This window comes from Poecilia formosa, unplaced genomic scaffold, assembly GCF_000485575.1.
Source record: "Poecilia formosa unplaced genomic scaffold, Poecilia_formosa-5.1.2 Scaffold80, whole genome shotgun sequence".
NCBI classification, from domain to species: Eukaryota; Metazoa; Chordata; class Actinopteri; order Cyprinodontiformes; family Poeciliidae; genus Poecilia; species Poecilia formosa.
Window position 1 is genome coordinate 1304963 of NW_006800019.1, and position 52532 is coordinate 1357494.

Genomic DNA, 52532 nt, shown 5'->3' on the forward strand with positions numbered 1-52532 from the left:
ATAGATAGATAGATAGATAGATAGATAGATAGATAGATAGATAGATAGATAGATAGATAGATAGATTGATCCTAATGTGTTACTAATTCCTATGTTTAGAAGTTGCGCTGGGATCTCCGTCAGGTTACGTTTTAGCGACATCTAGCGATATCTCCATTTTCTCATCGTGTTTCTTTGTTCTGATTTTTCTTGTACAACTGCTTCAAATGTTCTTGTAGAATCGATTGAATAAATAAATTCAAATGTCTATTTCTGATCAGGCATATTTAATAGGAATTCATTCAACAGCTATGTACATTCTCATGTGATTGTGTATCGTTAACGTCTCAAGTTTCCACTGTGTGCATGTTGCACTTGCATTAGCAGTACTGTCATAAAAGCAAAATCATATTCACCCTTCCTAGCACACCTTTCCTCTGCTCCCCTGTGAATAAAATCCCAGTTTACATCTCTTACATATCTGACCCAAATAAAAGCATGTAGAGTCAGCACAGCCAAGCTTATTTCTAAATATATGTCACCTTTTCCACATTCCGCACTTGCTTTCATCCCACTCCTCTTACATTTTGCCTTTCATTTCTACTCATGTTGTTCCCTACATCCACCTCTTCATCATTCACCTACTTTCGTCCCTGAGCATCATCAGCATCACACCACTGCTCGCCTCCTCCTCTGCTCCATGGGACTCACCCAGCTGGCACACTTTACTTCACAGCTCTGTATTCCTTTTTGCAGCAGCCACACCAGCAGCTTTTACCGCAAACTCTCACTAAGTTCAGGTTGTCTTAGATGTCGGGAATGGCTCCTAAAAGAGAACCTTCCATTAAGAAGTCTCCTTCACCAGTGGCCGAAGCACGACTTGGTCCGCCTTTCCCCTGTTTGCCAGCAACACCTGCAGCTCCAAAACCGATTTCAGAGCAGAAGCCAAGGATGCTGCGTCCTTCTGATTCACCATTCGACCCCAGCACTATGGAGGTGAGTGATTCCTGAATGTTTAGGGTACAAAGCCTGTGTGGGGCATTTATTAAGTGTGAGAATTTGCTCCCATCTTCTCAGACCTCATTTCGATCATGGCATATATACTCTGTCAGCTAATATTTTTTGTTTTGCGGTAGTAAAGAAGAATAACCTGCAATTACACCAAATAATTTTAAATTAACACGAATGCAATCATTTGCTAGATCGCTCTCTATTAGAGCGGATGTACTCTATTTTGACCACATTTAATTTTGATTTATAGATAATCTAAGTTGTGAAACAAAATGGGGCACTGAGTGTTGGCTGTCAGTCAGTTTGCCTCCTTGGGGAAGGAGAGCAAGTTCCCTGCTACAGTGTGAGCTATTTTCTTTTTAAAGAGATTCAGTGGCCTACTTTCTAATGGCACTAAGCAACAGACTAGCAGAAAATGTAAAAAATAATACACTTTTAAGGTAATTTAACAATTAAAATAGTGAAGGACACCCAGAGTTAGTTCTGTAAAAAAGGAACTGATATTATTCCTTGTACAAAATATGTTTGCAGTAAAGATTTATCCTGGAGTGGCCAACCCAGAATCCAGACTTGAATCCATTTTAACATCTCTGGAGAGATCTGAAAAATGACAGTACAGACAACTCCATCCAAACTGATGGAGCTTGACAAGTACTGCAAAGAAGAATGGGTCAAACTGTCTAAAGATAAGATGCTAAGCTTGCATCATCATTTTTAAGGTAGATAAACAATGTATTAAGAAAAGGCTATAGTTACGTGAATGCGTTTTCTTGGCTTTTAAATTTGCAAAACACGCAGCAAAAAAATGTGTAGAATTTTGAAGGAAGACATTAATTTAATACAATTTGGAATAAAGCTGTGACATAGCAACAAGTGGAAAAAGCAAAGTGCTGCGAATACAATACATCAACATGTTACATGTTGATATTGTAACATCAACATGGACTAAGAAGTTGTAGACCAAGAAAGAATCACCACCTGAATCAAAGCCCAATTGATATTTACAGTTGCCCATGTGGTCAAGCCAAATGTCTTTTGAAGAAAGAATTAATAGTTAGATGAAGCCAACTTTACGCTGTTTAGCCTCAATGAAAATAAACATCTTGTGAGGTAAGGTAGAGTCTTACCTCACAAAACACAAAGAAAAGCACCCACAACAAATAAAATCACTTGGTAATCAAGTTTAAATCAACATTTCTATATAAAATGTCAGCATAAATGCATATCACAAACTAATAATGCCTCACATTGGGTTTTGATAATGTGTCTGAGTTTGCCTAACAGTATAGCTTTGCTGCCCCCCTCAGGAACTTTGTGTGTTACGTTGCATTGCATGGCTTTGTGAAGTGAATGCCTCATTTAGCATGTGACAGTACGTAAGCCATGCATGTCCACAGTGGGGTCACAGATGACTGGAAAGTGGACTGCATTGACAGGCTCTTAAGACATGCATCCTCAGTCTATGACCTCACTGACCTCAGGTACATTATTTATGCATGTCCACATATTCTCAAAGCTAATAGCCAAATCAAAGTCACTCTGGTTCTTAGTTGTGGTCAAACTCCCCACTAGAGAAAAAACAAAATTCCAAAACTTCAATAATAAGAAGAACAACAATAATGAACTTAAACTGCCCTGAAAAGATGTGTTGTGTTTTTCAAGTCAGCTTTTCTTTATTGCTATGTTTTTGGATGGTTTGTGCGTTTAGAATTCAAAGATAACCCTTGATTGTGTGTAGCGTATAGGCCATGCGCAGAGACTGCTCCAGAAATTGGTAATGTGCTTGAGTTGGAAGTGGGGTGTCTTCCATTCAGCCAGCACCGTGCAGCAGAGAGACATGTCTATCATAAACCAAGTGGAAATTAACAGGATGTTGTTGTTCTGAGTTTGCTCTAAATCTCTATTTTGAACCATGCAGCTTGTTTTCCTGATCTAAATTTCATAGAAAATGTTTCATAGATGTACAGCCAGCAAGGTTTTCAAAGATGGCCATCAATTCTAGGTCATTGTTGCACTCCACCACATGGTATAATATTCTTACCAGTCCACTGAAAACGCTGATGTCATGTCTAAACAAATTTCCCTTCATCCCTTTCTTAAGATTTCTAGTTCTGTTTTGAAGTTTGTTTGGCAAATATTCTTAAATTTCTGATTATCTGATTAACACTGTATGCTTATATTCAGTTTAGTTTTCAAACATTTATCCACTTGTTTTATCTTCTTGCATTTTCAAGCTCAACTTACAGCTCAGTTACGATTCAACTGCAACTCCAGTTGAAAGTTTTTAGCACTGTATTAAGATTTTCATCAGCGCTGAATAAAAAAAATATAAAAGAATCGGGACAAACAACATCATGACAGCAATAAGCAATTGCCATGATTCCCAATATCGTTTTCCAAAAAACAAGTAATAAGAGCCTACAGAAAATAAATAATTATTTTTTTAAAAGTCAGTGACACATTGAAAAATGTTTTCAGAAAAAAATGTTTTTGAAATAGTTTTTACATTTGCTTCTTTATTTATTATCGAACAGTGATATAAATTCCCAGACTAAGTTTAAATATGAGAAGCGGTCCAGCGAATGTTTCATTATGTAAAAATACATTTAGCATAACATATCTTAGCAGAAAATGTAAATCTATATTTTATGGGAGCTCAAAATGGAAATATATTTGAGATTCAGTATCGGTCCTTTGTGGTTTGTGTCCAACTTTTTATTTCTATATAAGGAGTGCTGCAGTTGTGCGGTGACGTCACCTCGTCCGTACTCTGCGTCGTGACGCAGTGAAGGCTTTTCTTTCTCTGCGCTTGTAATCGAGCCGTCACATTCTTTGGGTTTCCGTCGCCTTGGACACACCTCAGCCAGCAAAGAAATGGTGGGTTTTTGTCCATTTCACTGGACTTATTGGCTGTAATAGAGTCGGGCATCTAAATGAAAGCGTTTAATAAAGGAGAGGTTAGTTTCGCAGCGCGGTTAACATGAGTTTAAAGATGTGAACGGGTTAGCCCGTCCCAAGCGGAAGTACAACTTTTTCTTGAGCTAGCTTTAGCTTCAAATGATCAGTTATACGATTACCTCATTTTATTACTTAACTGCCTGCGTGTGTGATACATTTTCTGAATGCTATGCAAGTTGGAGGGTTTACCTTTTGAGTCTATCGCAATACCTGTTAAATATGTTCAGTAGCCAGAACGCCTTAAAACCATTTCCTCTCGCCTAATTTCTTCCTGAACAGTCTGACTTCTCGGAAGATCAAATCCTCGGTAAGTGTTTCTTTTATTTACGCATGTGAGAGTCTATCTGTGGGAACATCTCCATTTTCCTCCTGCTTGTTTGGCGCTCCTTCATTCCTGACCCTTAGCTCTTTATCACTATTGTCGATCTGCTCTATACCCGCTTGTTGCAGTAATCCTGGGTTTAGGGTTTTCTTCCTCTGTTTGCGAACTATTTCATCACTTTTTTCCCCCCCACTTGCAACTGCTTGTCCTTTCCAGATTGAATTTAACCTGGACCAGATTCATGGTAAGTGAGGGAAGAACCTCCGCCTTGCTCACAACGCAAAGGCTGTTCAGAGTGTTTAGGGTGTGATCTGCATGTCGGTCTTTGGAGCCGAACGTGTTTTGCATTGTTGTCCAGCTTCGTAATAATGAACATCATTATAATCCTTACCAGGCTTGACGTGTGTTGTACTGTTTTTGTATTCAGATGTTTTGTTTGCAAAGCCCAGACATCTTAAACTCGCTTCTCCTCCCATTGGTTTTGTTTCTTCAGGCTGCCATTAACCTCGTTTTGTCTGAAATGATCCGAGTTGCTCATCTCCAGTGTGTGTCCATGTTTGGTGTGGGAGAAAAGCGGTGGATAGGTCTTGTCCCAGCACTAGTTTGTTTAATCTTCCCTTGACATAATAGGCCATAGCTGCTCTCACTCTCCACCTACTTTTCTCCACTCCTCTCGCACCAAATATGGTGCTGGGAATTGTGCTAACAGGCCAGAGGGGAAGAGAGACATTCCTCAGAACAGGAGAAAAAAACTCCATAACAGTCCCAGAGCTTTTTTGGTGAATACTTTTCTTCAGAACAGTAGGAACACCCTTCTGCACGGATATTGTGTAATCTGACCCTGTGTCTCCCTGATGTCTGAGTCTGAGCGGCCTATGTTATCATTTTATCTTTACTGAAACTGCAGATGATAGAGTAGGACAGTGCTCTCATTTACAGTTGATAAAGACAACCAAACTCTTATTAAACCTAAATTAAATGGATTCAGTTTATTAATATGTAACTTTCCGAAAACATGTATTTTTTGGAGATTTCATTAAGTATTTTGTGGTGGTGTGGCTCTGACAATTTTTGTTTTTTTAAATGATAAAAGAAGTAAGGAAATGTGTTTGGAGCGGTGGTTCTCTGTTTTTATGCAAAAGCTGCATAGAATGTCAACTGCAGAACGACACCAATGGTAAAGACTTTTAAAAACAATGTTTTAACCTCCAACTATGTTATACATTTTTAAGTGGGCTGAATATCTTCATCTCAATCAGCTGGTATCATTCCAAAAAGAAAATGTGTTTTATTTTTCCTTTGTAAATGCTAGATGATTATTTTTAATAAGTTTTAGTGTAATTTCTCTAGCTTTCAAAAAATAAATAAATATATATATATATTTAACACCGATTTATAAAATCAATTTTCCTTTGGAGCCTTGGAGAAATTTAATTTTGTTGTTCCAGTGACAAAAGTGGCTCTTTAAATTGAATAAATTGCTGACCCTTTTGACCAAAGCGTATTTGTTTTTAAAACGGTCCAGTCAAAGTCTAGACTTGAATCCAAACGAGAATCTGTGAAAGACTTGAAAATGGCTGTTCTGATGCACTGAATCCAGTCTTATGAAGACTGAGCTATTATCAGAATAAATGGTCTTACAATTATGTCTGTACATATAATTTGCTTAGTAATTTACTTATTAGAAAGCTGGCAAAGAAGAGTCTTTTAAAAAAATACATGCAACTGCAACAAAACTTAGTTCTCTTTAAAACAGGGGCTGAGTGCAAATGCAGATCATACTCTTTCTACAAACATTTTAAAACCCCATTTCCTTTTCTTCCTACTTCATAACCGTGTACTGCTTTGTGTTGAAGTGTGTCGCTCTAATATAGCAAAACAGTAAAAATTTAAGGAAGTTTGAATACTTCTGTAAGGCAAAGCATCGGCCGACTGTTTGGAAAAACCTGGTGATTTTTGACATGCATGTTTGGTAAATTTGTTCTATGGACACATGCATATTCAAAAAACAGGGGACACTCACAGAGCATGTGGTGTATTAATGTAAAAAATACATATTGGGCAGCTTCCTGTTAATGAAGTTGAAATATTGAGTGCTTGTGACCAGATTACTAACGTAAATATTTTGGTGAATTGAGGAACCAACGAGGCAGTTTGCCTCGTCACCAAGCTGAGCTCAGAGAACAGGATGTTGCTTTCATCCGTTGTAATAATACATGTAACCATAGTTACAAATTTTAATCACACGGTTTTTTTTTTCTCCAGAATCTGTAGTCTCCAGGTAAAATCCCCTTAAGATGGAATTGTTCTTATTTGTGATAATCTGACATTTTTCCAAGTCTGCTTGGGCGCCTTCTTATTTTCAGCCTGTGTTGTAATCTTTGTTGTCCACATCCTGTCTGTGCATCACTTCTCTCTATATGCATCAGCTATATTTTAATATTCAGCTCTTTGGCTAACTGGCTTCATGTCTGTGTGTGCCGCAGAGTTTAAGGAGGCGTTCCTGCTGTTCGACAGGACAGGAGATGGGAAGATCAGCTACAGCCAGTGTGGCGACGTGATGCGGGCCCTGGGACAGAACCCTGTCAACGCTGAGGTGCTTAAAGTGCTGGGCAACCCCAAGTCTGAGGGTGAGAGAAAAGTCACAAACTTGGAGGCTTAAAGGGATATAAACCCCGGTTTTGTGGGTGTTGTCAGCTCTGTCAGTGGCGCAAGGAGAAGAGTTATTAAAAGCTCATGTTAGCGTTAAAGTTTTGTTGTGCAGAATGTTCAGTTTTGAGATGACTGATGTATCTTGTCCTCACTGAGAGAGAAAATGGCAACATGATACCAAAGGTATATCGCAGCGTCTGTGGCCGTATAATACCTTTGACTTTATAAGCACCTGTTGTTATGTTAACATTAACTTCTCAGCTGATCCATTTAACAGGAAAAGATCACCCACACGTTCAGATCGCTCCAAATATTACTCATATTCAACCTTCATATTCAACAGTCTTGGCTGAGGAAAAAAATCAATTTCCTGTAATGTAAGGCTTTTAATCCCTTCAGCCTGATTTGTCTAATTTCTAGGCTTTTTCCTCATTTTGCAGAGATGAACACCAAGATGCTCGACTTTGAGCAGTTCCTGCCCATGTTCCAGGCCATCGCCAAAAACAAAGATCAGGGCTCCATGGAGGATTTTGTGGAAGGACTCCGTGTTTTTGACAAGGAGGGCAATGGCACAGTAATGGGAGCAGAACTACGTCATGTGCTCACCACGTTAGGTACGTCACGTTTTCATCTCTAGTCACACATCAGTTTGCAAACCGAAAGACGATGACAATAAAACATAAATTATTATTATTATTTGTCACATTAAAATGTGCATCGTTTTGGTTCATCAGGTGAGAAAATGTCAGAAGAGGAAGTGGAGACACTGCTGGCTGGACATGAAGATGCAAATGGATGCATCAATTATGAAGGTGAGAAGAAAACAGACTTGTGTTAAAAGTAACTTCTGCTTCCAATAAGTCTGAAGTAAAGCCACTTCATTTAATCCAGCTTTTTGTAATATTTAAATGTTCTTAATGCAAAGCACTGTTTGCTAGTAGGTTTCAGCTTTTAATGCTAGGTTAATTAAGTGCAAACACGTTTAGCATTAAAGTCTGCATTTCCTCTGATCCACAGAGAAAAACCCTGAGTTCTAACATGATTGAAGTGATAAAAACCAAATGCCGTTTGATCAGCACATCACATTAGAAATCAGGATTTTTTTTCCTTTGTTCATTAAAGGCATCAAAGCCAAAAAGTTATTTTGCATCAGCAAATTGCACGTTTCTTGGACTACAATCTACAGTTTATTTTATTGACTTTTGTGATTAATGTTGTTTGAAATTAGTCAAGATTGTTTATTTGATAATCTGTAGTTAGAGATAGATAGAGCCTTATTTCTATTCAAGCACTATATAAATGACCACAGAGTTGGGAGCACTGTCTGAATGTGCTCCCATTCAGTGAAGTTTGAATTTGCCTCAAGTCTTTCTGAACAAAAAACAATTTAAAAGTGGATCACAAGAAATGCAAATGTTTTTGTTGTAGTAAACGACCAGCGATATTTAACATGCCATCTCTGGATGGTTCGTATCATTTGGTTGTGTCTTTATCTGTTTTAATCAAACTCTTTAAGAAGCTGTGATCAGAAGTTAATTGCTGACAATCTGTTAAATGTTCTTCCTCCACAGCATTTGTTCGTCACATCATGTCAGGCTGAGGGCCGGTACGGGCATTGTCCAAACCCGGGGGATGACACCTCCAGGCTTTCCTGCTACTTAGTTCCTAGACGCTAGTGTGTTTTTCTCATCGCATAGTTCATATTGGCTAACAAACGATTGCTTGTTGAAAAGTAGACATCACTAGTAGGCTGTGCGGGAAAGCCTGGTGGTCTCTCTCCCCCTGCAGACGTGAGGCTTTAATGCATATAGCCTCCTGCTGCTCTGTTTTGCTCCTGCAGCCTTCTGCCTTGGCCCCTGGCTGCAGCATGCTCCTCTGCATGTGTCTATGGCTCCTCCACAGGTTGTATGGAGATATGGTGGACAGAATGGGAAGAGACTGGTCTCATTCAGGGAAAGCCTGGTGGTCACTTTTGACTGTGGTGATTATTAGACAGCGCTGCTAATTTCATTTGCATGTTAATGGGGCTTTTTAAACTTGGTGTTTTTTTCCCTTTTTATTGGTTTTATAGGTGTTAGATCTATCTAGCTGCTGTCCTCTTACATTTACATTACATTATGTATATCATAGCCACCAGATTCAGGAGAGTGGACCAGTCCCTTTTATATTTTTTTACTAACCAGAGAGTGTAATGGAGTTGCTCTTATGCTGACTGTTCTCTCTTATTTACTGATGGAAACTGAATTTGTAGCTGGCTGCTCTGACTGGACTGTAGCTCCCCTGATCTTCTCCTCCTTTTTCTCTGCTTCTCAGCTAGAGGAAGGCAAACAGCGAGGACGGCTTCTCTAACCAACTTTCTGTGGATCTTAGAGGACCAATAGCTTTGGCTGAATAGGAGATAGAAATAATTACCTCACCTTTTTCCCTGTCTGTCATCTTCAATTGACCCCCTTTTCCTGGCTCTAGATGAGGTGACTATGGGAGATCTGCCTCCAAATGCAGCATCTTCAAGAGGAGCAGCTCTTGGTCCTGCATGCTGTAATTGGAACAGATCTCCAGTTTTTAGTGAGAAAACTAACTCTCTGTTTTTTTTCTCCCTCTCTCTCTCTGTTTCAGAACTCGTCCGGATGGTAATGAACGGATAAAGAGCATCACAGTTGTTGTTTTTTTTTTGTTTGTTTGTTTGTTTTTTTATTTCTGCAGAATCACATTCCTATATATTTCCATTTAGCTTTGCCAGCTCACCCCAAACTTTTACATGAGTTTATTTTACAGTTTTAATTTAAGAAGTGCCTTTACATTCCCTAGAAAAGACCCATGAAGCACCATTTTTAGATCTATTCACATGTATAAACCTTGAATTCATTGACGATTATTTGTGCTTGCATAGTTTGTAACATTTCGAAATGCACCATAAGCTGTAACGATGTAACTAAAATTGGGCAAGACAATAATATATATCACATATACATATTTCTATGACTTGCTTTGGCTGTAATGTCCCAGATAGATTCATAAAAATGATCTAAAACTGTAGTTTGAAACATTACAAAGCATTCCCCATGTTATAAATTTGGCCCAAAATTTGTTGCTGCATTTAAATAAATGTGTTTTCCTGAAATGCTTTTGTGTCCAAGTGGATTTTATTTATTTTTGTATTTTTGGCTGAATATAGCTAAATACACTGTGGCCAACTGGGCGATACTTCAATTTAACAGATGTGTAACATATGTAGGAAAAAGCTCTGAATATTTTTCACATATTGTATGAATTCTCACTTATTATGTGTGAGAGCTCATGTAATTCTGCAGGTTAAAGGGGATCTATGTCAGTCCTAGCAAGGTGAATTTAGTATGTGAAGCAGTTGTGTGTAAAATATATTTTTTTGCAGTTTTCTCATGTCACACAAGAGGGCAGTGTTGCTACTTTGATCTAGTCTGTGTTAAAGCAAGAACCATAACATACTTCACTGTTTATATACAGTTGTGATCAGATCTGTGTTAAGCTAAATATAAGACTTTGTGTAGCCATTTCTAGTCTATTGTTTGCAATAAATGCTTCAACATAAGCGTTGCAGGATTTTTTATTTTTTTTTTTCATAATTTTCTTAGATACAAAGGCGTTAACATGAGCGGTAAAAGGCTGTTCAGTGGTTTCATGACCTTTTCCTGCATTTTCTTCTCAAGCAGTCACAACTATTTCCCCTCATTAGGCACCACCGCCGTCAAACAGTGGAGATTGTGTGTGAGGTTGTGGGGTGCTTCAGGTTCGGGAGGGTGTCATAGTCCACCACTGAATAGGTTCTCTACTAATTACTGTGTGTGTGTGTGTGTGGTCGATAGAAGTCAAGGCTATTGATTATTTTAATCCTCCTATTTGTGAGTCTGTGATCCTCGTGGCTCTGCATTCGACAGGGGAATCACTAATGGGCCTCGGCGCAGCCCGTCTCAGACCTCTCCCCGTCCAATTAACTTTCAACTGGAATCTGCCAGGAGAGAAAGCCGTGGCTGGGCCCAGGCTTGGTGTGCCTTCATCCTTCTTCGTTTTCTTTTTTTTTTTCCCTGCTCGGAAGCAACGGATTCTCCAAATCCTTCACTTCAGGAATGACACCAACTCTACTCTAATTAAATTTTTTTTTTTTTTTTTTAATAAAATTCCTTTATGATGGAGAGGATATTTGAGCATTCTGCCTGATTTTAAGAGGATGATGTGGGTTCATTTCTCTATAAACATACAGATAAATCTGTGAGGCATTGTGGGATTTGACAGTTATTTGATGACAGGTGTGATTTAAATTTCATGACGTTGTTTAAACTTTTTTTAAAAAATATAAAGGAATTTATTTCAGCAATACACAGAATCAGTGCAAGACTACTGAATGATGTATTACTCATAATTAATTATCTGATGTTTCTTTTCCCTATTAGTTAAGATTGTGAACTAATTTAACTAAATATGTCTTTAGAAATGTAATATTTTCTTTTAACTTGTTTTGTATCGTTTTTCTTTTATTACAATAATAACCAAACTAGCCAATCAAAAACTTACTCTTGGCTACAATAAATTAGTTAATATAAAAATAATTTAAAAAAAAAAAAGCTTGTGGTTTTAGCTGGCAGGTTAACAACCAAATAGAAAATAATGTCAACTTGAATATTTCAGAGACTTCTTATTTTTTGAGGCAGTTAAAAATGTCACCGAAATAGTTACAAATACATTGTTATTTTTTCCTGCATTACTTATTTATGATTTTTTTTCAACGTATGCAGGGCTTAATCATACAGTGAATATGCTGAAGAAGAGATTTGGTGCTTGTGTACAAAAGAGAGTGAGACAAACATACAACGTTTATAAATTAAATACAAAATTGTCAATGAACAAACCTGACAAAATATTTGTACAAATATTGAACCCACTCCATGGTCTTATTCCTCCTGTGTTTTTCTTTCTTTCTTTCTCTTTTTACAGTAATTCCAATAAATTTCCGGGCTTATCGAACACTGAACCAATTTGTTTGTAAAATTGATCTCTGTATAGTGTTACCTTTAAAAAGTATCAATGGTCTGGACTTTGTTGATCCGGGGTGCATGATAAGCTGAGGCCTATGAAGCTGTGCTGATGTTTGGGTCAGATTGTGTCCTGAGACATATTGAAAATCCATTTTGCAGCAGGCAGAGGCTTGTGGTCAGCTTCGATCTTTGCCCTGGGTTCACACAACTGTCCCGATCGACGGTCGCCTCGAATAAAACTGAGCGTGAGGACATGCTGAATGTGCATGTCGGTGTTCTACGCTGATCTTTGCCAGGTTGAAAAATAACACGCAGAAACAGACAGGTAGAGTTGGTACGGGTGTTTTAATAGTAATTGGTCACTCAACCTTCTAAATCCAGACTGCCCATCCCGAAGTTGGTGTGTTTACATGTAATGAAAGTAAAACAGTCATTGCAAATATCTGTAATGCCTGATACACTATTTAAAACACCGAACATGTGACTTTTATTCACTCATACAAATACTCTCACTCACAAAATGTACTCAGCAAACAAAACAAAAAAAGAAAGAAAAAAAAGATATTTACACAATACATGATATGTTCTTGGGGTTTTCCTTTTTAGTGCCACTCTAAAGCTTTTGACACTCCTGACAAAGATGTAGCTATAGCAAAAAATATTAATAATAAATCATGTTTTGGCTCAGGTAGGATTAACACATTTATACTGACTTGATAAGAACCCAAGTACAGTTAAGTTTTTTTTTGTTTTTTTTCACTTTCTTGAAATTCAGAAGTTTGGCACTTTCATCCTGACAGAACTGAATCTGGTTTGAAGGCCCTCTAACACCTTGTCAGCTTCGTACACAAATCTGTGTGCCTCAGATAAATGCCACTTCATAATTACTCTGGTGATTTGCACAGGATTATAGTACATTTCAAGATACCTGTTTGGATTCAGACTTAAATGTCTGGAGACATTGTTTCAATTTTTTTTTTTTAACCTAAAATTGTTTCTATTTTATAATGTCTCTCACAAGTTCCTCCTGTCGTAAAACACAATGTGATGCTAAAACCCCCATAGGATGTTCTCTCTCTCTCTCTTTTTTTTTTTTTTTTTGTCCAAAGCATGGCCAAAAGCATACAGCAATGTTTGTTTTTATTTCATCAGACCGCAGGACATAGGTCTAAAAATATTGACCTCTTTGACCCAACATGTAGACAAATAGAAATCAAACTGTTTACATTGATTTTGGATTTATGACTTCTTCTTTTCTGAAGGGCTTTTCAGAGCAACAGGCTCATTTTACACATGATCCGTCTCCTTTTTGAACTGTATCTTGACTCGATATTTGCACACTGTTTATACATGCTCATAACTCGTGTGGAGGTACGTAGATATTTTCCGAATATCTTGCGGGATATGTTTTTGATTTTTTTTTTTTTCCCTTTATGTCACGGAGGTAGTGTTTCAAAAACATATCCACAGGTTTGCTCGCATTTCATCTAGAGGTTTCCAATTAGCCTTGTTGATGCTCTCAGAGCAGTAACCTTTTCAGCTTTCTGAAAATGTTTAAATGCATAGTAATTTTACTATAAACTTCCGAATTAGAAGGAAGTGATAATGAAGCCTCTGAAAATCATTTCTCTAATCATTATGACATTCATTAAATAGACATTTCTGTGGTAATCCTAACTGAGCTAAAACATAAATGGCTTAGTCTGATTTAGACACTAGGAAAATTAGAGCTATGTGTCTTTCGACACACTGCTGTATGCAAATGCATGATTTAAATGACATAAAAGGTTATTTTATTTTACTTTATTGCAGAAGCATAATTTCACACAGCCTTCTTTGTTCCAGTCTCAGTTGTTTTAAAGCTTTAATTATGTTTGGCAACTGAGTAGAAGCCATTTCTTGAATTTTATGACTTATGAAGACGTTTTCTTTTCTTTCCTGTTTGGAGAAAAAATGTAAGAAGAAAAAAGGTATGCAAACTGTTATGTTGATATACTTGGGCAAACAAGACTGTTTATGGATTACTAATAGAAGATCCTTTGCGGTTTGAGAAATTGAAATGTAAAATACACATTAAATAAATACTTCATAAACATTTAATTTATAGAAATTGTGGCTCCAGTGATTATCAAATGAGGAAGCATTTTTTCCCCGCGCTAAATAAATTGAATCATTTTTTTAATGTATGAATGTATTGCTTCTGCAGTAAAAATGAATTGACTTTCAAGCGTTTTGTACATCTTTACCAGCAGTGGAGGCAAATGTGAAGGGAGGGGCGCTGTTTGTTGCTACATGTATGATTATGACAACATTTTTCTGTCAGTTTTGTCTCATCTCAGATCCAATCTCAAAGCGATCTAATTTATTACAACAGAAGTGTGAGTCCTTCTGGGTATGCTTTGCTCCGAAGCAGATGCCGAACCATGAAATCAGAAATTCTTGAAATCAGAGATGGCTAAATATGCATTCACCTCAAAATGTCATTTTATCAACACCATTATTGCATTTCAACTATCCAACTTATGGTGTTTATTGTGTCATCGTTCTCACCATGTACGTTAATAATAGATTATATTACAATACTTTAGATATTTCTGAGCCTCGTTGTTAAATAGTTATTTTAAGCTGTCCTGTATATCCTGATGTCTATATTTGCACAAAAAGGGTTCCAATAAATAAACGCTGTTGCTGATGATCGTTGGCTCAGTATCTCACCACTGGATTTAATTGTCACTCTGTCAGATTTGCCGCGTTGCAATCCATTGTAATCTCACAACACGTCTATGTAGGTGTGTGCACGTGTGCTGGCTTACATGCATGTGTGTGGATATTGTTGTATGTGCATTTATTTGCATCCATACTGTACATGTCCATGTCAACCTCTTCTACGGTTCTGTTTTTTTTTTTGTTTTGTTTGTTTTTTGGGTTTTTTTGTTTTTTTCTTCCTCTGGATGTAAATTTAGCTTCAGTCTGGGTAGATAAGGAAGCCAGAGAAAGTGCTGTACTTGTTCTGGTTTCCTCCGTGAACCTTCCCTCCGTCCAGCTGCACGCAAATCTCATCCCCGACGTCCAGATGCAGGATCACGCTGTTCGAGGCGTAGTCGTAATTCTGGTCAGCGTCTTGAGCGATGGCGCTTGCTCTTACCTGGCGGGGGACATGCACACACAGGCAGTTAGAGCAAAGCGAACACTTGTAGCTGTTCTAGAGCTTCCAGGCTGCCTTTAAACCGGCCTGGAAGTAATATTTTCTTACTGCAACCTTCAAACGAGAGCCTGACGAGTCCGACATCGCTTTCACTAACGACAGCGATGCGGCTTGATGGGACTGTGACCTGTGACCTGACAGATGAGCACAGATCCTCAATTGCGTATTGATTTCATCTGGATGGGATAAGACCTGTGGATGGACATGTGATTGGGTTCTGAGACAAGGTTGCTTGCAGGGGGACAACAGGTTGTCTGTTGGGAAACAGCCTAAGCCAATAAACAGCATCGCTATCCACATCAACTATTGACCTGTTGCTTATGATGCTGGACCGGCTCGATGGGCGCGATATTGAATGGGGTGGACAGTTTCACATTTGCATGCTCCGCAGGTTGGATCTTATTGACCAAGCAGCAGTGGATCTTTACTTGTTTGTTAGCACATTTAATTGGGTTTACTCAGAGACGCGAGAGCTTAAAGTAAGTTTCCGTTTAACAACAAACACGTTTTGAATATGTTATTTTATGCATATTTTCTAAAAAAAAAAAAAAAATCAAGTCAGACATGCTGTGCTGTTGTTAGGTGTCATATTTTTAAATGTTTATGTAAATAATAGGCCGTTGCTTGACTTATGGAGAACTAACAAAACAAACATTTATCATAGTTTTACTTAAATAGTATGATTTAAGCAAAATTGCAGTTTCCAAATGACTTTTGTCTGTACTAAGGGAAAAAAAGATACCAAGGTTAGTAGTAAGCACTAACCTTGTTAATTCATAAATTAACTCTGATTAACCAAATGATTCTCAAAATCTGAGTTCAGTTTCAAAAGCCAAACTCAGGGCTGCGAGCCTGAAGCTGTCTGACAACTTAAAATATGCTAGAATATCTCAAATGCAACACAGACACAGGAACTGAAGGGCAGAAAAAAGCCATTGATAGTCTGGTTACCAACGCATTTCTAATGTGAGATTCCAGCACAGCACAGCTGGGTCAAATATCCACAAATTAAGAAAACATGGAACAGTGCTGAACCTTCTCTCGGGTGTGGAGAGACTGTCAAATCTGGACTTAAGCAGGTCAATTTAACAGGGTGGAAGCAGAGGTAAAATAAAAAAAGAACTGCATTTCGTTAATGTAAATTTAGCACAATTTTTTATATTTCTGGTTTTATAACACTGTCTTGTGTGCTATGTGTGATGCTTTAGTCTTTCTGCTTTCCCTTATTTTTTTATTTTTTTCCTCAAGTGACCAAACACTTTTAAAGTGGATCTTTCGACTCTTGCTTGTGAATTGTGGTAATTTTTATTTTATTTTTTATTTTTTGCTGAAATTCACACATGCAACTTGACTGGGCTTCAGTAAAATATGTCTGACCAACACTGATGCATGAGTAGAATTTAATCTTCAAATTGTGTTTTACTTCACTGTGCTTCGAGGTTCTGATGTAAATACGGAGAGAGGACTCGTGTCTTGAATGGCTGTTCTCTTGACTTTTCCATTTAATAAGTGAGAGTTTGAAAAATGAACCCTTGTTTTGTGCCACATATGCTGATTAACTCTTTAAAAAAAAAAAGCTAAAGCATGAATTTAAAAATACACAGGGCACATTTTACCCGAAGGAAGTGTTAGGAGTGTCGTAACCCCGGAGAAACAATGTCATTTCAGTTTAAAATATTTGCTTTGACAGTAACGTATTTCATTCGGTTTGATTAGATTTAATCCTTGAAATTTACAAGACATACAGTCACCCTCCTAAAAATCAGGAAATATCAATAACTTTGTTGTTGCAACTCCAATCATCAGACATATGTCAGCCATCAGTGGCCTTGTGTCTGGCTTTTTGTCCATTCTGGACAGGGAGCACTCAATCTATGTCAGCCGCCAGACGAGCTACGCACATCTCCATGACAGCCACAGAGTATGATCTGCCATTCAACTACCGCCATGTCAGCCCCGTCACAGGGACTCTCCAACGAGTACATATCAATTTGAAAATAGTCAGTCACAGAGCAGCAACGCCTGAATTACTGTAACTAAAAAAATAAATGTGCTCCTTCCCCACTGCAGCAATTCATTTTTGTCCCTGTCTGGACGAGCTGCTCACCATTTATCAATCCTAAAGTTGTGCTTTATTGGCTGAACATAATCTGGGATCATTATGAAATATAAAATGAGATATGGGCTGTGGATGCTTCGTCCAACGTACGGCGTGATGTTGACTGGTTCTCCTCCATTTTAAATCATTTTTAAAAAATGGAATCCCAGAAGTAACTCGTTAAATAAACACCTGGCTTCCCAAGTTTATGCTTCTCTCCACGAAAGCAGAATAGATCATTTTTAATTTTTTTTTTTTCAGAACTGATGTTGTTTGGTGTGTAACGTAAAACTAAAGCTTGCTGTTCTTTTTTTTTTTTATTATTATTTATCTTTGATATCAATTAGGCATCAAATTGAAGAGCCCAAATTATAAAATGAATGGATCATGATTTAGTCCTGAACGCTGTCAGGTAACTGAGCTGGTTTCACCACTTTTCATCTGAGCTTCATCCTGTCTGCTGGAGTGTGAAGGTCGGTGCTGACGTTTAGGGACACTCGGCCGTCACACATTCTGGCAGTCAGTGGTAGTTCTTCAATATTGCCCAGGGCAAGAAACTCCTTCCACTACTGACGGACAGAACATAACGCCGTAAAACAACTTTTTTTATTATGCAAGATACTTATCAGAAGCACTATAGTCAATCAAAGTACATATTAGGAATCTCTGATAGAATATCTAGCTGAAGTATGAACAGTCCAAGCATGTCCCTTTGTAAGCTAGAGATGGCCCAGACTCTTTCAGAACAAAAAAACCCCCAAAAAAACAATAAAGTATCCCTTTAATTCAACACTAAATCATAGCCTATGACTCAGATACCAACTTCAAAATTATTTACCACCTATGAACATGAGCCTACCAAGGGCCAGTGTTAGTGTTGCTACATGCAAAAGTCAATAAAAGTGCACTTTTTTTCTAGCTTTGCTTCTGCCTTACGGTGCTCCCAAGGAAATGTTGCCATGGGCGGAAAGCAACATTGTCTACATCACACATTGCCCAGTGGGCAGTTAAATGGTTCCTGCCACACATAACTCTCTTGGTGTCTTCATTGTGTATAAATCAAGTTGAGTTAGTCCTGGAGGCTGAGGATAACTGGTGGCCTGACATCTATCATCATGAAACATCTTCACTGTCGCGCTTGTTTGTGCGAGAGGTATGTTTGGATCGGGCAATTATTTATGTAAAAAATGATGATTATCGATGCAGGAAGTAGAGGCCGCATGCTGCGCATCACCAATGAAATTCCCGTGTGAAACACGTCTTGAGAACAAAATATTTCTAGGGTTTCCAGTCAGAGGAACTACATCACTGAAAAGTAACACTCAGCAGCGTAGAGTTCATTTTGCGCCACTTCCTCGACAATGTTCATGAAAAACACAGTTTTTGTAGCAAACAGATGTGAAAATCACTTTTGGGTTAAAACTAAGAAGGCTCTTGCACATTTTACCTTATTAAAGTGGAAGAATGCAATGTCCTACATTTCTTTGTCTTTTTTTATTATTATTTTCTTGGTGTAGAAATAATTTTTTGTCAATTGTGAACTACAACATGAGGTTATGAGTCACTCTTTCTTTGAAAAGGTTTTCTGTATTCAGTCAAGACTAATGAATGGGTGTGCCCAAGTTTGCTTTTGAATAAAAGCTGCTGGATGTTGTCATGATATTTAAACCTTAAAATCAAATACAAAGCAAAGAGCACAGTTATTTGCATTTGTCACTTTACAGTTTTATGAAAATCTTCACCTTAAAAAATGTCAAACTGTCCATCTGCATCAGCCGCATGCGCTGTTGCATGGCCTGCGATTCGGACAACCGTGACTTATGGTTTTTATAGAAAGTGCCATCAGGGAATAGGTGGACGTTTGTTACTGCTGCGAGATTTGTGTTTCCATGAGACCATCCCCCAAACAACAACAACGCAGATACATATTCATCTGTAAAGGTTAAGTTGTTCTGCTTGACACACGTAGTGACAGCCAATATCACATTTGCATCTCTGGCTGCTTCTGACAGCGATCCGCTTGTTGTGACTTTTTATCGACAGCACGCGTCACCATGCTCATTATTTTTGGCCCAACTCAAAGTAGATGTGCGAAGAGCTTCGGCCCCACTTGGGCTTTTGGATTTTAATGATCTAAAAGTTGCTTTTTTTATTATTATTATTATTATTACAACGATCGATATTAGACGAGTTGGTGTTGCAGCTGACTGTTCGTGTGTGTCGAAGGACCAACGCTGACCGTCAATTAATGCAGCTGCCAGACAGAGAGTCGTGTGGGAGATGTGCTGGGATTAGGACGGGAAGCCGACAGAGGAGACGGATACGGCTGGAAGACAGACTGATCCATGTGAACCAGGCAACACACGGCGCTGATCCTGGAGCTGGAAGGGCTGTGAGCCATGAGGCAGGGGCCCCCGGGGCTTGCCTGTGGCTGTCTTTGTCTCCTCCTAGCCCTTTCATTACCGGGCCTCCGGTAAACACGCCTGGAAGGAGACGGCCACAGACGAAAGGCAGGAGAAAAGCAAGAGCGGGTGGAGGAGAGAGGAGCAGCTGCCGTGTTGTTTCCTCCACAAGCAGAGTCACTGCGCAAAACACAGGCAGGGATAATAGACAAAAGTGAAGTGGTGGAGGAAGGCGGAGGGAAGAAATACGGGCCAGAAAGTTGATAAAGGGGGGCCTGGAGTAACAGACTGATCAAGCGAGGCTGTTTTTGTGAGACCAGGGAGATGCGGGGGTGTATGAAGTCTTGTTGTTATCCATGGTGCTGGGCTCCACTGGTAATAAAACTGACAGGGTTCATTCGCAGTGATATACTGACCTCTTAAAGTGGAGACAATAGAAAAGTAGCCGTTAAACTTACCTAAGGGACCCGAGCACATAGCAGGAGGTTTGGGAAGAGGCTGCGGTGAGGTTGTGGAAATAGAATATTTATTAAATAGGCTTTGCCTCTCCACTGGGAGCCCTGGGATTACAAGGTGACAAGCGATTTAGGCACTGAACCGTGCCTGGGACTGCTATTACCTGCCATTCGGTAACATATTGGGCTGCGGCTTTTATCTCACTATTATCTTATAAGAACAAATCTCCCTTACTTTTCATAATACTTGTGAATTTCAATAAATTCAAATATCTTTATAAAGTAAATTAATTTCACCCATTTCATGAAGAAAAAAAAAGTTGTATTATTCTGAGTCAGATGTTTAGCTTTGTCAGTTTTGATGACTAAGCCTTCTACCTGATGGAAACCCAACTTTCAGCTTCTCAGAGCAATTTGTACCATAAGAGCAATAAAATGGATCTTAATACAGAAATTTTGGCCTATACTGTTAGGTATGTCCCTGCACTTTCCATAATATGTGCCTAAAACTTGGGCAGGGATCCTTTTGTATCAATTATTGTATCAGTGTATGGTGGTACAGAGGTGACCAGGCTCACTGGCTCTGCTGAGTTGCTTCTGAAGCCCTGGATGCTTTCATAGAAACCTTCAGCTTATCTACATGGCTGCATCTGATGCCCTTCATCTTCTTTCTGATGATAGTTCATAGATTCTCAGCGGAGTTTAGCTCAGTGAAGTTCCCTGGCCAATTAAGCACACTGATAACATAGTCACTGAGACAGGAACTTGTACTTTTGACAGTGTGAGCAGGTAGTAAGTCCTGCTGGAAAATGAAATCAGCATCTTTAAAGGAGAATAAAGTGCTGTAATAATTTGCCTGGTGGACATCTTCACCGACTTATAATACACAGTCAGAGAACAGCAGCTGGTGATGTAGCACCTCAAGCCTTCCTTGACTGTTATTCTTACAACACTGGACTTCAAGCAACTTGGTTTCTGACCCTCTCCAGTCTTCCTCCATAATCTGAGCCATAATTTTCAAATAACTGCAATGTTTTTTCTCCTTGCCTTTCACCCTTCATAAGATCCTTCTGGCTTTTCAGGAAAACTTTAGTTTAAGGAATAAACCAGTTTGATGTCTTTGATGTGTCTGTGTGTGTTGTGGCTCTTAAAGCTTCACTCAAAAACAATTCATGCCTCATAAATCTCTTTCTGACTCTCAAATGAGATTTAATTCACCATCATCTCAAAGCAAAAGTTATCCCTCTTACTTGTGTGCTGTTTCCTACCACAGTTTGTCCTTCCACTTAATTTTTCCATCAACATGTTCGGACACAGCCCTTTCTTGTCAGGCTTTTCTATGTTTAAATCCGACATTGCAATATTGTTGATATTAATATCTTATTAATCCGTATTGCTCGCCTTCACCCTAGTTTGTCCTCCCTCTGCTCTCTCTCTCTCTCTCTCCCATCATCCGAACCTCAGCAGAAAACAACTTTATTAGTTGTGCGTATAGACACTTAAAATCCACCCAAGGGGCCACATATCTGTAATTAAAAATATATGTTCATAATCCCTTGGACAATGACATCCAAGCAGTCTTTTGAGATTGTGACATTGCAAACACTGATAGTGCAATGACAGATGATGTAGTTGTTAGTTTTAACTGGTCAGAAGCCACAATCATAAAAGTAACTAAAACAGACCACTGAAATACATCACTCTGTATGTAACGAATTTACTTATAGTTTACTTTTTGAAATTAATTTCTAAAATATTTTTACTTTATTAAGCTGCACCTGCATGTGAACTAAAAAGACGGCGTTTGTCTTGTCACATTTCTTCTCTGCATCTCACACTCTGTCTGTTTTGAGTCTAATTATATTCCACCTGCAGCCTAACTATGTCTCCTTACTGGGGGGAAAAGTTAATCCAGGTACCGGTCATTACAGCAAGTGATGACATTTTAACATTACCGTGTGAAATAACTTGACCTTTACCGGGGCTATTAAAAGAGACCTGTGACAGCTGAAAAAAACATGGGCGAGATTAAATGAGAGCAGAGCCAGTGTCTATTTGTCTACATAGCATCTTGCCTTGAGAGTGTTTAACATAGACATTCAGAGGTGAGTTTTATTATTATAAATAACCGGATTAGCAGCTCGGCTAATGAGAAGCGTGTGGGATGTGCGGTTGAGAAGGTACACATGACGTATTATCGTCTCCTCGTGCCTCGAGAAGCATGCCAACGCGATCACACACTGTCCTAATAACATCTGGTACTAACCTGGAATATTTAGTCATTTACAAGCCATACATCAAGACAGGATATTAGGAGCAGAGTAATTAAACACATTTATATCATCAGTTGAGGCAATGAGAAATATTTAGGGCTATTCATTTGGAGAAAGATGAAATCCATATTGAGCCATTAGGTGTCCTAATGAAACACACCCATCTATCATCTTTGGCCTCTTTGTCTACAGCTGAGCAGAGGACATACAGGGTTGTTAATGCGCCCGACGAGAACAGGATGTTTCTGTCAATCAGACGCTCACAGGTCAATTACAAACATGGAAGCGGTTGAAGATTTCCCCCTTCGATCAGAAATCCCCTGGCCCTGAAGCAATGCTGTGATGCAGTGATTTGTGGAGGTTACATCGAGCAGGTTGGTCTTACATGGTGGGGGGGCAACTTGATACTGGATCTATAGGGAACCAAAAGGAAGAAGCAAGCGCAACGGTTCCTAACAGTACAAGTGCAAAACCACAACTTAAATGTCATGAGCATGTGATGTGGTCAACAGGGGGTTGGCACAGGTAGTGGCAGTGTTTTATGTATGTCATGTGGCTCTCTGCACAGGGCGCCACACGGTGTGGGGCACCACAACGTACATAGAAAACCTTTATTATGTCTGTTATGCAAAAAATCGGTTTCCTAAAGCTGATTTGATTATCCAGAGTTCAAATGAATAAAAAATACTCCAGTCTATCAAGTGTGTGTGGTTATGCTAATGTAGGAGTTTAGTGCTGGACTTAAAGTGTATTTGTTTTTCTTTTTATTATTCTGGGATACGTTTGACATACTGTAGTCATATTTTGACTTGTCAGACTTCAGCTAGATTATTTCATAATGAATAAAGATTTGCTTAAACAGAATGTAAGAATTATGAAATCTATGCTGCATAGGTGAGAAGACATACATTTGTATTTTCATTGCTTCCTTAGCATTAAGATCACATCAAATTATGACAAGCATCAAGAATCACGACATATCGACCAGTCTAACCTGAACTGGTTTATTCCAACGGATCCACCAGATCCGCCAGGCTGCTACACATCTAACAGTGTTAAGCTCTTAAGATGATGAAATATGTGAATACTTTTTCTTATCAGTTTTAGCTTTTTATCTATTTGAATTTTCTGTTATTCATCAAGTGAATAATTTTTACACTAATATCTGATGTCAGACAAAAACTGTTATGTTTTTCTGTCTCAGGATTCAGGCAAATAATTTTGGTTTGATTTGAATGTGATTTAAATTAATTTTCAGAAGAGACTAAGAAACACTGAGCTACTCCTCTCACACATGTAGAGACTTTAGAAAATAACTTTCTTCTCCCCTCGCCTCTTTATTTATTTTTTTTCTTTGGTCAACCTTGATCACTTGTCAAGCCGCTACGTGTTGAGTGGGTGTTCATCGGTCATCCTGCCTGATCTCATCCTGGCCTTCAACACACGCCTCCCAAATGCCTCGTCTACCAGCCCACTGTCTCCAGACCTCCATTAAGTCATCTATCGTCCTCCGCCCCGCCCATGGTCACCGGCCCACGTCGTCCTCATTGTGGCAGAGTATATATTCAGGATAAACTTGGGAACTCAATGGAGCACTGAATAAAAATGACCCAACCTGTTAAACGTGCAAATATTTAACAACACAGGTAGAAAATGCAAATAGCCAAATTGTGCCGTGGGTGATCCTTTGAAAGGCACAGCAAGAGACAATATCCAATAAAGCTGGAGCACCTACGGCAATGGTTAAAACAAGTCTCTTTGATTCCGTGGTCAGGAATGTAACCTGTCAAACACGCCCCCCCCCCAATTTACTAAGCCCAAGCCACCGACTGGCCTCAGGCATCGCACCCCGACTGCCTGTGGGCTTTAAACATGGTCATGCATTCTGCAGAATTTCATCTGCACTCCATTTTCATCCAGCTGCAGTTCTGCTTGGGTCTGTCCCCGTTAAGAGTGTACTCTATTTAGCAGAAGTGTTTAAAGAAGCCACCCGACTGTTGTCACTAGGACCTGGGTAAGGTTAAATAATTGAGCTGAGCAAAAGATAATTAATGGAGGATCAATGAACAAGACGGGATGAGGTTAGGAAAGGAAGGTACAGCTGCCGTTTGAAGGAGGGGGGTGTCTAATCCAAGATGAATGAATTATTTAGCAGACTAAAATGACTTGAATGACAATGCGGAGTATTAGATGGGAAGCCCTTAAATGCACCTTCGTGTCTGTGGTCAAATAAACTTCCACAATCAAGAACCGAGGGTTGCTCTTGCACATTTTAGTTGGTGATGCCCATTGCAACTCGTGTCTGCAAAGTAAGGTCTGAGCAGAAATGATTTACATTTAGAGTCCTTGATGGATGAATGAATGTACAAAGCAACATGATCAGGAAGAATGTTTCTTGAATCTGGACTTCTCCGATGAAATCCCTGTGATCTCCACTCCTCTCCTTCCCAGCACCACCTCTGTATTTAATTAGTGTCTGGGGAACGAGGCAGTGGATGAGTGGACTGTCGATATTAAATTCATTATTTCCCCAGCCGAGGTGCAAACTCGACTGTCCACATTCTGACAGACATATCTCCTGTGCTCTTTTGCACTTGTGTTTAGGTGATAATCAAGCTTCTGTGTGGGATTCTCACTAATTAGACTGTTATTTTTTGCCTGCATTCTGCCACTTGTCATTTAGCCAAGGCACATGTGGGAATGCAAATATGTGCAGGCTGAGATTTTAAGGCCGTATAGCATGTCCTCCCCCTTAATGAGGAGAAGGGTTGCCGTTTCATTCTTTGCTTGTCATGTTGCCACTTGCTAAGTGGAATGTGCTCTGAATCTGAAAAGCCCAATGTTGCAGAGGTGAATATGAGACGGGATATCAACAGTGAAAAAAAAGATATCTGCGGTGTGTTCCTGTGTGGCATTTACATACAGACTAAGCCTCTGGCTTAACACACACAAGCTCACGCATACACACGCACGCACACACACACTTTTACTAACCAGTCCATTCTTCTTCAGGTCTGCCCACATGCTAGTCCCATCACCACCTCTCATTAGTACATGGTAGGTGAAAAAATAGATGCCAGGCAGAGGGCAGGTGAACTTGCCGGTGCTGGGCTCATAGTAGTTGCCCACATTGGTCACCACATCATCAAACTTTAGTATTTCACTGCCCTCGTGCTGCTTGCGTAGCCCTGCGTAAAAGGCGATTTTAGGGGTGTAGATTGAGGGAGAATACCCCCCAGGACCAGGACCGGGGGGTCCCTGCGGCCCCGGTTTCCCCGGCTCCCCCGGGGGTCCGCGCTCCCCGGGAGGACCCGGATTCCCAGGAGGCCCTCGAAGTCCAGACCTAATCTTCTTTCCAGAGTATTCCTGTGGGGGTGGAGACACAGCTATGAGCTCCTGACCAGGCTGAGAGGTAGCGTATGGATCACACACCATCCTGCAGCTCCCAAGCATTTCATATCGGCTCCCGGTGGCCCCAGCACTGCCACCTTTGGTCGTGTGAACGAGCAGAGGAATGGCCACCAACAGTATCAGAACCATGGCCACGCCAACAGCGGCTACGATCACGCGTTTCCTGCGGCTGAGCCGAGAAGCGGCCAGTGTGAGGAAGTCCTCCTCCCCCTTGGCTGGAACAGTGCCGGCCAGGATGAAATCTCTCCAGAAACCAGTTTGGAATGAAAAGGTGTGAAAAGATGTTAGGGGGGGGATAAAGGTCGGGGTTATTAGAGCATTGGTTGGCCAAGTATTAGAGAAAACCTATAATGGCACACGGCCAGGAAGAATAAAAAATACATCTGGGAAGATCCAATTAGAGTTAAAAATAAAAATGTCCAGTAGTCTCACATCAAGACCTTTCTAGCAAATTAATCCCAAAAGGTTCTTAAGGTTTACGACGACGCACTAGTAAATCTCACAATTTGTCTTGTTGTCCCACACTTTTACAAAACACGGGATTGTTCGAGGAGATTCACAGTAGCAACAGTTTGTCCCCGAAAGTCCACTCAACAAAAGGGAAGCAACAAAATGATTGGTTGTGTCAGATGAAGAACAACTGACCAGTTTTTTTTCTCCAAACACAGATGTCCTTTGAGGTTTCTCTTAAAAGACACCACAGCGCTTCATGTAGATGTCTTACTTAATGCCATAGCTGAGATGGAAAAAGGTCACCAGATATTTCTCCAGGCACGATCATCTGTGGACAGCTCACTGTTTTCTCTCTGAAATTATTTCATTTGGTTTTCTTGATTCAACAGATTGTGGTGAAGTAGATTCTTCTTCTGTCTATGTCTGGATCTGAAAAGAATTATATATATATACATATATATAAAAGAAATAAAACACTTATTGATTTGATTGTTTTCAGACAAATTCACAGGTGATATAAATTCTATAAATCAATTGTTACTCGAAAATATGTATTGAGCACTTAAACGTGTCTATTGTTATTTTTATAGCTTAAACTTATTAAAGTGTCTGATTTTCAATCGGCATGCTGCTACAGTTACATCTGCGAAAGAAACAATATACTTCAACTAATTAAACTTTAAGGCAAATATCGAATTAGTTTTTCTCACCTGTCTCGCCAAACGACTCCTGGAGCGCCAAAATGAAAGGCTGAGGAGTAAAAGTGCGCAGGAGTTTCCCGGTAAGTGACGCCAGTTTCCAAATCAGTGCGCAATTTTTCCTTTCTTTTTTTTTTTTTTTTTTCCTTCGCAAACAAATTAGAAAGTCCAAAGACCCGGTGACTTCTGAGGCAGTTCAGCAGACAAAATGCCCGTGGGAACACTTTGCGACGCGTTTCCAAGTGTGGAGCGCACGGCCGCCTGACGCTCCAGTCCACGCTGCGTCCGTCCACTGTATCGCTGTTCGAGGCGTTTGGTCCAGCAGCAGTCCTGGTCTACACCTGTTAGATCTCTCCTCCTCACCCCTCCCCTGTCTCTGTCTCTCTCTATTATATCAGCATCCAGATTTACCCCTTTCTAGTCCGAGTCAGATTTTTCAAAAATAAAAAATATAAAAGTAAAAAACTTTATATAAAGCTTCAAGTATGTATTTTCTGTTCCTCTATTGTTTTTCATCAGATTATTTTTGAGCCAATTTGTCTGTCAACTAATTATTCAAACTGTGAACTGATGCTGTGTTTGCCCAATTTTTTTTATTCTTTATTTATTTATTTATTTATTTTTTATTATACCTGTCAGAGGGAAACTTCTCTACGAGCAAAAAATGTTTGATACTGTGCTGCCAAACGAAGGCGGATGTTTTCATCTTTTCTGCACCGGGCAAAGGGAGGACATGGGATGGTGGCTGAGTAAAAGCTGCCTCTGCGTGATGTGTGAGGAATGGAGAGGAGACGCTAAATGGTCCCCAGACTATTGTCTGTGTGTGTGACTCGCATCCCACAGCTATACAGCCTCATTAGTGAGACACCCTGCCCCAGACAATATGCCCCCCCTTACACCCAAAATCTTAAACTGGTGGTGCCTGCACACTGAAGTAAACAAACAGACGTGCACACAGACTGGTGTGGACTGAACGGACAAAAGAGTTTGAACACCATTAGCTGTCAAAGATCATGTTTTGGTTTCATGTGGAATGTTTCCCTGCAGTTAGAGCAACATTTCATAATGAGAGAACAAACGAAAAAAAAAAAAAAAAAAAGCTTCACTGATGCAAACTATTAACATGCACTTGGAGCACATTATTCTGCAACTAACAGCAGCTTTATGTGGTTAATTCATCATAATATTGTATTAACAGGAACTCTATGACAGATGAATTAACACAATTATGCTCAATGAATTTTAGTTACCTTAAAATGTATATTTAGGAATAATTAGCTTTTTCTACTGTTTTTAGTTTCAGCCAATCATAAGGAAAATTTTGTTTTAAGCCTAACGATATGTCTAAAATGGGGCTTGCTTTCCATCCATCCATCCATCCATCCATCCATCCATCCATCCATCCATCCATCCATCCATCCATCCTTTTCTGTCCCAAATTGGAGAAATTCAGGTTTACAAGCAATAAATTATAGTACAATACTGTTTTATTTAGTGTATTTAGTGTGTTTAGTGTACGGACTAAACACACTAACATAACTAAACATACACTAATTTAGTGTATGTAGTGTAAAATTTTAGTATTTTACACTAAAATACTGACTTTTACACAAAAAGTAAGAAATATGATAACAGACAAATCAGAATAAGAGATTTCGCAGAAAAAGCAAATGTACAAAAAATTTAAATAATAGTGCAGATATTAAAAATAGCATACTCTGTTTAGTTGTGAGGCGTTCTGCTGGTGCTCGTCTGCTGCTTTATCAACTTCCATGCATATTTGCAAAGGTTTCTGGGTAGAAAATTGGTAAGTTTAATAGCAATGAGATAGTAAAATGAGATATTTAATTTGTGACGAATTTGGATGATAATTTCAGTCAAATTTAATTAATTACTCAAAAAAATAACTTAGGTTTAGTCATTTGTTTGTTTATTTTAGATCCCCCATAAGAGATTGATGCAATGGCCACTCTTCCCGGGGTCCACATAATGAAAAAAAAAACATTTATTACCAAAACAGTTACACACACTTAAGATATTATAAACATAACATATGAATTCATAAACGTACAATTATAACACCCAATATAAAAAACTATTTTTTATTAGAAACATTAAGCATTTTTACTACTATAACACTAATAAAATAATTAAGCAGGGCAAACAAAGGGACAAACGCTCTGCAAAAACAAGAGTTCACAAACACCAGCATAGTAGCATGTATTCACAAAAACAATTTAGGACAAACTTTCTTGTAACACATTTAAAACCTACAAATTTGACCAATTACCAATTAATTAGGGTATGGTGCACAGATGCATGAACAGTGATCATTTTGAGAATTAATGTTCTGTAATGTTGTCCATTTTATGACTGATTTGTACCAGTCATAATCTCCAGATCTCCCAGAACAGCCCTCAGAACTGAACCAGCCTTCGGCTCTGATGCTGCTACCTCAGCAGGGGACAGTTCACTCTCCACCACAAACTTATAGAAGCCTTGTAGCATCTTGCTGCAAACAATGAAGGACCTAATCGTGTAGCGTCAATTCAAATTAAAGCTTCCTAATTATGTCATTTGCTATCAACTACCTTGAAGAAGCATGTCACAGGTGAACATCAGACCAAATATTTCATAACCTCTAAATTGTAACCATGTTAAAAGGTCATAATAGGACTCAGGTTCATCTTGCAGAAATCCTGTTTTCGTAGGATTTGGTCAGAGAATGTGCATGAGTGGTTGCTTATCCTGTGTGTTTCATGACCTGGTGACTTGTCCAGGGTGAACCCTGCCTCTCAGCCAATGACGGTAGAGACAGGCATCAGCACCACTCGCAAGCTGCCAAAAAAAAAAAAAATAACCGGGTATAGAAATTGGATAGATGGATATTGCCCAGAAAACAAATCATTGTGATAAAATCCATCATGACTGAACATCAGGACATTATGACACTGTGTAGATTCATTTATGCATCACTCCCCCTGGAGCCTTGCATTAGTTAAGCATTGCTCACGTCAGTGATTTATTTATTTGTTTTTTTCTATTTTTTGGTCACCGGTGATCGCAATTCATGTCAGAAAACATCTATAGGCATCAGTTTTTATAAATATTATCTTTCAATTAGAGCAATTTGTCACCTGTCTGACAGGCAGAAAATTTAATTGCCGACATGGTGATAGCAGTAGGAAGAGGTTTCCATACAGTATTGATGAATCCTTTTTCATCAATCACCTCCTCCTCGACCCTCTCTCCCAGCCGCCGGTCTGGTAATGTGGGGATCACGCAACCTTATCCTCCCAGTCAGGAAGAGGTCAGCAATAAACACATTTCAAGCTGGTTACTAAAAGGATGTCTTGGATTTCGTGGGGAATCAAAGAGGGCTTAGGGTTTGGGAAGAGATACTTTTTTTTTTCTTTTGAGGTAAAAGTTTCCGAGCGGCATTGTTAGGGGTGAAGTTGCAATTAAGTTCGTTTTGGTCACTAAAACAGCCCTCAGAAGCCCTGAGCAGCGCGGTGCGGATAATCAATGCCAACAGTCAGAAGCAATATGCTCAGGATTGGATTTTTAGAGCCTGTTAAAATATTACTGAGGTGATTAATATTGAAATATGCGTATGTCTTTCAGCTGTCTGTCTCCCTCTCTTTTTCTCTCTGTCCTGTTCCTGATTTGTTCCCCGTAGTACGCTCGCCTAACTTTCAGTGTCTTGCATTAAAGTGAAGAAATGTATTTCTTCCCTACACAATGCTCCATCATGTCTGCCTTCACAGTGACTCCACTGTTAACACAGCAAGTGGGCTGAATCGGTTTTAGCTTTTTTTTTTTTTTTTTTCACAATTTATAGCTTTGGAGAAAAAAAAAGGGCTATTTGCTAAGATGCAGGGAAATCCAATGTACATCGTTTTTTTTTTTTTTTTTTTTTTGAGTTATTAGTTTGCTTAATAATTAATTTCATGAATTATGACATGCAGAGAATAAATCTCTTTGTTTTGTGCACACGCAGGAAAGATTTAAACTCTAGTATTTCTCCCCTGTCTCCTTTGTATAAACAAGAAAGAGAAGGAGAACTTATTTATGGCCACATTACTCATTGGATGTATCTGTAATGCTTTGGATGTTTGTTTTTTTTGGGTTTTTTTGCCTGCACGGTTGATTAAAGTCACACTAGTTCGACTTAGTCATCCATAGCAGCATTCAGCTTAACTTTCAAACAGGCCAAATCTTAGGAGAGGCGGTGAATCAGTTGTTGTGTATAATATTTTGAAGTAAAGGAATTATTGACGTAAGGTTGTCCAAAAGAGGGCCAAGCCGATTCCTGTCATCTAAAAAAAGCCTCTGGTCTCGAAAACGTCAAAAGAATCAATTAAAAGATTATTTGAAATACTTTTAGAGCATTGTCACATTTGTACTGGGTGATTATTTTCACTAAAGCTGATGATTATTTACATTTAAACCAGAGGGCAGAAGGGCAGTGCACCACCAAAGATCTTCTTTGCTTTCAGAGACCAGAAAGAATAATTCCCTGAAAACCAAAGCATGGGAGTGAAAAGCACAAAGCTGGCATTGTGTTGTAAGTGAACACAACAGTAGATGTTTGTAGCCTTTTACACAACCTAACCTGAAAAATCTTGAACTATCTCTGAGATGCATGCATTGTGGCAAAGGGCATCTCATCATTTACAGTTTAAGCAACACACAGAGGGCAGCAGTTCTAAAAAAGAACAAGTTGCTGCTGGTTGGCTGTCACTCCCTGAGGGACTCCTTTTCATGTTTCCTCGCAGACAACACTGGCAAGACTCCTGCCATCACTTGCCAGCTATATTGTGAATCAGCTCAGCTGGTCATTATACATGTTGGCTTTTAAGGAATGTTTTTTTTTTTAAACAGTCATTTGCACTGCATCTATGTAGATCACTAAAACCTGATATTACAGCATTCAAGTTTCATTCGAGTTTCAGGGATGCAGCCTTACGTGTTTGAGGCAGAATTTGATGCAACTGAGCCCCAAACAATGACGGATGGAAAAGGTAAAGCAAACTGTTTGACTCCCCAGCTTTAGCTAGTTAGAATATTTTTATATTCCAGCATTCATTTTTAAGTATGATTGCATTCATTTCTATTTTGCCACCTGTAGTCTAGTTTCACGTCCTTAAAACGTTACACGAGTTGCCATTACAGTCACACTCTAAGCAGTCTGAACTAAAACTATTTTAGCTTAACTGAACATCTTCTTTCTGACCAGCAGTTAACGGATCTGATTTCCTTCCTGTGGTTTTGAGTGGAATAATGATAATGACATAGACTTGGCTCAGTTTTTCTTCCAGGTGTATCAACCAGACTACTGGATCCTCAAAAACAAGGGCGTCACAGACGGGGGGGAGGAGGGGAAACACCAAGTAAAACTCTGATTTCTGATGTCGCCAGAGGCAGGTTTGCGAGATGCGTGTGCATTTTTTTTTCTTGATTATTTAAGGAGCCACAAAAAATAGCGAAGCATTAAAAAAAAGGGGAAAAAATGGCTATGACAGGTTTTTAAAAACAAACAAAAAAAATTGTAGAAAGTCTGGGTGGTAGCTTTAAATAGTATTTATTTGTCGTTTTATATTTACTGTTCAGTAAACATGCCCTCACACTTCCCTGAGTCTGCACGCTCCTTGCCGACATGTTAAGAATACATGGTGCTGGAGGGATGTGTCTACATCCTGGTGCAGTGCTGTTTCATTAGGCTCTGATTATGGGGCCTGATGCAGAATGACAGCGTGCAGATTGAGTTGCACAGCCGCTCTAATTCTCTCTATTAATAACAACCCTCCACACTCCTGTCCTGAACCACATTTATTAATCACAATTTGTCATCTGTCCAACGCCTCACCCTCTCCCTCTCCCATATTCTCACCCCTCCCTGTGTTGTTTCTCTTTTTTCTTTTTCTTCTCCTTCTTTTCACTACTCTCTTGCTCTCTCCCAACAGGACCAGTTATCCCCTGCACCTCTCCACCTCCGCCTCCCCTTCCTCCCACCCTCAACACAGGCCCGCTCGCCTTCAGCCCAGAGACGTGGACCGGCATACAGAGATGTTCTCGCTCTCCACACTCGCACGCTCACCCCACTCACTTTAAACTGCACCATGCGAGAAGTCTGATTAATCAGAAGCTCTGCAGCTTTAATTGGCAAAAAATAACTGTTAAGGGCTTGGATTGTGTTGACTGCTTTGGTAACAATGTGACGATTATAATAAATAGCTGTAAAACAAACCTCAACTTGCAATTACAGAACAGTGGCGAAGCGTTGTCCGGTGTAATGCATCATAATAGGCATGCACAGCCACTCACTGAGATAGCATTCAATGGCCTTTTGGAGCCCATTGATTCCTTCCACTATTAATCCCAGTCATTTGGAATTTCGATGTGCACAAATGCTGGCATTTAATCAATATGAACGTTGGGTTATGCACAATGTATCGTTGCATCGGTGAGAACATATCCCCATAAGTAAGATCAAATTTCTGCTCGTGTCTCATTCAAGTACCCTTTGACCCCACCAGGAAAGATGATTTATGAGACATCTCCTATGCTTGATTTTACTCAGCTACAGCCCAATTTCCAAACTATATGTATATCTAAAATAGCTCAAAATTATTCATACCCCTGGTGGAGTAACATTGCAAGTAATTTTCACTTAGTCAAGAATTTTGTTTCTGACAGGCAGTGAGAAAAGCATCGACCAAAAGTTAGTAAAACATTGTCAAAGGTTTATCCGTTTAAAAAAAAAAAAAGGCACGTCAAAACTTAGATTATGAAAAACTCTCCAAGTTGTCCCAGCAAAGTCCAAAGTCTGTAATGTCTGACATAAACACTTCATCAAATCCATGGCATCTGTGTACATTAAACTCTACATTACTGTAGTTTAGGAATCTAAACCTGTATTGTTTATCCTGAAGCCTAAATTTTCACATGGACATTTAATAATTATTTTCATTTATAATTTTAATAACTGCTAAAGGCTGCTATTACTGGAAAATGATCAAATGTAATATTTACTCCCTTTCTAAATATAAATAGGTATTTATGGAAAGTTAACACCCTGTCCCTGTCTTCAAAGTGTCCACTCATCTGCTATGCATCCACGCCCAAGTTTGCCGTCTCAGACATCATATCCCTAATTAGTTGCATTTCGTTTTACATAGCACTCCACTTTGAACATAAAAATTAACAGAACTGTTGTGAGTTACATGCAGAACAAAGCTGAAAAGTGAAAGTTATTATATGAAAGCTGTTTGTGTAAAAAAAAAAAAAAAACAGTCTGCTTTGTATGAGTAAGGAAAAAGACATGCCTCCGCTGACGCCCAATCAGCCTCTACCAAACGGCGTCACGCATAACTCGACTCTCTCCACTGTTTTCTTTGAGCAGAACTGGTGTTTGGGGGGAAACGGAGGCGATTTTCATGTGCAAATGTCAGTCAGTCCGCTTGCAGCAATCACAGGCCCCGTCTTCTCCAGAGATTGGGGCTCGAGACACAGCCTGAATAATTTAGCAGCGCTGTGCCACCGTGCTTTGGGGTCACAACCTTCTAAAGTGATGACAGAGAGACGTCGGCTGACTTCCCCCTCCCGTCCGCTCCCCATTACCACTTATTTACCGTTCATGATTCCACGCAGACAAAGCAGAAGGCCGCACTGGGGAGGGGGAAATCATTGGCGCTGGATAAACTGTGTCATAAACCAGAGCACAGCCAAACAATGACATTTTCAGAGTATCTCCAGGTCAGAGGCGGTGCCCACCTGTGGTACGCTATGAAGGAGCCGCATGCGGCGCACATGACCACTCAAACCCACAGCCGCAGACAAAAGACGCGGGGACACTCAGGGAGACAAAAGGTCGAGCAGAGAGAGACGCAGTGGGGACAGATGTCAGACTGAAATCCTTACCAATGTAAAGGTGTGGATTAAGATTCAGATAGTGATCGCAAGAACCCACCCGACTCTACCTCCTTCCAGAGGAGTAGAGATTACAGTGATTTTCACGCCATGACAAGGGAACGAACAGAGACGAAGAGGACAGAGTGAGAGAAATTGATCCGATCTTCCGTACATTTCCATCATTCGGAGAGAGACGGACTGCTTTCGGTCTGACAAGGGGGGGGATCATCACTCGTCTGCGGTGGGGGTTCTGACAGCAACATGACGAGGATGAATGGACTGTCTGCCCATCCTAACCAAAACACATGCTGCTGGAGAAATTATACATTTATCTGCCTCGTGTTTTCTTTCTGTCATTGCAATCCCTTCTCATCCTGATTTCAGTTAAGCTTCAGGTTTTCCTTTTTCTTTTATTCATTGCGATTGTTTTGCTCAACATTCTACAAGTTAATGTTTATGTTCCTTAAAGCACCTTGGAATCGTGTTTAAATTATGTTTTTTTTTCCTCATTACAACCACAAGCTTCAACATATTTTATTGTGATTTTAAATAGCAAAAAAAAACTGTGCTTAGTAGTATAATGTGAGGACATAAAGTCAGCTGTTTTTTATGTTTTATGAATGAAAATCTAAAAAGTGCATTTGGGATTTATAGTCAGCTCCCTTTATTCTGATGTTCTTAATTGACATCTGATAGTAAAAACTGTCTTCAGAAGTCACCTAAGTGGTCAATAGAGTCCATCTGATTGTCTCAGTTTAAATCCAGTTTTTCTGTGAAGGCCTCAAATAAGTTGCTAGAAAAGATCAGTGAAGAAACAGCATCCCAAAGGCCACTGAGCATGACAGACAAGTCACCAATAAAGACCTATAATCTGCAAACCTACCAAGACAAAGCCATCCACCCGAGCTGATGTGAGATATGAGCTCAGACATTGTGAGAAAACCTGCAAAAATCCACTATTCAAATGGAAGAATCAATTGACAGAATTGGCACGGGCAAATATGATAAATCTACATAATCAAATGTTTGTTTTATAAACTGGATTATAACAAAAACAACAACAGGCGACTTCTTCTTAAAGTAAAGGAAGTGCGAAGGCCTGATGGGTGTGGAACCAGCAGCAGCGAATTTGTGATGCAGGAGGATGTTCCCATGGCGATGTTCGCTGTGATAGCGTATTAAACAGGGAGGGATTATTAGCGGTATCCTCGCTGTCTTTTGACTCAACCTCCTGTTTAATTTGTAGTCACTGACCGCAGCGATAGACTCAGTCAAGTTGAATGAGTTCTGATTTAAACTGGGTTCGTGTGAAAACCTGAGTTTTTCCCTGGGGTTTCAGCTTGACCTCATGTCTTGGAAACGCCTTTCAAGGGCAAGCAGATTGGATGGGAGGACACGAGAGATCTCTTTTGAATTATGGTGAGTGATCATTTGGTGAATGATGGCTGGTTGCTGTTGGGCAGCAAGTGATGAATTGTGCAGTGCAAGAATTACACTTTCTCATTCCTCTGCACTCTATTTATCTGCCTTTCTCTGTGTCACCAACCACTTTTTTAATAATTACTATTCCTGCCTCCTTTTCCATCCGTACGCCAAGATGTTTTCAAATTCACTTTCAAGCAATGCCCTCAAATGCTCCGTTGTAAAGCTACTGAACAACTGTGGTGTTTAGTTAAGAGGCAGTTAAATTTTTATAGCCAGGCTAAAAGTAGGACTGCACATTTAGAAGTTTTCCCCTTTCCTTCACTTAGACTTACTCAGTATTTTATTTTTATTTTATGGCCTGTTGCTGACTAGAGTGAGCATTAGGACCCAGGCTGAAGCTGAACTTTGTTGCTACTACGTGGTTGTTGAGCTTTTTTGCATTTGACTCAACAAAGGTGTGTTGAGCAGAGGGAAAATTTACAGTGAACGATGTAAATTTGACGTTCCTGGTCCTGATCTAAACAATCGGAACCACTGAGATTAATGATTTCAGCCTGCAGTGAGCTGCAGAACAATATAATTAACAAAATACTTGAGTGAAAAATGTTTGTGTTTCTCCTCAGAACCAAACTCAATATTATCTAAAATATATAAAAGCATTTGTGAAAATTCTCCTCACTTACTAGACTTACTATTGTACTTTTATTTTGTTAACAGTCAGGCGTGATTCTTTTTGCTTATCCAATTCTGTCTTTAAAGGAATTGGATTTTCCAACCCGACCACAATTCCACAGCTAAGTTACTCATGACCTTTAAATTGTGCTGAAGTATGAAGATGGGATATATATTTTTATATCTGTGAATTTACAAGCACAGCCAGTATTTTCCCAGAACTTAGGTTTTGTTCCTGGAACTAAGCAGTGGCTCCCTTGGAAGCTGTGAGGCGTTTTTATGGAACTTTCCAGAAAGTTTGAAGGAACGTTCGTGAAAAGTATCGTGCTATTGAGAATTTCCTGACAGTCACAGAAGGTATGTTCGATGAACGGACCATCTGTGATTCAGGGAAACTCATCTGCATTATACCTGCAAAGACGACAGCTAAATTTGAACATTTTTTTTTTTTTTTAAAAGCCTTCCCTGATTTGATTTACATGGCTATCAAACTTAACAATGCTGGTTACTTAATGGTTTGAGGTAAAAACCTACATAAATAAGTAGTTGAGAAAATGTCTCGTCTATTGAAGCATGAAAATGCTTAATCCAAGCATTTCATAAATGATCTTGTTCATATAATGTAAATATTATCTTGTTAAAGCATAAAACATTTTTGTTTTGATATGTATTTTGAAGTAACGTGTGATTATACTGCTCAAATGAGAAGAGTATATTGTAACAACTCAATAGAACATTGTGCAAAGATAAACATATGTTACTAGAACAATAAAATTTCACATTGTATGACGAGGTTTTATTTTCTGTTACCTGTGTGACGGCTCTACTTATCCACAGTGAGCTGCACAAGAATCAACACAGAGAGTTTTAAACAGTTTGTGATCCAGCACTGATGGAGTCTCATCCATGGGACCCCTGTTTGCCTCACAAACAGACCACCATCCAGTACAAGCAACTGACCCAACGCTTTACATCTGACCAATAAAAATGCCAGATCAAAACCACCCTATCTAAAAAAAAAAAAACAATAAAGGGGTATTGGAAGGAAAATAAACTTCTACTAAAATACGTTAGTTTGATTGAAAGTCATGCTGAATGTCATGCAAAAAAAAAAAAATGTACCATTGAAATAAAAGGATTTTCATCCCATGAATATTTCATAATTTCTCATGCCTGGATATGGAGATGTAAAGAGTTTTTTTTTTTTTTTTTTTTTCAGTGAAAGAAGATGGGCTGTCACTGACAAGAAAGGGAAGCTTCCTTCTTGAAGCCCATGTGGGAGAGGCAGAGTGACCGTGGAAGGATGACCAGGGGAAGGGCCGGGGTGACCGGGGAGTACGCCATAGCCTTGAGGCAGGATCGAGTTTGGAGTTTGTTTTTTTTTAACCAGCTGCCAGGGTTGTAATTTAACAGCAAGTTGCCCGCGGCACCCTGTGAGAGAACTACAGAATTAAAGAGAAAACAAGGAACAGCAGCTGCCACACCTTTCTGATCAATTAAAAGGTGAAGCGAGAAGTGTTTTGATGGAAAAACTAGATGTACACGGGAAATAACCTGGGCTACTGTTGAAACTCAGAAAACATGTTGCTCTACACATGCTAACCGAACAATTAATTCTTTTAAGAACATGTCAGAGTCCTAATTTGACAATAAGGGCATTTTGCGTCTCTTTGAAAGTCTCTGTTTCCTTTATCACGGAAAACACACCAGGAGACCAATTTTCCCCGTTTCTAATTGGCATTCCCTGTTGCATAATGTTTCTAACTGACTGATCAGGTATCAGAGATGGACTTCTTTGTGTAAATGCAGTTTGAATAATTCATACTTGGCTGTCAGAGCGGGAGAGAAGGGGGCATTTTAGAAATCAGCTTGCTAGGGCCCTGACCATGAATAATTGATCCAAACTGATTAAAGTTTGCCATGATTACCCCTCACCTCCCCAACAGATGAAGAGCCACACCTGTGTTTGCTGTCTCTTTAGTAAATCTCCTCATTCTCCGTCAGACCTTTTTCGTTTACCCACCACATTGTGTGTGAAGGAATGTACTACATTTTAGCACAGCTGCCTCTATTCTTTCAAGAACACAAGCTTAATTATTTGCAAAGAAACCAACACTGGGTTAGATTTTCTCCAGCTTCCTGATGCAAAAAGGTGCAATTAATCAATTCTAACTGCCATCTCTTAATTTAATACATTTCTGCTCCTGCAGTACAGAAAGAAAAGACATATTTCTCCTCCTTTCCCCCTTCAGGCTTTGAATCTTTCGCCTCAAAGCGAGTGCTAATTGCTATTGGCATCTTATACATTGTAACAATTATGGATACGGCGCTCCAAGCAGATCTGCACTAATCAACCCGACCGCATTTGAAACAACTTCGACACGGAGAAAGAGAGAGAGCTGTTTCTCACTTTTCTTAACCTTCAAAGCCCACCTGAGGATGCCACTTTGATCTGCGCTACACAGCCAGCCAGCGAAAGAAAGAAAGAACGAAAGAAATGCGTGACAGAGAGCGACTTAAAGGAGGGGAAAAGCAGGGAACTGAAGGCAGTGGGAGAGAGTGACAGCTAATGACAGGAGCTACAAGTTGTGACCTTTAGAGCAGCCACACAAGCATGACGAGCCGGGCTCAAGGTGACAGAGGAACCGCCTGCCTGTGGAGGAGGACGCTGGAGGATAACAAAGCTCTTTGGGTCTGTGGTTTAGGAGTCATGGGGCAGCAGTGGTAATGGAGATTAGAGCTACATGGGTGATCAATAACCCTGTAATTTTAACCATGGCAGAATCATGTCGACACATTTAAAGCTTAACAGGCAGAGAAACAAATTATGTTGTATGTATTTTTTTTTTATTTTGTGCCAACGCATGCCGTTTGCAAACATTATTTCTTTTTTTTTTCATCAGTTATTTTGGAATGATGTGCAAAATAAAAAATTACTGCATGAGGAATTCTTGTTAGAGAGTTAAAGTGGTTTGTAAAAACAATTGTAATATTTATATCACCTTTCAACTGCTATAATGTATTTATCCCTGTGATACGCCAACACAGAGTTTTAGAACATAATATCGGAACTGATGAGACAAAAGACAAACTTTTCTTGAGGATTTATATTTTTAACACATTTGGAGTTTAAAATATAACAACATTTTTGCAAAAATGAGGGAGGAAATACAAACAAAATAACAAAAGAAAAGCAAGAGAAAAATAAAAGTATAAAAAGTTTACAAAGAGGTAAAAGTATAGAATTACATATTGGTTCTCCATGTTTAATAAGAATAAGCATTTATAAACTGGTAGGGATTTTTTTTGGATTCTTGATCTGATAAAACTAGACGTTGGTTCTCCATCTTTGATTCTATGAAGCATTTGATCCTCAATGTTGATCTGGGTAATGAGTAGTTTGTCTAGATGAGTTTCTAATTCCTGTTCTGGGTTGAGTGAAGTATTTAAACTAATTGTGGGGCTGCTTTCTATAATAGACAGAACTATTGATTCTGCTATGTAGAAGAAAATCCTGGAGGAGCACATATGGCCATCAGCTCAGGAACATGATAAAAAGGACACCAGCAAATCTTGGGTCATTGCCGATAAGTATTGGTTTACGGGACTTCTTGACATTTCTGAATCTTTTAAAATATGCGAAGCAAGAAAGAAAATACCAGAATACACTGTCTGAGAAACATTTGTCTTTCTTGTATTAACATCTGGCCTCAAGTTTACTTTTTAGATCCAGTTACGTTTCATTCCTTGATGCAGGGAAGCACTGATATTCCATATCAGTGCATTCAGATTGTATTTATATATTGTGCATCATGTATGTTGAGTGAACAGACATGTCTTGCTTTGATCAGTTTTCAGTTTTATTGTAACTGGACGATCACTTGCATGGTTTTTATTAAACCTGGGCAAAAATGATTTGTTCGCTGAGAACAAATCAGAAAATCTAATGATATAATTTTAAAATAAAACTACAACTTGAGTCAAGATAAAAACGGGTATCGAGGGTCACTGTTTCAACTGTGCACTACACTGTGTGTGTGACCTCCAGTCTGCGGGGTTTTAAAAAAGGAAGTAGAAGAAGAAGAAAAAATAGGGGTTGTACTGGGAGGATGTGTCCAGCTCTAATCCCCGGTGAAGGTTTTCAACTGGCCGGGCGCTCTGTCTGTCCTGTCAGCTCTGAGCAAACACCCCATCCTGAAAAGGAAGAAGGAAGGGGAAAAACTCCCAGATAGCATCACACACGGCTGGCCAGGGCCTCACCAGCAGTCCGCCTGTCTGCTTTCCCCTCCACAGAGCCTTCATAAGAGACGGGAGGAATACTAAGAGAGCAGGCATAGATTTTCTGCAGGAGGCTGTGGTGTGGGTAGGGGGTTCGGGGGATTGGGGGCGGTAGAGAAGCGGCTGTGGGAGAGTGGTGGGCTTGACTGCCCCCACCCCCCTCTCGTTCTCTCCTCCTCTTCTTCTCATCTCCTCAGCCCTGGAGGGACCCTCTGTTTGTCAGCCAGGCAGTGGAGCGTCTCCCTCTAACCCGACCTCCTCCCATTTCTCTATCTTTTCACCTCCTTCCCTGTCTCCTTCTCCGTTCTCAATTTCTTGTTCTCACTCTAAATCTACACACCTCCTTTTGCTCTGTTTAGTTTTTCTTTTGCCACGATCCTTGATGTTTTCCCCCCTCGAGTCTTACAAAAAAAAGAGTCTTTTCTCCTTCTTTAATGGAGAGTTTGCAGAAGAATTTAATAAAGACCAAAGATCCAAATATGACGGACAGTGACTGATCAGCTTTGATACGTCTGCGTGAGCAGAGATTAATGAGATTCAGTGGAAGAAAATCTGATGCAAAGAGTTAATTCAGTAAGGGAACAAGAACACATAAATACTGAGAAGTTATGACAGAAACATGCTGCGCTAGTCGCTGTAAGTGTACTTATATGTAGCAAGCAAACCACCGATTGAGGATGAAAGAGAGGACAACCCTAAACATGCTGTCATTTTATCTAAAGCATACCTTTATAAGATCACCTTTAATTGGGTCTTGAACATATTTTTTTATTAAGTCCATTTCTATTTTGAAAATGCTTTTATTGTTTCCTAATCTTGAATGTTGCGTTTTCACTACTTGTTAGCTGACAATCGTCACATTTAACGGAAATAAAGCCTTGATCCGCGTGTAATTTATCTATTTCATGGTTCACTTAGTGAATCGAATTACTGAAATAAAATAACTTTCCAGTCATGCCCTAATTTATTGATATTTGATATAACAGTGATTCTTGAAAATAGGGACAAAACAGGTCCTACGGATAAAGCACAAAATTTGAATAACATATACACAAAATATAATTTTTTCAAATATCTGACTAAACTAACCTGGGTCATGTGAGCACAACAATATATGTTTTACTGGTGTTTGCAGAATATTTTTTTATTTTAAACAGTATAGTAGGTGGCTGGGGTCTTTAAAATCCCTTGTCCAGGAGCAGAACTCAATACATTAAAGTATAAGTAGTCATATAAATAATTATAAAAGTATCAATAAATTGAATTAAAAATCATGTTTATATATTTTCCAACTCCATTGAAATTTGTCCCTAGTTTTTGTCAACACCGTCAGACATGAAACGAATGTTAAAAAAAAAAAAAAAATCAGGCATTATTGGGGGCACCAGAACTTCTGAGGACCCCATGACGTCGTCTTTTCTCTTCCTTTGCTAAGAGAGCTAATTAGCTCTGGTTAGCTTATGTTATTCTTTAGTTTTTTCTTCTGTTTTATTCCTAAGTTGTTTGTCACAACCATGATGTGTCAACTCAATAACTGACAATTTTCAAAACTTTGATGAAATTTTGTGAAATAAAAGCTTATTTCTGGTAAACTGTAAAGATTTCATGGACCTGACGAGCTACAATATGGCCTCCTTCAGAATAACATCATATAAATTGAGGTAGTTTGGCATTTCGTCAACTCCATCAGAGTTTTTGTGACTCTTTCAGTGAAATTGTTGACAAATCTCAATTTAAATCTGCAATTAATTAATTTTAATGTATTTTACATAAATTGCATTACTTCATATGTATCAAGTATTTCTTTTTGCTCACTAGTTTGTCACCACCTTCAGTTCTGTGTCAACTCCGTCATGCACTGTCAACTCCGTCAGATGGACTTTTTGTTGTTTCTTGTTTTAAATATATATTTTTTTGTTTCTTGAGAAGCATTTGTCTTTAAAATTGAGTAAAACATCACTAATAGGGTCCTTAAAAAATTATATTTATTTTGTCAGATGGTGATGACAAAGTTCTAGGTCAGGTCGATTAAAAATGTAATTTTTTAAAAAAATGTTGCAACGGGGAGCCTGCACCTTAGCATCTTCACATTTCCAAAACATTATTTGTCGTATTTGCATGCATAAGGTTGAGAAATAATAAAAAATAAAAAAAAATGGGGAAAATTAAAACCCATTTTGTACCTATTCTCAAGAATCACTGATAAATGATCAGAAACTGCTTCATGTTTAGTTTTTTACTACTCCAGCAATGGCGATGTAGGTCGGAGTTTCGTTGTGAAGGTGCAAATGTTTGACAGAGAAGAAGAATTCGAGGAATAAGGACAATTTCTCCGGTCCTGCCCAAGACTGAATCCAGAAGGATTCGACGTTTTAGAGCTCAAATGTCTCCCATAGATCAGCTCCAGCGTGAATGTTTTTGCTGACAGATGTCCCCTTTCCTTCATCTTCATCTTTCTTCCAGACTTCTCTGTTCCTCCTCTCCATCCCCAGCCTCCGCTTTCATCATCAGTCAGCTCAAGCGTGCTCCACATGTGTGCTGAGATTAGAGGGAGAGTGTAGGGTTTCTATTGATTTCTGACACTGAGATGACAAGTTTAGTCTCATTTTATCCTGCTTACATCTGATTTGTTGCAAACAATACAAAAAACAAAACAAAACAAAAAAAACAATACAAGATTCAGAAAAACAAAACATTTTGCAGCATGCTGTCTTTCGGTACGTGCTCCTGTATTTCACGCATCGTCCTTCATTTCTTAGGGATACTTTTGTTTAGGTTTGTGCTTGCTAAAACGCCCAAGGCAGTCCATCGGGGCGCGCAGCTAAGCTGCCATGTCAGATTGCAGCAAATGCCGAAACAAGAAGAGGTTGACTCACAGTGGCACTCTGTGAATGTGGCCCCCCTGCGGATGAAGTCCATCATGCCTGCAGATGTGGCCTGCAGCTGGGGCAGGTGGATCACAAACTGCCACAACAAGGGAGGAACTTAAGACGGAGGAAACGAGTGACACCGACGACATGAAACCTCCCAGAGCGCCGCTTCCTTTACACCACAGGATACAAACCCGGCAGACCAGCAGCCGGCTCTGCTTCAGAGCTGACAACATTGACTCGCTTAATCCGTGACTTCTGACCTCTTCCCTGCTCCCGCAGACAGCGCCTTCCAAACTTTTTCACATTTTGCCAAGTCACAGCCACAAACTTCAGTGTGTTTAATTGGAATTTTATGTGATAGATCAGCCCAAAGTGGTGTCGAATTGCAAAGTGGAAGGTGTTGACTGAATGCTTAAAATCTTTTACTGAAGGAAAAAAAAATACAAAAATTTGAAAATCGTGGCATTAATTTGTGTTCAACCTTCTTCGCTCTGACATCCCTAAATCAAATCTAGGACGATCAATTCCCCTCAGAACTGACCAAATTAGTAAATAGAGTCATGCTGTGAATAAATGAATCGCAGTATAAATGCAGCTGCTATGTCAATCGCTCTGAACAAACAGCATCAGGGAGACCAAGGAACACAGTAGACAGGTAAGAGAGAAAGCTGTGAAAAAGGTTTAAAGCAGAGTTAGGTTGTAAAACAAAATAACAAACTTTCAACATCCCAGAATTCATCATTTAGTCCATCATTTAATAACAGAAAGATCATACTACGACTACAATCCTAACAAGACAACGGCATCCCAATAAACTGACAAATCTGCAATGAGAGAATTAGTCAAAACTGCAGTCAAAGTCGTAACTGGACCTGCAGAGAGCGAGCGCTTAGGTGGTCCAATCTGTTGGGATGCTAACTACTAGTTGTGCGCTCCATAACTCTGGCCTTAATGAAGCAGAGAAAGAAGTCCCATTTCGATTTTTGCCACAGGCCATGTAGGTAAAACAGCGAACATAGGAAAAGAGAATCTAAATGAACAAACTGGAATATTTCTATCTACTTAGAAAAAAAGACTGCATGTAGAGGAGAAGAAATACACACTACACTGAGTGTGGCATCTACACAGTGAAACATAGTGGCAGCAGTATTATCCTGTGGGCATGCTTTTCCAAGCTTTAACTTAATTTTTCTTCCACTTCACAACTATGCATCGCAGTGTGTTAATCCATCACGTTAAATCTTAACCAAAACACATTAACATTTGTAGCTTTACCTGGAAATGCTTGAAGGATGTAAATCATTTTTGCAAGGAACTTTAAAGCTCCGAGGCACACAAGTTGCCATGTTCGATTTTCAAATGGGCTTCTTGTCCTGGACCAAGACCTGACAGATTTGTGTGTCCTGTTGGACTCGTTTTGCTTCCCCAGGTGCATAGCTGTTTTTATCCTTAAGTGTTCGACGCATGTATAAATCAGCCTGATGCATAAATCAGACTCCTGGCTGGAGTCACTCTGATGTGGACGTTAATGGCTGTCTGTAAACTGGCCTGCCAAGCCTTGTTAAACCCACACCAAAGCCCTTCGCATCCTTTTTATACCATCAACAAAACCTCCCGCTTCCCCCTGAAACTATTTATCCACCTTTCAATTCATGTCACTTTTCATCTAATGCTTTTGTTTTCTTTCTGTCTTCTCGTTCGACCCTCGGTGTCCTCTGAAAGATGCATTTAGATGTGTGGCAGCTTGCTGCTAAAGCTTGTTTCCCCCCTCACAGCCCAATGATCATGCTGTGAAGCTCTCTTTGACATTTTTCCCAACATGAAAGGGTGACAAAGTTCAACCGAGAGCTTCAAGATACTTCAAGAATCATCTTTTTCCTTAGTTATACCTCCTTATTTTTCATAAATTCTTGTTTGCCCGTTGCGTCGGGAAGCTGAACATCGGGAGTCCTTCTGCGTTTCTTTTTTCATCACGTCTTATCACCGCTCTTGGTTCTCATGTTCTCCCTGGGAGAGTCTCCGTTTCCTGGCTGGAAGTGTGTGTCCTTCGTCTAGGTGTGGCTGGGATCTGCTCGCACCTCGCTGGCACCAACTCCTCAGCAGACAGCTTCCCTCACATGGGCTCAGGTGGCTGACTGGCAGCTGTCCGTATGGATAAAACAGAGCAGGACACACACTGTACTGCAAGTCACCATCACTTCTGTTCTAACACCTTTGATACTGCCACCCCCCTTTGGTTTGTTTTCTCAAAAAATAAAAAAAATATTCCTTAAACTTTTAGCTTGCTGATTTCTTGTAAAAACCGTGTTAAAAAAATAAAAATCAAACATACACTTGTAACACATAAATTGTGGACAAGTTTATCTTAAAACCTTTCCTCTTTTAGGCCAGGATGGATTATCACACTTCTTGCTAAAAGACAGGGGATTGTTGTTATAAGTTCTTCAAAATTCAAAATTTCACATCACATTAGAGTTACTGTAAGTGATTTGGGAAAGTTTACGTTAGAGACAAAAATATAAATGTTATGTTTTCAGCTCAGATTTTATTTAGTTGAATCAAATCTCTTGTTTTGTTGATGTGTTGGTGATGTTTTTTGTTTGTTTTATCAAAACACTTTCTATTGTAAGTGGGAGACAACATGTATAAGTCAAAGACATTTTGAAAGTTTCTGAAGGAAAACCTGTGGCTTCGTTTTCAGGCGATGCCTGAACACACAGCTTTCTTGTGTGTCATCTTGAGAAAATAAATAAAAAAAAAATAAAACAAACCAAGATATTAGAAAGAGATTTATGGTTCTCCAGAAATCTTGATCATCCGTTTTGCTTTTCAAGAAGGTTATATATATGTTCTGCATCTCAGAGAAGAACGTGTTTTAGAACAAAATGTGTGCATTGACCCCACGGGGGGGAAAAAAGCAAACTGAAAAGAGTTCTGTACAGATAATTGTAGATAATGATCATTGTTACATGTGGAGGAAAGAGAAGGAAGCTTGCAAGCAAGATAGCCGAACTGTGAATTGCAGATATGGCAGGAACATGTTGCTTTTTGTTGCAGGAGCTTTACAAATACCGATAACATTACAAGAGAGGGGAAAAAAATGTATGGAAACAAGATATCATGTAAAAAATATTTAGGCTTAAACGGACCTTTGAACTTGTCAAAAATCTTATAGAAACAGCAGAAGTATTTACAAAGTGGCTAATAGATGTTAACCTCAGTATTTTGGAGAGACAGTCACAAACTCCCATAGAAAATTAGTGGGTATAAGTGAAGTGTGTGTGAGCAAGGCGACTTAAAATCTGGACTTAGGTTTTCCAGTTGGGAGGGATGGGGCAAAAATTACAGAAACTACAGTGAGAAGCTTTTGAAAGCAATCCTACTATTAAGAAAATGCATGTAAACTTCTGAGTTTGAAGAAAGTTAAAGAAATCTTTAAAACAGTTTCACTTTATTCTGGTATTTACCTATCACACATCATTTTTGGTATTTCTAACCGAAAACAAGAAAACAGAGAAAAATGTAGTACATACACATTTCTGTAAGTGTATCCAAATACCTGGCTTTAACTGTGCAGATGGAGTAAATTTTATCCCATTCACCCCAAGATGATTTAATTACTGGCTTTAATAAAGATGACTTTGACTCAAACACTTGAAAAATAGTCAGCCACAGGAAAGGAAAATTCAGTCACGAGGGTCCAGAACAAGCCAGTGGCTGATGAAGACAAATGTGTAAACACATGTTGGCAGAATTGCTTTTTGGTTGAGCGTGAATTGGCCACACTCAGGAGGGCAGAAAGCTGGAGTTGTGATTTATAGTTTTGTGCTGTCCCCGGACCACCACTGTCTGCTGCCTCCCACCACTGTAATTACAACCTGTGTCTATTAGAATAGTCCTGCTGCCCACAAACGCATCGGCTCAGCTGAGAGGATGGGAGGGGAAGGATCGCCTCCCCCTTAAGAAAGTGTTGGTATTCAAACTGCGTCCTCGCCAAAAACAACGGGAGTGCAGAAAGAACGCAGATGATTAGACAAAGGTCAAAAAGAAGCACGCAGAAAGGCTGGGCGCACTTAAAACATGAATTTTAAGATCCGAACCTCCAGTTACAGCTGGTGATGCATGTAAATGTATTGAGGGGAAGCAGATCTCGTAAAAATCCTTTGAGAGTATAAATGTTCACTCAGTCAGGCAATCAAATGTTTATCTTGCCTATCTGAAAAGCAAATGGCTTGTCATTAATGTCCATTTTAAACCATATCAAGGTCAATCTCGAGTTGTTGTTTTTTTTTAATATATATATAAAGATTCTCTTGTAAATCTCTTACACTTGTTTCACATTACATTTCTCACATTTCAGCATTCACTCCAAGAATGCTATTCGGATCCATCTGCTGAAAGGAACTCGGTTCACTTTAACTGGGACGTCACAGCGTCTCCTAGTGGAGGAATGCAGAGCTGCTTTTAGGTCTCCTATTAAACGCTCTGTCTAACATGAGTCAATCCATTAAAGTCTCGCACCGCACATTTATTAACCCTTCTGGTGAAGATATGCATATTAATCCTATAAACACATACATCATGAGTAAAATTTAGAAAAATTCAGTCTTTACAAGGACAAGGACAATCAGGAGTAAAATATTTATTTTTGTGTGTGCGTGCGCAAAATTACAGGTGACACATGTATTGACACTTTTAACAATTCATTAGAATTTAGTAAATTATAGATTTTTTTTATTTATTTTATTTTATTTAATCTTTTAACTTGATCAGGCTTTCTTACTTATCCATTACAACATAAAACAGACTCCTGTTCCCTTCCACCACTGGTCACCATGCTGAATGAGGACCCATATTTATTTTTCCACCTTGAGCTTGGCAATATGATGATGGTAGGGGGACTGAAAAAAACAAAACAAAAACAAAAACACCATAGCTTCCTGCTGCAAACACTGACATATTGGGCTCACTAATGGGGCTGCACATTCTCAACAAGATACTCTTCTGGAGCTGGAAGAACAGAATTCATTCTTCCTCTGATTTAAGATTTCTTTTAGGTTGTTTTTGAGACATAGCCAAAAGATTTGTTTATTTATTTTTTTTATTTTTTTACTTTTGTGATGTCAGACAAAAGTTGTGGGAGTCAGCATAGATATTGGCAAACAAATTAGCTAGTTTAGCATAGTTGATGATGAGGGTTGCAGCCCTATGAGGACAAAGCAGCAGTGTATTAGTACTCAAATTATTACTTGGTTTTTCTTTTACATTACTCAGTGTGGCATTGTGCCACCATAATAAAACCTAAGTTTATTTTAAGGTTGTTAACATTTTTTCCTGAGGTGAACAACCTCTGTATTTCTCTGTATCAGAGAATTGCTTTATGCCCCACTTCCTGCTGCCATAAAACAGAGTTGTCACACAGTTCACAGTTAAAAGCTTGACCAGCCTAAACATCTATATTGTTAAGTTAACTTTCCAATAATCTTTTTTTATTATTATTATTTTCAAATGGCCTCTTTCTTTTCTCTCTCCCTCATAAAGTGTAGGATTGTTCTCCCTATAACAAGGGACTGATCACCTTTTACTGTTTTTCCCCTGGAACTCTGAACTGATAATGAGAGCTGGCGGTGAGCTCTGGTCACTGTCATTTATGCTGTAATTGGCCTGGAGGTGCAAAGGGCAGTCTTGCATCAAAGAGCACCAAGAACTAAGTGGCTTGCAGAGACAGAGATAAAAGAATGCAATGCAAAGGAGGACTCTTACACTCCTTCACTTGAGTCACTGTTTAAACGCAACAAACTGTTCAACAAACAACATATTTGGGGGTCAGAGCAACAATTGGTCAAGTGAAACTAAAAATGTAAAAACATGGACATTTAAACCAAAGTTATAATTCTGTAAATCTTGCTGAATTTATTACATCCTTCTACCATAACATGGATCTTTTAGATTAGTTAAATAGCCTTGAATCCCATGCCAGTCCCCAAGTCATCAAAATGCACGAATGTTTTTATGACCCCAAAAAAGAGTTACGATCAAAACAAACCGTTGGTGTTTTATATGTAAACTTGAAAAGGGGGATGTCCAACAAAGATGTGAGATTTTAAAAAGTGAAGGCAGCAGAGCAGGATAACACCAGGTGCTGTGCGGCATCAACATCCCCGCTGTCAAAACAAAGCTGCATCAGACGTCTCCATGCGCCTTCTTTTAAATTCATTTTTTAATGATAACAAACACAGTTTGTTGTCAAGTCGACTGATGAGGGCCCACTCACCATGGAGATAGCAAAATGGGTTGTGAAGGGTTACGGCGTCTGAATACATTCATGTCTATATGAATAATTAAATTTACTTATGTAAAAATGTATGAATATTTATATATATGTAATTTCTTATTACCGTAGTTAGCTTTAATTGGTGATAAATGTGTTTAACTCTGAATGTAGGTCTGTCTTTTCTGTCGTCTTTTTAGGCGTGTTACACTGAAAAGTTATCTGACTATGTTATGTCTTATTGAAGGTGGCGTTCTGCTTCTGCTTTTCAGCTATCAAATCCACTACGCAACTAATTCAAACTTGGTTTTTTGGAAGGGAGAAGAAGCACTGTAGTGGAAGAAAAATATATAAAACATCTATTTCCTTCACTTTTGATATTGTTAGCTTATAAATAATCAACATTCGGTTTAGAATAAGACATTTTCTCTATTCGCTACTCTTGAGTTATATGGTAAAAACAAAAATTCAAACCAACCAAGAAGAAAAGTTAATCATGGTGGAATAAGTCAACCACTGAAAAAACAAAATTATACAGCAGGAGTTATCATGTATCTGAAAACAAAATGAATTGTTTTAATTCATATTCAACAAATTTCCTCTTTTCACTTGTACAAATCACTCTTGCCTTGCTTGAAGCAAACAAATTTAGCAAACCTGTTTGAAATTTAATATGATTCTTCATGACCTAATATACCAGAACAGATTCTGCTGTGAGGTTGGATTGGGGGTCTTGTAAATGCCTGCACTTACAGAAAAGACGGTAGGGAGATGTTTGCACTGATATCATAGCTCATTAGTGTAATAACCATGCTCTCGTCTGATCTATGTGACCACAGACTCGAGTGGTTAAGGCTGAATTTGTGACTTATCGATTCCTACGGCTTATTAAAGGCATGAGTATCTTGCTGTACAGAAACATGTGAAGGCAGGATTATGGGGAAATAGGAGTATTGATCAGATCAAGAAGTAGAGGCTTGTATTTCAAATTTCTAAAAAGAGCCAAGATTGAAGGGAAAGAGCAATGTTTTCTCTGAGATATAGGGAAATACTCTGAGAAGTCACACACTGATAAATGCTACAAAGGGCATTTATCATTGCTGTCAATAAAGCACATTATTCAGGTGAGTGTGAATGTTGATTATTAAGGCTCACAAAATTATTGTTATTGCTCACAACATTAATACTTTTGTATTTATTTTACTGCTTTTGTTGGTCCTGGTTCAAGAAATAACCCTTTGGCATCTGGCAGCCAATTACTGTAAACTCCACAAAAACGTGGCCGTGCAGCAAATGGCATCCTTCAAATTAGGAGTAATTAATGGCTGTTTTTTTTTGTTGTTGTTGTTGTTGTTGTTTGTTTGTTTGTTTTTCCAAGGGAAGTAAACCATGCTCAGATTGTTGTCATACTTTTCTTCTAAAGCAGCGATTAAGCATCCAAGCCTGAATTCATTATAATCTGTCTGGTAGTTTATGATGAATCACCTTCAATTTGGTTTAATATTACTTGGTGTCATTTATCAAAATCCAGACTTCTTGTTTGTACTTATGCAGTTTTAAAGGCGACTTGTAGAGGCTACATTTTATGCCATAACTACTCATAATAATTTAGTGCTCCTGTCCCTAACTCATTCAATCACAGCCTTTGTCAAACAACAACAAAATGACTGACAGAACGTCAAGTAAACATATCTCAAAAAGTGTTTAGATCCCGATTCATTGTCTAATTACAGTTGCTGGCGTTTTCCGGTAGGTGGCGCCGTTGTTTCACGTTGCATCTTGTTTTGGACGTCATATGTGACGTAACCAGGAAGAGGAAAGTCACTTTAGCCGTAGCGTTCTCAACTTGCAGGAAGCTTAAAAGCTAAACAAAAACAAACCGTTTAACAGCGCTCAAAGCGTAAGTTAAAGGACACAGGTCGCTTTAGTCACTTTTCATAACTCATTCTTTAGCTTGTTATGTAGCTGATACGGCTTCTAATAAAAGTGTTGTTTGATTATTGTCGCAGGGTCTCCATGGTCATCGTTCAGCAGGCTTGCAAATAGGTTTTTTGTTGTGGAGAAATGTCGTCTTGCCGAACAGGGTCGTGGATGTTTGCTACTGCCGCAGTGACAGTATTTCTATTGGAGACGGTTGCTTTCGCTGAAGCTAAGGTAAAAACAAACAAACAAA

The 52532-nt window shown here is 39.1% G+C and overlaps 3 protein-coding genes across 8 annotated transcripts in view; 2 read left to right on the forward strand and 1 right to left on the reverse strand.

Moving 5' to 3' along the window:
- The first annotated feature begins 773 nt into the window (after positions 1-773).
- On the forward strand, positions 774-10039 carry zgc:153867 (myosin light polypeptide 6). 5 transcript variants are annotated; one of them, XM_016673679.1, is made up of 7 exons: positions 774-975; positions 4487-4514; positions 6757-6900; positions 7363-7536; positions 7657-7734; positions 8494-8528; positions 9539-10039. In XM_016673679.1, exons 1-6 carry the CDS (start codon positions 790-792, stop codon positions 8520-8522), a joined length of 639 nt encoding a protein of 212 aa, XP_016529165.1. In that variant the 5' UTR covers positions 774-789; the 3' UTR covers positions 8523-8528; positions 9539-10039. The 5 variants fall into 5 exon arrangements, with proteins under 5 accessions (XP_016529165.1, XP_016529166.1, XP_016529167.1 ...); XM_007556619.2 differs by lacking the exons at positions 774-975; positions 4487-4514 and adding exons at positions 3762-3867; positions 4228-4255; XM_016673680.1 differs by lacking the exon at positions 8494-8528 and having other exon boundaries at positions 780-975.
- On the reverse strand, positions 9609-27522 carry c1ql4a (complement component 1, q subcomponent-like 4). Its single transcript, XM_007556621.2, has 3 exons — positions 26939-27522; positions 25359-26657; positions 9609-15076 (listed from the first exon to the last, which is right to left on the reverse strand). Exons 2-3 carry the CDS (start codon positions 25902-25904, stop codon positions 14897-14899), a joined length of 726 nt encoding a protein of 241 aa, XP_007556683.1. The 5' UTR covers positions 25905-26657; positions 26939-27522; the 3' UTR covers positions 9609-14896.
- A 24644-nt stretch (positions 27523-52166) lies between these two features.
- tmem9 (transmembrane protein 9) overlaps positions 52167-52532 on the forward strand; it is a 5829-nt gene continuing 5463 nt past the window's right edge. Inside the window, exons 1-2 of one of the 2 annotated variants that reach the window (XM_007556622.2) lie at positions 52167-52259; positions 52369-52513. In XM_007556622.2, coding sequence (XP_007556684.1) covers positions 52424-52513 — 90 coding nt within the window. In that variant the 5' untranslated portion in view covers positions 52167-52259; positions 52369-52423. Of the gene's footprint in view, positions 52514-52532 lie in introns of both variants that reach the window. The other variant, XM_016673691.1, reaches the window with a different exon arrangement.

What these genes read in the sequence shown, in the direction of transcription:
- zgc:153867 (XM_016673679.1), top strand. Translation starts at nt 790, where the DNA reads ATGTCGGGAATGGCTCCTAAAAGAGAACCTTCCATTAAGAAGTCTCCT. An exon ending in TCGACCCCAGCACTATGGAG is followed by an intron (nt 976 to 4,486) that starts GTGAGTGATTCC and finishes TGTCCTTTCCAG; the next exon opens with ATTGAATTTAACCTGGACCA. An exon ending in TAACCTGGACCAGATTCATG is followed by an intron (nt 4,515 to 6,756) that starts GTAAGTGAGGGA and finishes TGTGTGCCGCAG; the next exon opens with AGTTTAAGGAGGCGTTCCTG.
- c1ql4a (XM_007556621.2), bottom strand. Translation starts at nt 25,904, where the DNA reads ATGGTTCTGATACTGTTGGTGGCCATTCCTCTGCTCGTTCACACGACC. An exon ending in ACCTGAAGAAGAATGGACTG is followed by an intron (nt 15,077 to 25,358) that starts GTTAGTAAAAGT and finishes GTCCCCCGCCAG; the next exon opens with GTAAGAGCAAGCGCCATCGC.